The 71,412-nt window shown below is 44.9% G+C and overlaps 1 protein-coding gene across 1 annotated transcript; it reads left to right on the top strand.

The window, feature by feature from the left end:
* Window positions 1-22,839: 22,839 nt before the first annotated feature.
* GARS1 (glycyl-tRNA synthetase 1) lies at window positions 22,840-64,022 on the top strand. The gene is made up of 17 exons (XM_084787792.1): window positions 22,840-23,110; window positions 30,816-30,917; window positions 32,418-32,520; window positions 34,342-34,483; window positions 35,983-36,071; window positions 36,565-36,641; window positions 39,177-39,322; window positions 42,600-42,749; window positions 44,956-45,118; window positions 47,638-47,802; window positions 52,440-52,548; window positions 53,732-53,876; window positions 57,575-57,660; window positions 59,462-59,571; window positions 61,649-61,742; window positions 62,329-62,519; window positions 63,750-64,022. The coding sequence occupies exons 1-17, from the start codon at window positions 22,919-22,921 to the stop codon at window positions 63,873-63,875; spliced, it is 2,190 nt and encodes a 729-aa protein (XP_084643918.1). The 5' UTR covers window positions 22,840-22,918; the 3' UTR covers window positions 63,876-64,022.
* The last annotated feature ends 7,390 nt before the right edge of the window (window positions 64,023-71,412 follow it).

The raw sequence follows: 71,412 nt of genomic DNA, 5'->3' as shown, positions 1-71,412 counted from the left end.
CTGTTGCTGTTGTTTGACTCCTGTGGTCTTTGCTTCATCAGTAAATCGGTCCAGACCTTCTCCACGGGAGGGCAGGCCAAGCATGATGTACCTGGTGTTTCTCTCACAAAAACAAAATCAAAGTAAGTGGCAATGCCAAACGTGCTGCAGGCGTCCTGCAGACAAAAGTTCCAGTGCTTGGACAACCTGGACTGAACTGACCCCTTCACTGCTTTGGTGGAAATTTGCTACACAACTTTTGCTTGTGGTTAAAGTTTAATATTTGTATTCCTTGCTATTAAGGGCCCCTCGCTGAAGGCTAGAGCTGGGATAATGTAACATATCTTATGAAGGCTGGTGTTAATAAGAATAAAACTAATGGTAGTTCCCTGAGAGAATCAGCTATGCAAAAACAAACAAAAACAACAACAAAAAAACCAAAAACCAAAAACCAAAATTGAGTCCTCATAGGGGTCTCTCTCTGTAGCCTTGGCCTACCCAGACTCTCTTTCTAGACCAGGCTGGCCTCAAACTCATAGCGATCCACCTGCCTCTGCCTCCCAAGTGCCAGGATTAAAGGCGTGCTCCACCAAGCCTGGCTTAGAAAATATTATTTAAGTGGTAATTAGTAAGCAGGAGACACTGCATCTGAGGGGAAACAGTAAAGAAGAAAATCTTAGGGAAAGTCTAGGAGCTGACAAACTCTGAGTTAAATTTTCACGTTACTCTTCTGTGCATATCCAGCCTCAGACACATGGAACTAGTTTAACAGGAAAAGATTTTGATTGAACAATTAATGACAAACCTTGGTACCTTCCTGAAGGCACAGCAAGCAGTTTTTCTTTTCTTTATAGGACTATAGTAACTAAGAGATCAGACTGAAAGCAGGGCTTATGACAAAGACACAGAAAGAAAGAAACATTTTGTCTCAGTGAACTGCCTGGCTTCCTGAGCAGCCTCATCAGATCAGGACTTTTCTGGTATTGTAGAAAAATAAAGAACTGATGGCCCTTGCTTAAGCCATGCTTGTGTGCTGCTATAAATGCTGCACAGTACTTTAAGAATCAAAGGAAAGCATGGTGGTCTTATGTCAGAGATAAGAGAAAATTAGAGGAGGAAAAGGAAGAATTAAGCAAGGGACTGAGAGATTGGGTTTCTATAGAAAGAGTAGGTATTTATTGTCACAGGTGAGTAAAGTAATACAGGGCACGTTCAATATACCAGGTAGTAGGGAATAACTTCTCATCCACTAAATTTGCCAGACTTAAACAGAGCCAGCCTGTCTAGCATTTCTGTAATCTCAAGGCCTTACGACACCTATTTTAAGAAAAAAGACATTGAGTTAAAAGAAAACTGATTTTATCATAATGTTAATTTTTAGTTCTTATAAAATTTGCTGTTTGCTCACTTTGTTTCTTTTACTTTTATATGCTTATGTAATTAAGGAAGTTTTTTTTAAATGTACCCTTAAAAATTTTATAATCATTGATTAAAGTTTTGGTTTTGGTTTTGGGTTTTTGTTTTTGTTTTTGTTTTTTGTTTTTTGTTTTTTTAAAAGATATGGTTTCTCTGTGTAACGGACCCCTGGCCTTACAATGCAAGAATCCTGGCTCTGGGGGTCCCAATGGACAAGCAGTAGTGGAAGGCCAAGAATGGAGATTTAATGAATGAGGGAACATTGGGGAGAACAGAAAAGGGGGCTCTAGTAAAGGGTGAGTAAGAAAAAGAAGATGCTTGGGCCTTGTCCTGGCTACATTCATGACAAATCGACACAAGCTAGAGTCATCTGAGAGGAGGGAGTCTCCACTGAGAAAATGCCTCCGTAAGATCTAACTGTGGGCAGGCCTCTGGTGCAAATTTCTTAACCAGTGATTTCCTGGGGAGGGCCCAGCCCCTTGTGGATGGTGCTATCCCTCCGCTAGTGGTCTTAGGTTCTATAAGAAAGCAGGTCGAGCAAGCCATGTTGAGCAAGCCAGTAAACAGCACCCCTCCATGGCCTCTCCATCAGCTCCTGCTTCCAGGCCCTGAGGTCCTGCCCTGACTTCCCTGGATGACTGTGATATGGAATTGTAAACAAACTAAACCCTCCCCTCCATAAATGCTTTTGCCCATGGTATTTTATCACAGCAATAGAAACCCTAGCTGAGGCAGGCATGTGTGGCTGATATCTTTACCAGGCCAGGGGTCTGGCTGATAGATCCCAGTTCTGTTCTGCAAAGGTTTCTGGGAAGTCCCTATCCTGTTATCACTTGAGGGAAGTGATCTGGGCACCATGAGATGGTACCCTTGTTCCACATGCATCATCCTCACCATCATGGGCAAGCGTCTTCATTTATAGGTGTGCTAACCTGTCCTTTGTGACTCACTGGTACTTGGGGGCACTTCAGTCCCTTTGTCATAAAGATGTTTGTCATTCGAGCCTGGAATCCAGGGAAGAAAAACATTAGAAACAGAAGTAGAGCCGGAGAGGGACAAAATGGAGTAGTGAAGCCAGTGGCATGGCCACCTTCGTCGTGGCATCATCAGGTGCTTGTTTGTGGATGGCGTTGATGCCACTGTCGTGGGCTTGGCCTAGTTACTTTAGGGGTGGATTCCCTAAAGGAGGGAACTGTCTCACACACTTGCACACTTCTTCCCACGTGATGTCATGAGGAGTAATGGAGTCAGAAGCCTCTCTCCCAATGCTGGCCCTCACCCTCAGGCATTGCAGAGTCCAGAACAGCAGGAAATGTCTCTGTTCCTTATCAGTTTCCCCATCTCAGGATTGTTATAGCAACAAACCAATGGCTAAGCCACCCAGTATCTATGAGGTGCTAGCTGTGCATAGAGTGCTTCAGCTAAGGAGCTGAGGCTGGCCAGACTCACACCTAAGCCCTGTGCATGCTTGGCTCACGCAGTGTGTGCCTGGGTTGTAAATGCTGTCGGAATCAAAGTGAGCAGATTTGGGCCCAGTGTCTACTAGTCAGATGAATCAGAGCATCCCCCTGAGGCCAGGCAATCTACCTCTGGCCTCTAGTCCTGGATGCAGGGGATGACAATACTGCAAGCCTTCCCTCCCCCTCCCCCCCCCAACTGCTCCTTGCCTGGAGCATTTCTCAGGTTGTGCTTACAAGTAAACAGCTTTAATGACCCCATCTCCCCCACCCCAGATAACAGCACAAGCTCCTCTCATTGCTAATTACTAAATGGTACATTTTCCAAATGGGAGGGGGCACATTCGTATCACCTCAGCACTCAGGAGACAGAGGCTAAATGTCAGCCTAGCTTATGGGACGAATTCAAGGCTAACCTAGTGACATCATCTGTGGATCGTGACCAGGTTTGTTTCCTCTGTCACTAAAGGATGAAAGGGCAGGGGATTCTCACCTTGACAGGCAGCACCCTGAGAATCTTGAACACAGTGGCCAGGAGCAAGCAGAGAAGAAAGGCTTTGAATAGCGGGTAGGAAACACACACAGTTGGGCTCACGGAGAGAAAGGCCCTTCACAGAGTAGAAGCCAGGTCTCTACTTGAGGGCTGAGATTTTTTTTTTAATGGTCTGGCTTAGGGTTGGTCAGTTTAAACAAGGACAGTGAGGTGGTTAGGTCCACTACTTGGGGTCAACAGGTCCTCATGTAGTGTAGAACTTGTTGAACTGGTCAGGCAGCATTTAGGTCTTTGTCTCTGGTCAGGAGTATGGAAAAGACATCAGAAACTTGGCATTTTTATTGTCTATTGTGGTTCCTCCCCTTCTGTCTGGCTATAAGGGATCCTCTAAGTCCTGCCCCCCCCCTTACTGGGATATAGACTGAAACATTATCTAAAACAAACAAACAAACAAAAAAACCAACTAGACCCTTCCAAGGAAGCTAAGGCCAGTTGGGGTGAGGGCAGCATTTGACCCAGCAAATAGTGCAGCATCTCCATCTACTCCAGATTCATCTGCATCTACTCCACCCTCATCTGCATCTGCTCCATCTTCATCTGCATCTACCCTACCCTCATCTGCATCTGCTCCACCTTCTTCTGCATCTGCTCCACCCTCATCTGCATCTGCTCCACCTTCTTCTGCATCTGCTCCACCTTCATCTGCATCTGCTCCACCTTCTTCTGCATCTGCTCCACCTTCATCTGCATCTACCCCACCCTCATCTGCATCTGCTCCACCCTCATCTGCATCTGCTCCACCCTCATCTGCATCTGCTCCACCCTCATCTGCATCTGCTCCACCTTCAACTGCATCTGCTCCACCTTCATCTGCATCTACCCCATCCTCATCTGCATCTGCTCCACCTTCATCTGCATCTGCTCCACCTTCATCTGCATCTACCCCACCCTCATCTGCATCTGCTCCACCCTCATCTGCATCTGCTCCACCTTCATCTGCATCTGCTCCACCCTCATCTGCATCTACCCCACCCTCATCTGCATCTGCTCCACCTTCATCTGCATCTGCTCCACCTTCTTCTGCATCTGCTCCACCTTCTTCTGCATCTGCTCCACCCTCATCTGCATCTGCTCCACCCTCATCTGCATCTGCTCCACCTTCATCTGCATCTGCTCCACCCTCATCTGCATCTGCTCCACCCTCATCTGCATCTACCCCACCCTCATCCTGCCTGACTACAATGATGACAATAACAACAAGATAAGTTCAGTGACCTCCTTAAAGCAGCTGGTGTCAGTGTTGAACCATTCTGGTCTGGCTTGTTCGGACGAGCTGGAGCAGAAACCTCTAGAATGTAGGTATCACAGCCTCTAAACATCATTACAGAAATCGCAAAATAATTGAGTCGTTCTCCTGAGGCACAAGGCAAGACTTATATGCGTCATTTTGAAATCGTGTTGGACACGATGTTACTTTCTTCTTGGCAAACAATTAGAAGAATGGGTCCCCTATTTTACACTTTCAATATGTTATCACCCTAAGGACACAAGGCAAAAAGCATAAAAGGGTGACCAGACACTAATCCAGAGCCTCCATCTCTCCACCCAGAACAGCCAGGGATGGCACGTTTTCACAGGACAATGGACACAAGTGACCAGTGTCCCTGGATGCTGGGGCCTTGTCCCTTCAAAGCAGTGATGGAAGGACCAGCTATTCCTTACAGGGCAGTGGGGCCAGGCAGGAGCTGTGCTGCCACAAGGTGCTGGTTGTGTAAAATAAAACTGTGGGAGGCCTACTGTATTCATCACCTTTCTGCTTGCTGTGTCCAACTGCTCGGCAAGAAGTAACTCCAGGAGGAAGGGTTTATTTCGGTTCACAGTTTGGGGAGACAAGTCCACAGTGATGGGGAAGCCAAGGCAGAGGGTGGCTCGGTGCGCTAGTGTATTTGAGATCAGAAGGCAGATGGTTAAGGAACATTAGTAGTCAAGAAGGAGAGCAGGACGGGGGATAAGGATGGGCATGGGGAGGAGAGGAGAGGGGCTGGGAGAAAGGGCGGACCCCAAGGTCTGCCTCCCAATGAGCAACTTCTTCTAGTAATCCCCTACCTCCTCAAAGTCCTGCCCCTCTCCAAACAGCAGCTCCGCCAGCTGAGGACCATGTGTTCTAACATTTCACAGCCAACCGTAGCACCAGCCAAACGGCCCTTACCCCTGCCCTACATGCCTAACACTGTGCACAGCCAAATCATTTACCCATGTTTTTTCAGAGTTTCTCAATGAAACAGGATTAATAGGATGTGTGAGTAAGTGTGTGTGTGTGTGTGTGTGTGTGTGTGTGTGTGTGTGTGTGTGTGTACACATATGGGTATGTGTCTGTGTGTACATGATCATGGAGACTTGAGAGTCCAGCATCTGTACAGAGGGCTGGCATAACGGAATCCCACTATATTTCCTGTTGTTCTTCTCTCTCTGCTCCATAGCTGCAAGAGCTAAGCAGCTGCCCAACAGGCCCAGACACAGCACAGCCAGCCTCTGCCACTAAATCTAAGCAAACCCTTCCTTCCTTATTTCTTTCAGGTATTTCGTTACAGCAATAAAAACTGACTAGCATAGTGGCCCAGTCAAACTGACTAAGAGTAATTGTCAACACAATATGGCCCAGCCTGGTGGGGAGAAAAATGGGTAGTAGTCTTTGAGGGGAGCTCCTGAGGAGAAGGGCCCAATGTGGTACGTCCTGCTGTCTGGCCTTCATCTCCTGACCCAAAAGCTGAACATGGAGACTGAGACTTGTTAACTCAGATGGAAAACCTAGAGAAGCTCAAAGAACTGCCTTAGCTCCTGCACCCAGCCGACTTTCACATCACCCTCCTCCTCTTTAAATGAAACAGCACTGTGCATCTGCCTCTGTTGCTCACATCTCTGACTCGTGAGCACGGTTCCTAGGTAGTACCTGAATGAAATGAGAACACAACTAACCCAAGGCGTGGTCAAGGAGAAGGGTTTATTGTAGATATAAGGGGAGGACAGCCAGAGCCATCTGGAAGGGTACAGATTGCACCGGGCCATGAGAGGAGAGAGGGGATGAGGGAGAACTAGAGAGGGAGAGAGAGGCAGGTGGGAGGAGACCAAGAGGACCAAGAAAGAGCCTGGGAACCAAGAGACCAAGAGAGGGCAAGGCCAGAATGGCTGGGTTATATAGGAGAAAAGAGAAGCTGGGGAAGGGAAGGGAAGAAAGGGGAGGGGAGGGGGTACTTGAGAGGTTTAGGGGAGGGGGTGGGACGTGACAGCCAGGAGGACTCTGTAACAGGAAATTGTGAGTAAGGACTGGGGGAGCCTTTGTCTCAATGCCAAACTGGGAAAAGGAATTCCTTGAGACCTAACAGTCCACTGTTTCTGTTTTGGTCTAAGTTTTTCTAGAGCCCATCTGTCAGAATTCTACCAACTCCCAGCCCTCAAGTTACCTCCATCCCACACTCTGCCTTCTGAGCTGCCCCAATGTCATTTGTTTCCCTCAGAAGCCTTACCAGCGTGAGATGCAGGCCAGGTGTAATGTGGCTGCGGCTGCATCACTGAGCGTGAGGGGACCCCGGCTAGACGTGAGGATGACAATAGGCCCCTGGAAGATGGACTTCGTGTTGGAGATGGGAAGTCATGGGTGGCCTTTGTGGCTGTGGGGATACAACATGATCAACTTTAAACATGGAATATTCTAGGTGGAGACTACTGTTTTCCCAAGCTGGCCACTTACCATCACTGCCTATAGCCCCTGTATCTGTCTGTGTTGATGGTGGCTAAATAATCCACCACCTTGTCCCTCTCCTGCACTGTCCTCTCAGGACGTTTCTTACTGAGGTAACCTCTTCCTGAGGCAGTGAGGTACCTTATGATGTCTGTGAGCTCAGTCTGAGAGCTCCATCAGGGAGCCATGCCTCTGTCTTCCTATCTCATCCATCGGGTGTCTCATCCCCAGTTCTGGTCCACAACAGTGACCTACAGCTTGTTCGTGTGGGGTGACCCTCAGGCAAACATACCATGACCTTCTTTTTTTTTTTTTTTTTTTTAATGTTTTTTCGAGACAGAGTCCTAGCTGTCCTGGACTCGCTTTTTAGACCAGGCTGGTCTTGAACTCACAGCGACCCACCTGCCTCTGCCTCCCGAGGGATTAAAGATGTGTGCCACCACCTCCCGGCATACCATGGAGGACCTTCTAAAGGAGCCGAGATTAGACAGTTTAAAAAGAACAGATGTCAGCAGGGATGGGGAAGGGGGGGGGGAGGGGTTGGAAATAAACCAGTCGCCTGTGTGCTCATCTCACCTGGCTAGGCTTTTTATTTACCTGCTTGTTTTTTCCTATTCTGACTTAAGTAAGTTACCTCTTCTCCACAGAACTGACAAGGGCATCATGACTCTCTCTCTCTCTCTCTCTCTCTCTCTCTCTCTCTCTCTCTCTCTCTCTCTCTGTGTGTGTGTGTGTGTGTGTGTGTGTGTGTGTGTGTCTGTCTGTCTGTCTGTCTGTCTCTGTCTCTCTCTATCTCTCTCGTGACTGGCTCGGCATTGTTCTGCAGAAGAGGAGCGGCGTGTTTAGGTTGCCCTAAGAGTGGAGAAGAGGCCTGGCAGACTTCCGGCCTCCTCTCTGCAGACAGCTTTTCTGCAAGTGTTCTGCTCTAGAGCCTCTGCCAAGCCTGTGTCCAAGCTTTCCTAGCCAAGGCACAGCCTAGGTGCGGGAACACAGAGAACTGCTCCCTCTACTGGACAAAGTGAAATCTGCTTTCCACAAGCTAACAAGTGTAAGAGTCCAGATGGCAGGGAGGTTCTGTCCCCGCATTGTTCACACCGAGACTGAGGCTAGAGACGATAAGGACATTATTTAAGGTTTCAGAAGTTGGAGGAGAGTCTGTGGCTAGGAAAGGAACACCAGCCCTTGCACACCGGGGTCCTGGTAGCGTCCCTTAGGATTCCTCTAGTGTAAGAGGCTGAGAAGGCCAGGCCTGGGTGCCTGAGAAGGTAGCACACACCCTAGCCTGCAGGACAGAGTGGAGAAGGAGGGGACACAGAGATTCTGGCCACCTAATTCCTGTGGCGATAGAAGGAAAAAAACGGATTTTTTTCTAACCCAGATAAGTGTGTGAACCAGGACCAGCACTCAGTCCACCCTCAGAAGACAACTGTCCCCAAGACTGTGTGAGGGATCCCTTCCTGTCTACTCCAAACTCCCAGACAGCCATGTGGAGATAGGTGTTTCGTAGGTCCAGTTGTCTCCATGCCTCCTTCCTTCTCCGTGCAGTTTTCGTGGCCACGCATGGCTGCAGTGTAGGGGAACCAGCTTTGCTCCACATGGTGGCGCAGGAACCCAGGCTCTGCCTTCTGTAACACCTGGTGTCTATGGGTGTCTTGTGGATGGGAATGGAGAAAGCAGTGCAGGAAGACACACGGACGGTGGCACATGGCAGTTGTTGTGGTCCAGGCTGGGAAGTGGGAGGTCAAACCAAGACATGCTCATTGTCCAGAACTCAGTGGTCAAGAAGGCCCCACCTAGGCTAAGTGTTGATGTGACGGAAGATGGAACACTGCAATATACATCTCACAGATCTCCTATTTCAGGGAGTTCAGCTCAATGAGGTCCAAGATCAAGATGGAACTTTGCCCTGAATGTGCCAACTTCAGTTCCCTGCTGGTGTCTGAACACAAGAGACACCAGAAGCCAGAAGATCATTGGTTTTTACCGACTTAGGTAAAAGAATGCCTGCTAACCAGGCATGGTGGTGCACACCTTTAATCCCAGTACTCAGGAGGCACAGGCAGGTGGATCCTTGTGAGTTTGAGGGCCAACCTGGTCTACAAAAGGGAGTCCAGGACAGCCAGGGCTACACAGAAAAGCAAAGCAAAGCAAAGCAAAAAAAAAAAAAAAAAGACAGAAAAAGAAAAACCCTGTTCTCACAGTTTTGCCAAACCTTCCTTAGACTATGTGGTGGGCCCGACCCCACCATCTCTCTCTCTCTCTCTCTCTCTCTCTCTGGCCCAGGTTGCGCTGTGATCTGGTGGCTCTCTTGTCCGTTCTGTTCTCTCCCTGTTTCCTTTCATATAGAAGCCTCCAGAAACAAACCTCTGCTCTATCACCTGCACCTGGAGCAGCCAGTCTCACACAGGAGACAGAACCTGGCATTTTGGATCCTATGACTCTGCCCTGGGGTCATCTAGGTCAGTGGTAAAGTTGCACACAAAATATATTTAGCCAAGCTGCTCTGGGAAAACACAGAAATCCCTAATTTCCCACTTTCCACCCATTGGAAACTCCAAAAGACACATTAGAGGGTGGTATAAGAAAGATTAGTGTTCACACAGAAAGAACAAGGAAATACAACATGAAAGGGGGCAACTCAGAGTCAGCCCCTATGGGCTGGAGCGGGAAAAACCGTCAAGTTGAGCAATGGTTGAACTAATTTTGATTCCTAGAAAGGAAAAAGTAGAGAGCAGAGGGAGCAGTCACCCTCAGCTAAAGGAAGAAAAGGAGAGAGAAAAGCCTGCCCAAGGCTTCCAGCAACCACAGGGCTGAGAAAAGACAGCCCCTCAAGCAGCAAGGGGATGGGTAGGAATAACACCCATCAGCCCGTCAGCCCCCAGTGATGCTTCAGCAAGGAGAGAAAGTCTTTAGTTCCAGGGTCGCTGAGGGCTTCTCTGCTTGCAACAAGGGTGTCCCTGAAGGAGAAGTCTTCCTTAAGAGACTGTATAGGCTAGAGATTTTTTAAATTATTCATTCAATTCTATTTGAGACACAGTCTCACGCAGGCCATGCTGGCCTTCTGATGAGCCTTTTTCAGTCTCCTGAGTGCTAGTGTTAGAGGGGTACGGTACGCCACTGTGCTGGGAGCAGATGCCAGGGTTTTGTGGCTGCTAAGTGTCCTAGTTAGGCATCTGTTGCTGTTATATAAACACAGACAGACAAACAACTTGAGACGAGGAGGAGAGGGTCTGTTTGGCTTACAGGTTCCTGTCCATCAGGAAGAGAAGCCAAAGCAGGAAGCTAAAAGGCAGGAACAGAAGCAGAGAGCCTGGAGGAAGTCTGACTTCCGCCTTGCTCCCCATAGCTGGATCAGTCTGTCTATCAGGGGTGGCAGCACACCCAATGGGGGGGGGGCTGGGCCCTCTGATATTAATCATTAATCAGAAAAACGCCCTCCAGACATACTCTAGTGCTTTGAATGAGAAAGACCTCCAGAGGCTCACACATTTGAATAAGGGATCCCCAGTTGGTGGAACTGTTTGGGAAGGATTAGGAGGTTTGTCCTTGTTGTAGAAGATGTGTCACTGGGGCAGGCTTTGAAGTTTTGAAAGACTCCTGTCATTCCCAGTGCCCCCCCTTCCCCCCTCCCCCCACGGCCCCCATCTCATGTTTGCGGATGAAGGTGTAAACTCCCAACTGTTCCTGCCACCCTACCTGTGCTCCACCATCATGCACTCTAACTGTTAGCATACTGCCTCAGTTATGCTATGACATCATTACCTCCTTGCCACTAGTCATGCCCCTGCCCAGGAGTATATAAAAGGACAAACCACTCTCTCTCTTTTATTTCTCTCTTCCTGTCTCTGTTGCTCTCCTCTTCTTCTCTGTCTCTCTTTCTCTCTGGGGCACCCTCCCACTTCCCTGCTCTCCTTCTCATATAAAAAACTTCTGCATATCATATGTGCTGTGTGGTGCATATTTCATATTTAAAACTAACCCTATGAAATTATATACCCATATTTAACGCTTTATTTCATAAGTTGCCTTGGTAATGGTGTCTTATCACATCATAGAAAAGTAATGAAGATATATGCCCAGGCCCAATAGGAAAAAAAGCAATTCTTCAATAGACGTGCCTTCTAGGTGTCTAGAGTTTCTCTCAAATTGACAAAAACTAACCAGTCTACTGGGCAAGCACTCCACCAACTGAGCTATGTCTCCAGCCCCCCTTCCTTGCTTCCTTCTTTTCCTCCCCACTCCCTCCCTTCCTCTGTCCCTCTGTCCCTCCCTCCTCCCCTTCCTTCCCTCCTTTCTCTTATTATCACATGGCCTTAGTACTGTGTCACTGGTTGGCCTTGAACTTGTTATCCTCCCGTCTCAGACTCACAAGTGTTGGATTACAGGTGTGTGCCATGCGAGAGGTAGGGCACCTGATAGAGGTCTGTGGAGGGACTGGAAAGGACTTCCTGTCAGACAGAGTTCATTCTCAGGGCAGTACCAGGATTCCAGAAACTAGGGCCCAAAGTGGAAATCCCAACAGAGAAAGGGCAGGACACCCTGTGCTTTGGACATGAAATGTACCCTGCAAAAGGTCCATGTATTGAAGGCCCAGTCTCTGATAGAAACAGTGTTGAGGGACGTGTTTGTTACTGGGTTAGGAGGGTTCTGACTTCAGCAATGAGTTCATCCATTGACAGATTGTACGTTTGATGACATCGTTGGGTAGACACTGGCGGGAGGAAGTAGCTACCCAGGGCATGCCTTTGAAGGATGCATCTTTCCCCTTCTCTTCTTCTCCCCTTCTTGGAGTCATTCTCTTTGCTTCCTGGCTGCCATGTGGGGGAACAGCCTTGTATTCCACACTCTCCTGACACCAGGATGCTCAACCTTACCTCAGACCCTGGTGACTTGATGCCTCAGAAACAGTGGGACAAAACCAATATTCCTTCCTTTAAACCATTTCTCTTGGATGTTTGCCACAGTGACAGACATTCAAATGAACATATACAAATGAGACATGAATGGTGAGACCAAGAATTCTGGGGGCACTGCTTGACAAAGTTCCAGTGCCCCAACAACCAGGTGTCCTTAAGGCCTGCCTGACAAAGTTCCAGTGCCTGGATGCCTGACCCTTTACTGCAGAAATTCCTGTTAGAGGCTTCTCACCAAAGGCTAGAATTGAAAATTAGTAAAAGCTGATACTAATAAAAACTAATAAAGTCATTGGTGATTCCCTGGGAAAATACAGCTATGCAGAAAATTGAGTTGTTTATAAAACTTATTCAGATTCATTGTTAGATTATTAATAAACGAGTTTGGTAAATGATTTAATGGATTTTAGAAGAATTAATAAAAAAGAAAATTTTAGGGAAACTTTGAAAGCTGACAAGTATAATTAAAACCACGAGGTCTTCATGCGCACCTTTGGAAACAAAGGACTAGTTTAGAAAGAAAAGAGATCCTGAGCATGCCATTATCAACAGACCTTGGTGCCTACCTAGAAGCAAAAGAAAATCGTTTTAAAATTCTAATGTTCCTTCACAGGATTATAGTAAAGATAGGAATTTTATTGAAGTAAAAGTTCATGATGAGGTTAAAGGAAGACATTGGAAACAGTCCTAAAGTCCTAATAGTTTTCTATTCTTTACAAAATTACAGTAAAGATAGAAATTGTATTGCTATAGGAGTTCAAGACAAAGTCACAGAAATAGGCATATTGTCTCAGTGAACTGCCTGCCCTTCTGAGTAAACTTGGCAGGTCAGGACTTTCCTGATGTTATGGAAAGACAAAGGGACCAGCTGCTTCTAAGTAAAAAGGCTACATAATGTTTTTAAATGATAGCTTTATTTTAAATATAAAATAGGAAAAGAAAGGATTAATTAAGGGTCAGGAGGACAAGTTTAGGGTACCAGGTGGAGGGATTGATCTTTGATCTATTAACTATATGCCAGTTTAAAAACAAAATCAAATAGAGTCGCTTTGTTTAATACCTTTTGTAACCTCAAGGCTTTAAGATACCAATCATAAGGAAGAAAGTTTTAAATTAAAATAAACTGGGTTTTATCCTAAAAGTTAACTTCTAGTTCTCAGGAAACTTGCTTTTTGCTTGCTTTGTTTCCCTTGTTCCTAAATACTTATGTAACCAAAAAGATTTCAAGCTGTGTAATCAATGATTGAAGGTTTTAAGGAAATGATTTTGTGTATAAATAAAGCTTACATGAGACACAAGTTGTCAGAGCAGGTAAAGCCACTAAGGCTTTCTCTTCATCCCATCTCTCATCAAAAGATCAAATGGCGGCTCACTTCTGATTCTTTCTTCCCTCGTTGCTCTTTTTTTTTTTCCTAATTGCTTCATGCACTTGTACCAGCTAGTCTTTTGTCAACTTGACACACAAGCTAGAGCTATCAGAAAGGCGGGAACTTTTTAAAAAAAATATTTATTTCTTTATTATGTATACAAAGCTCTGCCTGCATGTACCCCTGCACACCAGAAGAGGGAACCAGATCTTATTATAGATGGTTGTGAGCCACCATGTGGTTTCTGGGAACTGAACTCAGGACCTTTGGAAGAGCAGCCAGTGCTCTTAATCTCTGAGCCATCTCTCCAGCCCCCTTCATTGCTCTTATATAGACCCTTCTTCAGGGCCTGACCCTCCTCTGGAGCTGGACTCAGGCACTGGAACACCGGGACTTCTCCCACTGCTATGGTGTGACATAGGCTGAGTAGTCAGCAAGACAGGAGATGATCACCATTCACTGCTGCCATTGACTTGCCAGTCACCATTTGAGACAATCAATATGCCGGCTGTCTTGGAGGTGTATAGGATGGCTGATGGTCAGTGGTCCCTCTTACAAGTGACTTGGGCAATGGCTGTCAATCCTTTCTTGATGAAAACAAAGGATGCCTCCCAGGCCCAGGGAATGCTGGAGACCTTCTGCCACAGGAGGAAATCTTGTTTTACAACCAGGCCGCCAAGCCAGGGCTGGAAAGAAACTCGCCGTACCTGAAGACATGACCAGAAAATGGGAGGAACAGCCACCCCCACAACTAGGTTCCACAGAAATCCTCAGATCTTCACTGCTAAGCCTGCTGCTTTCTGAATTAGAATGCAGAGCTTTCTTCTTACCATTGTCCTTGTCTGAGCACCAACCCAAATCTTCATCCCGTTTGTCCTCACACTCTGGGCATTCCTTCCTTATGAAGACACAGCCTCTTCGCCTGCTCATGCAGCTGCTAGAAGGCTTCCATTGCTGAGTTGCCGCCTGCTTTTGACTTCTACCTCTGAAAGCAGAACTTCCTTTTTCTTCTCATCTGTTTCCTTTTGGCAGCTGACTGTGCTGTTGTTTTTCTCTTAACACTCCAATAAAATTTCCCTTGAGTTTCTTTCTGGGTCCTTTCTTAAATCCTCTTATTTGCAAGACTGAGAACCTGTTAGAGGGACTGTGTTTCATCGAGTGACAAAGGCAGTTTTAAGTGCAATTCTTTGATTAAAAAAAAAAAGTTGGGTGCATGCATGGGTGTATGCATTCCTGAGTGTGTGTGCATGAGTGTGTGTGTGTGTGTGTGTGTGTGTGTGTGTGTGTGTGTGTGTGTGTGTTTACAATGGCACCTCTGGAGGGAAATAGAGTGCACCCAAGTTAACCTCAGGGTGGAAGTTGCCTATGAAAGACCTGAGCCGAGGGACTGGAGGGATGGCTCAGTGGTTAAGAGCATTGCCTGCTATTCCAAAGGACCCTGGTTCAATTCCCAGCAACCACATGGCAGCTCACAACTGTCTCTAACTCCAAGATCTGACACCCCTACACCAACACATGCACATAAATTAAAATTAAATAAAATATTAAAACAACAACAACAACAACAACAAAGACCTGAGCTGAGAGGCATCTTGGGAGGCTGGAAAGTGACCTCCAGTGGCTTTACTGTGACAACCTCACTGACAGTTTTAAGTTAATTTTTAGTTTGGGATATAGAGTAATGTGTTTCTTCATGGCATCTTCATGTATATGTGACATTGCAGTTTGCTTTTATTTTATTCCTTTCTCTGATGTCTTCCCATGTCCCATCCTCGCCTTTAGTTTATTTCCTGTCTTTCCTTACTAGAGCCCTTCCTGCTTTCCAATTAATTGTATTCTAAGACCTTCTTTATTTCCTACCTGTAGGAAACAGGTGGTGTCCTGAGGGAATGTGTATTGTTTGACTTGAGCTGCCATGTCAAGGACCTCAACCCATGGGAAATTAGCCAAGCTCTTCCATTGGGGTCAGGACCAGAAGATGGCAAAGCCTTGTGGTAGAAGTGTGAATGTGGGCAGTGCAGACCAGCACTTGAGTGTTTATGAATGAGTGGCCAGTGTGTGTAGAAAGCTAACAACTGCAGCTTCCTCCTCCCAGCTATTTACAGCCTGAGACCGCTCACCTACAGAGAGCTCCTCCCAACACTAGCTAACTCTGTGCTGTGCTGTGTTGGTGTTCCTGGTTGCTGATAGTTGGTGCGGCTCTATCAGAGTGTGCAGGGCCCACCTGATCTAAGGTTTTCTGTTTGTGAGCCTGTCCTTTCTTCCTTCCATCACTACCCTACTAAGTTTCTGGGACCAAGCCACGCAGGTTGAGGAAATCCATTTCCCTTGAGATCTCTTCCTCTGCTCTCAAGAACCTCTTCTTAGTTTCATGACCTACAAACAGTCCTATATAAAGGCATACGCAACCATATAAATTTAAATTAAGCTTCCACACATCAAAGAAAAGATGAGGCACTCGTCTTCCTGAGTCTGGCTCACTTCACTTAACAGAACAATTTCCAATAGTATCCATGAGAATTCCCAAGGGCACTTGCATCACAGGAACTGTCAGACAGCTGAGCACCGACTTGCTTCTGAATTTGGTGGGTATGGAGGCCGTGTTGTGATCACTATTAGTGCCATGAGCTCCAGACTCTTTAAACTGCAGGCAAAGGAGTGTGGAGTTCAGCCTCTCAGCCTTGAGGCTGTTGCACCTGCCCAGCAGAGGCAGCTCAAGCAAGCTCAAGCTAGCCTGAATGCTGACATTCTCTGGTCCAGAACATGAAGTAAAGGGCACAGCATGTAGCATTTATTATTTTAACTGCTCCAGCTTCGACCAAAGGCTGCCTCTGCCCAAGCAGCCCATTGCTATTCGGTCCCCTCCCCTCTGGCTGGGCATTGTTGTGCACATCTTTAATTACAGTGCCTGGGAACAAGAGGCAGCCGGATCTCTGTGAGTTTGAGGCCAGCCTGGTCTACAAAGAGTCCAGGACAGCCAAGGTTATACAGAGAAACCCTGACTCAAAAAAACAAAACCAAAAAACAAAACCAAAACAAAACAAAAGTCAATCCCCTCCCTCAGGAGCTGCTCATCCCTGGTCCTCTGGGTTCTCTTCCATCCTAGGAATGCTCCAGAAATCTACTCTTCTGTCCTGGATAAACCCAACTTCATCGCACTCTTGGTTCTTCTACTCTATACCAGCTCCCACTCTCTGGCCACTTTCTCTTGCTCATTGAAATTAAATGGTCTGCTCAGTGCTCAAGGACACTGAGTAATATTCGGGAGTTGGCAGGGGAGAATCTGGTTCATGCAAGGGTGATGTAAGACCCCCAGCATGGTGGTCTTAACGTGGAGACCCCCACCAAGAACCAGCGAGACCAAGGTTTCGGTTGCAACACGCAAGAGGCTTTATTGCAGGGGGTCGGGTACCCGGGCGTCTCAGTCTCTGGAGAGGCTGGCGCGCTGAGCGAGTCTTTCGGGGGCCTTTTATAGGGATTTTAGCGGGAAGCGCGGGTACAGAAGCGAGAAGCATAGTTACAGGGCTCTGATTGGTAAATTTAAATGAGGCGAGGTTATGGCCCAGTCATCAGATGGGCTCTAGGAACCGGGGAGTTTACCCGTTCTCTGGGCCAGGTGGCCGACCATAAATATCTTGTTTGACAAGGACAAACTGTTTCTGTTATCTTAGCATGCTTTTATCTTTCTCCTCTGGGCCCCAGGCCTTATCTTATCCCGGGAACCTATTATTTTAGTCTTGCCTTGCAAGATAGCGTTACTGCTGCTATGCTTGCTATGGCGGGTGCACAGGGGAGGGGGTCTTACAGTGAGAGATCTTAAGACCATGGAGGTGAAACCAATGACTGGGTTAAAGCGTTCCTTAATCACTGAAGCTAGTGAATGGGTTAAGATGTTCCTCGCCCTAGCAAGTCTCTGTCACTGTCTCTGTTTTGGCTCATTTTTCCTATACCTTTCTCCTCAAATAATTAACCAATCATCAGCTTTAAAAGAATGAGAGGCCTAGAAGATATTAAAAATTGGCTAGACCCTGATATAAGAGACAGGTAGTTAGCCAGTCCCAGGAAGTAACCAGGGAGTGCATGAGCTAACAAGATACTCTTCCCTAAGAGGCTACCACAAATGGCCTACCACGTTTCTAAGGGTAACTAAGTTCTTTGAAGGAACAGACTTAAAAGGTTAAAAAAAAAAAAAGATTCAAACTCATAGCTGTAACCAGAGATAACGTTATATGATAGCAATTGACCTGTCCCCTGATACGGGATAACTAAGAAACAGATTTCCTTGAACAAATGGCAAAAAAAGAGAACAAAGGAAGTTAAACTGTTTGGAAGTTAGACCCCCTTATGTTAACTAGGATCCCCCCATGCTTGGGAGGCACCAGGAGGGAAGAACATATAAAAATCCCGCCAGGTCAACACCGGGGTGGCTTCCCGAGACCTTTGATTTGGGATCGTGTGTAATCCAGCCCAGGCTGAATTAAAGATTCTTCTTGTGTTTACAGCAGTTTCGAGTCTTCTGGTTCTTTTTTGGGGATCAAATTGGGCACAGCGTTTAGGGGCTCGTCCGGGATCCCCAAAAGGGTCCCAGAAACTCCACAGACTGGAGGATCTAACCCTCAGTACGTGCAGCTGTCTTGGCCAAGCGTCCTGTCCTTGTTCTGTGTCCTCTGGTGAGTGCTGGAAGCAGTGAGAGCCCGAAGCTGATGCGGAGTAATGTGGCTGTGTGTGGTCACTAATAGACGCTGGAAGACAATCCAGGATACCGCTGCCACAAGGGGTCTAGGAGACGCCCTAAATCCTGGGGGGAAGAGGGGGTGGAAAGCCCCAAGAGTGGGACCCTGGGTCCCAATAAGGGATGATAGTATGCCCCAAGAGTATAAGGCTGGGCCCCCAAGACAGTCTAGTTGACTAGGGGAAAGGAGCAAGTCGCTCGCACACTTGCCTGGCAGAATTTGTTGTCTAGCTTTGTGTCTGTCTGGTTATCTGTGGTAATTGTTCTTATTCATTTGGACAAGACTTTGGACAACTAAGACATATGCTATGAGACAGAACCCCATCTATATATCCATAGACTCAATTCTGGCTCATTTCAAGGAGAGCCTGCTTACTGTATAGGCTGCTTCTGGTTAGGTTTCTGGAGGAATGTAACAAAGCCCACTGGCTTGCGGGATCTAAAGTTCTGAATTTTTATTCTTTTATGTGCTGTAGCAGTACATTCCTGTTTGTATGGTCTTTTTGAGTTTCTGTTTTCTTGTACCCATCTCGGTTCTGGAAATGGGCCAGGTCTCAGGCACAGGGGCTTGAGCCTGGTACCTCCCACTTCCTACTTGAACACTCAGTTGATGCTAACTCCTGGGTGGAGAGGCCTCCCACACATGAAGGGCCCTGCCACAAACATGGGGGCTCCTGGATCCATGCTGAGTGGCTGCTGTTCTGGCCTTGGTGAAAGCTTTTTTCAGCTTGCAGGCTGGTCACAAGACCGCTGCCCAAATGTGGTACATTGATCATCAGATCAGGGACACCGCAGAAAAGCCCCAGCTCCTGCCTGCGTCAACTGAGTTCAACAGGTGACAAGGTACTTTTCCCTTGAAATTACAGCTAGAAAAAGTAAAAAAAAAATGCTTTGTTTTTCTACCTTAATGTATTAATATATATAGCCACTATATGTTTGTTATTAAATGTATAAATATATTGTGTTCTGTATACCTTGGTTATAAATCACTGGTTATTAAGATAGTTAAAAATCCTTAAAACCTGTAACAAAAAGGTTAACTTAAACTTGTAATTTAAAGTTAGAGCTGTTCTAAACAACAAGTGACATAAGCCAAGAGGTTTCCAAAGGTACTTTTAAATTAAGGTCTTATGTAATTCTTGTCCCGTATTTAAAACTAGACTTATAAAAGATAAGATCCAAAAACAATATTTCTTTAGTAAGGTATTAAAGCTGTACCTCTAGCCTATACAACTTAAGGTTATACCATGAACTCATGTCTAAAGGTTTATAATGTGCTTATTGGGTGCGATGTTTAAAATCTAAGTTCAAACTCTTGTCTAGAATATATATGTGTGCATATATGTTTGTAACACAGATGTGTTAAAATAACAGCCATGTGTGCATATGTGTCTGCAGCCTGCCATGTGACTCCACTGTCTTCAGATAGCCACATGGTATAAGACAACAATTTTAGAGCTTCTTGGTTCTAATGAGCTCTCTAGTTGTTATAAAGGTTAGTTCAGATTAACAGACTGCTGCTATATTGTAGACTTTAAAAATGAGTGATTCTAAAGTTGAGATATCTTAAGTTGAAATATATTAATGTTACAGATATCCAATTGTTTACACTGTTAAAAATCTGGTTTTGGGGGCTGGAAAGATGGCTCAGCAGTTAAGAGCACTGCCTGCTCTTCCAGAGGTCTTGAGTTCAATTCCTGGCAACCACATGGTGGCTCAGAACCATCTATAATGTGATCTAATGCCTTCTTCTGGCCTTCAGGCCTACATGTAGGCATAGCACTGTATAAATAAATAAATAAATAAATAAATAAATAAATAAATAAGTACTTTTTTAAAATCTAGTTTTGACTTCTAAAAATTATGGTTATACTCTATGACTCCACTCTCAAACAAACACAGAAGACCCATTTATATTACTTATGTTACAGTTGATACAGAGTATTAGTGACTTAAAGAAATTATAAATTAAATATATAGTAACACTGATAAATTATTTTGTGACTGACTGGAACAGGAGCAGCCCTACAGGGGGTTAAAGGGGTTGTCTTCCTGAGGCTAAACAGAGAGGGTATGAGGAGGAAACTACAGCTTCCTGACTGTGTCACCAAATGCTGTCACGGTTCCCTGAGTGAGAACAAACCTCCACTATTGCAGTGAGAGCACAGAATCCCTGCCATAGTCTCCAGGGAGCTGTGGTAGCTGCAGCAACAAGAGAAAGGTGTAGCAATTTGAAAAAATATTTTGTTATTTTTATCAACAAGTGCACAAGCCAGAACATCCAGAATATCAATCTACCAACTTATAAAAATCCAGATGACTCTAAATTATTTTGTAACCGAACAGAACAGGTTAAAGTCACCCATTCACATGACTAACCTTTCTGTTTTCAAATGTATGCAGGTTGTGGACTAAATTTTCAGATGAAGCAAGTTGCTATATCAGGTTGGTGTATAAAAGCCCTGTTTACTGTTCACATGTTTTTTTCTCAGCCTCTGGTGAGTTTAGGTGTTAATCTCAGATGTTTATGTTTTAGCTAGAACTGGCCAAACAAACAAACTTTCAACCAACAGTACTGGGAACCAAGATCCTTGGAAGTGGAGGCCAAACCAATACTGAGTATCTGGAATTAAGACCCTCACAACAAACCAGAGAGAAGAAGAAATGGGGAATCTGGGTATTTACACAAAATTTACTCACTGAATTAAAATGTCTTCCAAGCCCAGAAAGCATTCTCAATTGCTAAGTGAAATCTGCAGGTCAGCAGCAATGGGCCAAGCCCCTGGGACAAGTGGTCTAGTCAGTGCTTGGACTAGTTCATGCGGTCTCCACACTGAAGGTGGTGAGCCAGGGGTAAAGGTCTGTCTGGACTTGCTCCTGCTTGCTCAAAGCAGGCCCATATCACGTCAGCCACTGAAAGCACCATTTTTGCAAAAGAAAAAAAAAGTATGCATGAGGCTGCCAAGTGTGTGGAGATGAGACTGAATTTTGGACATGTTATGATTAATAATTAAAGCAGTAAGCTATAAGGTAAGATAAGGTATAAGGTACAAAATGCCAGATATGTTGTAGAGGAATTTATTAAATGAGATGGGGGGAGAAGGAAAAGTGGGGAGGGGTACCCCAGAGAGACAGAGACAGAGGCAGAGATAGTAAGAAGATGAAAGAGGAGGAGGAGAAGAAAGAGGAGGAAGGAGAGAGAGAGAGAGAGAGAGAGAGAGAGAGAGAGAGAGAGAGAGAAAGTAAGAGGGTAGAGCAGGTAGATGGGGAGAGAGAGACACTGAGGAGGAAGGGCTATCCTTTTACAGGGCCCTGGACAGGGTCACGCCCCCATGGCAGGTAAGCAATGACATCACAAGTAGGCAGACTGAAGCAGAATGCTAACAGGACCTGATTCTTGGGGACAAGGCTTTGGGGCTATTTATCAGATAAAGAAATAGGGTGGTCTGAGGTGTAGGAAAGGAAGCAATCAGTGATCTTTGTCATAGCTACCTCACATGTTATATGTTGGGTTTTTTTTTTTTAATTGATGGCATTAGCATGTTCTGAGGGTGAAATTTTAAGCCCTCAGACCTCAAAAAGTCACTCTTGAACACCTGTGCTGGCTCCAGGGAAGGACCAGTGATTCAAACTGGTTTAAACCTTTAACTTCCTGAAAAACACCAGAATTGCTATGGTGCCCCAGGCGTTACCTATAGCTAAGCTAATAAAAATATACACGATCCCTAAAATTGGTGGTAAAAGCAACTTGACAGCAAGTGAAGAGCTTCCCTGACTCTCATTAAACCTCCTCCTCCTGCTCAGCAAACTAGTAACTATTTTGTGCCTGGTTCCTTGTCCTAAAAAAACAACATCAAACATTTTTTGGGAAGTTGAGAACTTGTGGTCTCTCATTGCACGGAGTTTAGCTATCCTGAAAGAGGCCTTGGACCCACTTCACTACCCTCTCGACTGTCCAGGGTATGAAACATAACTAACCAATGACAAGAACAGCTGCACTACAAAGATAGTTTTTCTTGGTATCTCCTGATTGGGCCATAGGGAGAAGACGTCATTGGCTTGGTGGCTGTGAGTCGCACACACGTTTGGCAGCATCCGTCATCTACCTGTATAATACCCTCCCAAGTCAGCTTCTCCGCAAGAACTTTGAGGCGAGAGTTTCCCTGCCTTCTCCATGAGTCGGTTTCCCAAGTAAAGTTACCTTTCCTTATCTCCATATCTTGGATTTCAAGTTAATTGACACGCCTTGAGAAGAAGGACAGCGATCCAATTTCTATTAATGGTCAGAGGAAAATAGGAGCTTGGGCAATATATTTTTTCTTTCTTAAAGATGGAGGCTTACACTGTATCTTAGGCTGGTCTTGAACTCACGATCCTCCTGCCTCGGCTTCCTAAGTGTTGGCATTACAGATGTGCATCAGCGTGCCCTGCTACTAACTCTAGAATCCCTATTTAATGTGACTTTATATACTCTTCTAAGCAGTGAGCTGAGGAAGAAACAGAAGTATGAGTGTTCCAGTGAAGCGATTCGATTGGGACGTGGAGAAGGCCATGATTCGAAGGTGCTCTCAGAAACTGCACTCTCAGAAGCCATATCCTTCTGTGCATTCGGGCTGGTGTGTCCTCCTCCCAAGTTTCTGAGCAAGTTAGTGCCCTTCCGGGTTCTGTGCCGAATCTGCGGTTGCAGACGCGGCTGCTGCGCGCGCCTGCGGGGAAGTGCGGCTGCGCGCGCCTGCGGCCTGACTGCGCTATTTCATCATGCACCGGGCGGGCCGCGCGCCGCTTCCGTAGCCGCCCTGCGCATCGCCTAGGCGGCGTGCTCATGCCCTGTCCGCTCCCCACGCTGCTCAGAGCCACCCGCGCCGCGCTGCTGCTACTGTCGCCGCCCCGAGTCGTCGCAGCGCCCGCGACTCAGCGGCTCCTAAGCGTTCCCGCGCAGCCCGCCGCCTCCCGGAGCAGCATGGACAGCACCGAGGAGCTGCTGGCCCCGCTGCGGCTAGCCGTGCGCCAGCAGGTACCGACCCTCGAGCGCGGCATCCCCTCCGGTCCGGTCCTTTCCCTGTCCACGCGCGGCGTCTGCACCCCTGATCCTTGGGCCTCGTACCCTCACTGCATACCCCGAACCCAGCCGCAGCCTCCGCCACCCTCTTTGAGCACCCCGGTGGCCTGGCTCTTGACTGGTTCCCGGTTTACCGGCGAGCCGACGCTGCGCTTCTTTTCTCTGGTCTTGGGGATGGATGCTTTGGGAAGCGTGCCTTCCTTTTCACCTTCCTTCGGTGCTTAGTCTCAGGACCCGCTCAGAAGATACGGCCGAAACGTGACTGAGGGGAGATATCGAACCTCCCCAGTACCGATGCGAATTCCTGATCCCTGTGTTGTCATCTCTTCTGCCTTCTGAAGAGGGTTTCAGGGGCCAGCGAGCTTTCGGATCAAGCTGGAAATTGTAGATGGACTGACTGAGCCGCTCGGTGAAGTCATCCATTCTTAGGGTGGGACACCTGGAAATGTGATTTTGCGGAAGGGAAGAGAGGTTTCTTAGCTGGAGCGTCTGGGATTTAATCCAGACCTCCCTTTTTTTGTAGTATTGAGTGGAGATCAGACTTGAGAGAGGGAAAGGAGAAAAGCATTTCAAGTGAGAGCCAGAGCTTTCGGGAGGGCCCCAGCATCCGTGACCTACTACCCGTAAACACCAGTCCGGTTGCTCCTGCTCTGGCGCCTGATGCAATCGTTCCTCTCTAGCTTAGATCGGTGGAACCTTGTTTTCGGAAACAATTCATTGGAGCAGAGCTGCTACTGCTTCAGGAAGTTCTGCCACTTTTGCTCTTGTTTGAGCTCGACTCTTTCATTTCGAATTTCACTATACTTCATTTTTAAAAAATTATATTTCTGTACATTCCATTCAGTCTCTTTCCATCCGCCCTCCACTCTCCACAAGATTAGGTGGGGTTCCTTTGTTTTCGTTGTAACTTAAAATCTCCTCCTTATGGAAGAACACATCTAATTTTGGGGGAAAAAAAGCACACACCCCAAACCCCTCCCTCTGCCACGTTAGCCTGGAACGGCAGTACATAGTATCCATCTGCAGTGAGACTGAGTCTAGTTAGCTTCAGGACGCTTTGATCAGGGAGAGCTTTCCCAAACTACTTGTGTGACATTTGTGTCCTTTGTTGTTTTTGTTTGTTAGCTTTATTTTTTTGTGAGTTTGTTTGATTGTTTTTTTTTTAAACTTTAGGATATTTTCTGAATAGTTGAATAGTGTGTGTGTGTGTGTGTGTGTGTGTGTGTGTGTGTGGTGTGTTGGATTCCTTTTCTAATTTTCCAAAAGTATATATGTATTGACTAATTGCCTGGAAATTTGAGTCATTGAGTCCAGTGTTACTGGAAAGAGTTTTAAAATCATCCAGTTAAACTTTCTTCTTTTGGACGTGAATGGAAATGTGGAATAAAGACTGTCCTTTTCACAAGTTTCCATTGTGAAGCTTGTGGGATGGATGATTTACTACCAAACTGGCCTTTAGAGGGTAGTAAAGGATTGCTCTCGACAGTGGTGTGTATTTTGGAGGGTGTTACCAGTAGTAGTTGTGCCCCCAAATCAAATTCAAAACTAAAATTTTGGAAAACGGGTTTCTGTTAAGTCTGAGCTTGACAGCTTCACAATATTTATTTTATTTTATTTTATTTTTTGGACGGGATAAGTAGTGTTAGAGTTTTTCACATTATGTGATAAATGATGCTCCATATGACCAGGACATGGTGTGATCAAAACAGGCATTGGTAAAGATTTCTTCAGAGCCCTAAAATACACCCTGGGTTTATGTAACAGTATGAGAAATTGAGTTCAGTGGTTTCTGAGTTAGAAATAACTTTGTTTCCTTTTGAGATAAGGACCTATATTTTGTGGCCTCAGGCTTGAGGTCCTTTTCTCCGAGATACTATGTATCCCAGGCCTCAAACTCAGCCTGGCCCGAGGGTGACCTTGTACTTCCAGCTTCCACCCCCTTTAGTGATGGGATTGCCCTTCTGTGCTGCCACCCAAGGTGCTGGGATGGAACACTGAGGTTTCTTAGTGCTAGGTAAGCCTACACCAACCGGGCTGTCTCTGGTTCTTTGAAATCACTTGAAAAATATTTTCATACATTTTTTATTGATTTTCTGTGTGTGTGTGTGTGTGCACATACATGCCCCATGCTCATTTGGAGATCAGGGCAGTGCGCAGGATATCATTTTTTAAAAAATGTTTATTATTATTTGTGGAAGTACTGCAGGAATAAGTTCTTTCCTCCCACCATGTGGCTCCAGGGGTCAAGCTTGGGCTGAACCATCTCTGGGATTTCTGAAATGCCTTGTAAGAAACTGCTTGTCAGAGCTTTGATCAAAGAAGAATTTCCACAGTTATCTGAAATTACTTTTAGAATTCCGACGCCTTTTAATTCGAAGTTAAGAAATTAGCAAAATCATCACAAAACTTTTTACTTTTGAAAGTAGCTATTTTCAGAATGATGTTCATGTTTTATTGAGTTTTTCATTTTAAATCATTTTTATATCTTTAATTAATTTTCTAAATTTTTATTTTGTAATACAAGTATTCTTCTACCCACAATGGGGTTGTGTCCTGGTAAACTCTTTGTATATTGAGACTAGTGTAAGTTGAAACTGCCTGGTAACACTTCGCTTACCTAAGAACATCTAGCTTAGCAAGCAGGCCATTGTGCACTGTCTTGTTTACCCCATGATCGTTTGGCTGACTAGGAGTGATGGCTTGCCGCTGCCTCCCGTCATCACAAGAGAATCATATATGTATCTAGCCTGGGAAACAGTAGACACTCAAAAGTCAAAGCACAGTTTCTACCAAGTTTAGGATTTGTAAGTTAAGTCACCTTAGGGCAGCAACTGGCTGTTCAGAAACAGCTCACAGCAGAGCGCTTATTCTTGGTGATTTCTCGTGGTTAGAGAGGAGTAACGTGCTCGCCATGCAGTCCTGAGCATCTGAGTGTGATCTTCAGCATCCGTGAAGAAAGCTAGGTGTGGTGGCCAGTGCTAGAAAGATGGGAACAGGCGGTGCGAGGAGCCGCACTCCTGAGGGGACCCAAGCGGGTTCCCCGAATCTACAAGCTTTTGGAGGTTCCAACAGTCCTGGAAAAGCTCTAGCCACTAGGCTTGCTGTCTTCACATCCTCCTTTCTCGTTCTCTCTGTCTCCCGTACTCTGCCTTGACCTTCACCACTACCTTTGCTTAGTAACCCAAAGGTTCAGCTTTGCACACCACAGTTTACCTGAACAAACAACAAACAAACAAAAACCCAGCTATGCTGAGCTACACCTTTAACCTCAGCACTGACAGCGGCAGGTGGGTCTCTGAGTTCAAGGACAGCCTGGTCTACAGAACAAGTTCCAGGACAGTCAGAGGTACACAGAGAAACCATGTCTTAGGGGGAAACACCTTCCAACCCCCAAACAAACAAACAAAAAAGTAAGGAAGGATTGCTTTTCTCCCATTTTGGCTCTGTCTAAACAGTGACTCAGGTTTATGTAGTTACAGATCTTCATATTTGTTGGTGCAAGCAGGAGCTTTGGAGGTGACTGGCCTGTTCTAGAATTCATAGGTACTGGTGGAGCAATTAAACGAAATTCCTGGTGTCAGTGTCAGGACTTGAGGATTTCGGTTTACCTTGCAGCTCCAATAGAGTTAACTATAGTGGGGTTTGTGTGTGTGTGTGTGTGTGTGTGTGTGTGTGTGTGTGTAAGTCTGAAGTGGAATTTAGTAGTTGTCAGTATAGGAAAAGCGTTGAAGAGTTGCTAGGTCGGCTTTTTAAAAAAATATCCCTGCCTCTGTGTGTGTGTGTGTGTGTGTGTGTGTGTGTGTGTGTGTGTTAAGGATTGAACGCTGGGGGTAATATATATATAACCTTGTCACTCAGGATGCACTCTTTGAAGCTACATTTTCAAGTTGAAATTGTGGCTTTGCTCTCATAGCTGGTGACTTTAGGCAAGTGATTTAACCTTCAAAAGCCAAACATTTTCATTTAGTGTACAGAACAGATTTAACCTTGACAGAGAAGTCATGTAGAGTTGAACACCTGCTGCCTCTAGGATGTAGGATGCTCTTAGCGAGTGCATCCTTCAGGTCTGCTCACCATTAGAAGGCTGCTTCTCATGCCACTGTTGGTCCTGAGCTTACTTGTTTTCTTAGATTGTTAGTCTGCTTAGCATTGTGAATCTGTATGAAACTTGCTGTCTTCTAATCTTGAGAACGTAACAGAAAAACCTTCCAGAATTCCTTCTTGGGTCTGCCACTCTAATAGGGGAGCTTTAGCACAAGGAGCCTTGAGTCTTTCTTGGCTTTAATTTTTCTGAGCCTAGAGTTAAATGATTTAAACATTTACAAAGGCAAATGAAAAGTTTATGACGTTTTTTCAGTAGTGATAAAACATTTGGAATTCTAAGGTGGACTCATTGACCCTAGCAAGAACCTACTAGGCACATGTGTGAAGCCAAGCATTTTCTAATGTGAGGAAATGGTTCTGTGTTCTTCTTGGGCAGCTGAGTATGACTTGGGCCCATCCTAGAAGGGTCACTGAGGATTTCTCCCTTAGGATCATGTTTTCTGTTAACCATTCTTCTTGTGTCACACTGAACAATCATGTATTTATTGTATGCTTCTACCGGGAACAGGGCCTCTGGCTTAGCCCTTGATGTATTGCAGGCCATTGTCATTCACTGTGCATACAGAAGCCCTCAGATGTTGGGTGCAGAAGAAAAATAATTAGCAAATAGGAATCCTTGGGGCTGAGGCATCTCTGCAATTCTCTCAGTTTAGAACCTGATCTCTATAAATTGAGATTTTAATTATTCTGTTACTCAGAACAAGTGGAACTTTCCCTTCTTTGCTGGCCTGAAAAGACGGTGAACTCAACGGTGGCAAGTCTCACCTTTACAGAACTGTCACGTGAGGCCTGGCCACTGACTACCTGTACCTTAAAAGACCAAAAGGGAGTTGGGGTGATGCATTTTTAACCTTTCGTACCCATTTACCTATTGCTTGCCAGTGCCTAATGAAAACTTTCAGGAGAAAACAGATGATGTGGAGGAGCCTATACTTGTCACTGGGGAGATTTTTAAAGAGGACTTACCTTATCGCTTCCAACATGGAAAAGGATCGCTTGCCAGCCTCTTCAGAACAAAAGTTCATGCAGGCTTCTTTTTCTCATCAGAAAGCACAGGAGACGGGTACTGTAACTGGAGGGACAGAGTCACCAGACGAGTGGAGAGTGGGCCAGTAGGTAGTACTGACTGCTGAGTGCTTGGCACGCTAGGCTAATGGGATCAGTCAACAGATGCCTGGGTGTCATAGTGGACATGTCTAAATGCCTTTCTGGAACTGCAAATGAGTATGTTAAATGAGCCTGTGCAGTGTGTTTAGATCGCAGGTACTGTGAGGAAGGTGAGATGAATTAGAAGATGACTGGAGGGTCGATTTAGCTAGAGATAGATTAGGAACTGCTGGGGTTAGAGTTCAGCCTCCTTGAGTGTGACAGAGAGGGGCAGAGACTGGCAGCATGGCTCTCGACCACGTTAGAGGCAGAGACTGGCAGCATGGCTCTCCACCATGTCAAACGCTGTCTTCCTTTTTACCTCAAATATGTTAGAATTCCTTATTGTTCTAGTGAAACTCACACAGGTAGCGTCTCTGTGTAGATCATAGAACTTGAAGTGCTGGTGCGCACTGCCTTGCCCAGCTCAACTACATGAAAAAAATATGTGTACAAATAGTACTATATGAAGAAATAGAAAGTGAATTTAATACATTAACAGTTAAGTAATGTGTATTTCAGTGTGTTAAATTCTGGGTCTGTCTTCTGGGAGCTGTAATGGAGTAAGCAGATACTTAAGCCACCGCTTAGATTTACCATGCTGCAGTCGCTGTATGCGTGTACTGGTAAAGGCACAGTGTTTTGGTTGCTAAGATACTAGCACCGTTGCTGTTGTTAATGCTTTGTTTTTTCAAATATTGAACAACTTTTTAATCAGCCAATGAATACCTTTTTATAAAAGTTATTCACAAAATAAGGTGTAGTCTTAGCTGGGCGCAGCGGCACATGCTTCTAATCCCAGCGCTCAAGAAGCAGGCAGATCTCTGTGTGTTCAAGGCTAGCCTGGTCTACAAAGCAAGACCAGGACAGCCAAAGATATACAGAGAAGCCTTGTCTTGAAAATGAAACAAACAAAAAAGGTATAGTCTTTTGCTGTGCTTGCTCCTGGAATATGCTTCTGAAGGGACAGAAGCAGCAGTGTTGTTGGTTTCTGGTTTGTTCTCACTTTCTGACTGGGGTGCTGTAGAGAACATTGGCTGTGGAAGAGACTGTCCAGAATGAAGAGAAGAGTGGAGATTTGGAAAGGGATAGTAGCCAGAGGAGAACGTGCTCAGGAGCCCTCCAGGGCCTAGGATCTCAGGAGGGAAGAAAGTAAGGAAAACTTGGCTGCCGTCTCAGCCGCTGTGGATTTGGGAGAAGCAGCAGCTTCTACCGGGGACAGCTCTGGGTGCAGCCAGGCTGGAGAATGTGGAAATGTGGTAGGCTGCTGTTAAGCTGCGGGAAGCACAGTGGGCGGGAAGATGGGCACTGTGAGTACAAGGTGGAGACGTTACCCAGTTAAGGGTGGGTTGTGTTTATAAAGATTGAAGACGAGGCTAGCACGAGTTCGGGTTATTTGGGACCAGTTTCATGTTAGTAGTGTTTGATGATTTGGGGTGGGACGAGCTGGCAGTCAGGTCTGACAGGGGAGGGGAGGGAGACTTGAAGTGAAGTCAGCCATGCGTCAGAGCTAAAGAAGCACAGCTTGATGTTTTCTAAGAGATTGCAGATAGAGAGAACAATTTAGTGAACAGATTTGGCTTGAGGCGTCTGTGGCCTCTGTCACGTTGAGGCACCTGACTGCAGAACAATGGCTGTCAGTCACTTTGCACGGACTCTTGGGGCTGTTGAAACAGTTGATGCTCTGTGACAGCCCAGGAGGCGAGGGTAAGTAGGCAGTGAACTTATTATACTCAGGAGCCAGAGAGATCTTCTCTTCGCTCCGGGGGCCACAGTTAGCTGATGAAAGCTGAGTTGCTGAGTCTGTACACCGCAGCCTGTGTGTTATACTGTGGCTTGCCTGGGTGTGGAGTTTTATGTGTACATGTTTGGATTTTTGTGTGTGTGTGTGTGTGTGTGTGTGTGTGTGTGTGTGTGTGTATGTATGTGTGTTTGTGCTTCCTGATCTGATCATTAGTGTCTTTGAGCAGTTAAAGACATTTCGTAGTTACTGTCTTCCCCTTTCTTATGTATTCTAGCTGAATCTGTTAGACTGTATCTCTCTTTACCAGCCTGGGAGGTTAAACTGTGCTTTTCTGAACTATTTCAGTTTCTTCAGTCTGTCTTTTAGGTCATTAGGTTGTTAATTGTCTCTCTAGCTGTGTCTGATCTGCTGGTAACCTGTCTGTTCATTTCCATCTGAGCTCTGCTCTTCTCTCCCCACAATCTCACCATGTGGGCGCAGTTATTTATATTCTTCTGGTTTGTGCATGCTGAGAACACAGGCCATCAGTTGCTCAAATGGACCTCTTATAAATGTGTGAAATTGCTATTTGTGGACAAATATTTTCTAAATGAATGTTTGAAAATAGGTTACTAGTGTTTCCTGATGACTGAAATCAGTCCTGAATGTAGCTTGTTTGTTGGCTAGGGAGACATCGTGAGGAAGTTGAAAGAAGATAAAGCCCCACAAGTGGATGTGGACAGAGCGGTAGCTGAGCTCAAGGCCCGGAAGAGAGTTCTGGAAGCAAAGGTAAGTCTTAGGATGCTAAGATAGAAATGTCAGTAGATATAGGTTTATTCCGCTTTGTTTAATTTCTTCGGGTAGGAAAGATCTCAAAAGCTTTCTGAACAAGTGCCATTGGCCATCCGTTGTTTTATTCAGCACGCCTTTTCTTCCTTCTCTATCTAACAAACTTCTTCTCCTTTCAGAAACTCAAGGCCATGTAGCTCAGGGCTGGAGCGGGGTTCGATCTCGAATACTTTAAGAACAAAGTGCAGCTTACAATGTCACTTTTTCTCCAAAGCTTCCTTAATGCATGAACCCACACTCTCACTGTCCCCCAAATCCTACCTAAATTTCCCAGAAGACATTATGTCCCTCTTTAAGAATTTTAGGCTTATATTTAATGGCTTTATTATAATCCATCTTATATCTATCTCCATACCTTATCAAATTGTAAACTTCATATCATTAAACTTACATAGTCCAGGAGGTTGTTTTGTTTTGGAGTAGGGGAGGGTTGTGTGTCCGTTTCATTGTCTGTCTGTGTCCGTGCATGTAGAGGCCACAGGGCTATGCCAGGTATCTTCCTGTATAGTAAGTTCCTTTTATTTTTTGAGACAAGCATCTCTCACTGAACCTGGAGTTCATCAGTTTGGCAAGACCAGGTAGCCAGCGAGCTCCTGGGACCCTCCATCTCCATCTCCCCAACATTGGGGTTATATGGGTACTGAGGTCTGAATTCAGACCCCTGTGTTAGTCAGCAAGCACCAGCTGGGCCATCTCCTGAGCCTTGAGTCTGAGGGTTCAAGGTGATATCTTACCAGTAATACATTAAAAACTGAGATATTCCTTAAATTGGTTCTCAGCATCTGCATATGAGGAAGCGTAGTAGGCCTGTCTGCTTTTTTTCTTGAGACCAATTTTTACTGTAGCCAAGGTGGCCTTAAACTCCTCCTTCTTCTGCCTTGATACTCAATACCAGGGTTATAGGAATGGGCCACCATGCCTGTCTCTCTAATCTTTAAAGTAATCATATTTGTTACAGCAGTGGAAGTGTGTGCATTATTCAGCTCCCCAGTGCTGTGAGTGACACACCTGGGAAGAAGCAAAGGCAGAAAGGCTGTCTGGCTCATGGGGTGAGGGATTGCAGTCTGTGTTCAGCCTGTTTGCTTTGGTCTGTGGTGCAAACGGCATGAGGAGGAACATGATAAAGAGAGAGACGTCTCCTCGAAGGCCTCGCTTGCCTCCATCACCTAACTCCTGACGTTCCCGTCACTTCCAGCCATACTGTCAGCTGGAGAGCAAGCCTTCAACAAGCTGCCGGGGATGTTAAGATCCAAACTGAAATGGCTTCTTTTCTGTTGCTCAAAGTGTTTGTGGAGACTGAGGGCTCCACTTCAACTTCTCGAAATCTTATCTCTCTGGCACTTTATGTTGGATTCTGCTAAGGAATAAACTAAATTCAGATGTAGAAGTTCAGGTTTCCACTTACCTGTCTGCTCACCCGCTTCTTGCTTACTCTTACAGGAGCTGGCATTGCAGCCCAAAGATGACATCGTGGATAGAGCAAAAATGGAGGATACTTTGAAGAGGAGGTTTTTCTACGATCAAGCTTTTGCTATTTATGGAGGTAGGTGGTGAATGAAAGCACAGTGATGTTGTTGGTGGCTTTCCTACGTTAGTCAGGAGCTTGGCCTACTACTTGTGTCTAATTGTATCAAACCACATAAAGAAGGGAGGACAAGGTGATTTGCTTTTTTTGTTGTTCAGGAGTTGATATTTGGTATAAGACCCATTCTTAGTAGTCCCACACCCTGTCAATCCTTTATTTCATTTATTTATTTACTTACTTATTGGGTTTTTTTAAAATAGGGTACCTCTGTGTAGTCCTGGCTGTTCTGTCCTGCAACTCTGTAGACCAGGCTGGCCCAAACTCAGAGGTCTACCTGCCTCTGCTTCCTCAGTGCTGCTATCAAAGACGTGTGCCACTACTGTCCAGCCTTTTAACATTTTTTTAAATAGATTTTTTTTCATGCAACATATTCTGATTACAATTTTCCCCTTCCTCCACTCCTCCTAGTTCTTCTCTAGTTTCCTCCCATCCAGATCCACCCTCTTTCTGTCTTTCCTTGGAAAACAAATGGGCCTTTAAAGATTAATAATAAAATGTAACAATATAAAAGACAAATAAATTGGAATAGAATGAAATCAACAGAAGAGCCCAAGAAAAGCCAGGAAACAGATATAGTTGCAGAGACCCAATCATTCACACACTCAGGAATCCCATAAAACACAAACCTGGAAGGCACAATATATGCCCAGAGGACCTGTAGGGTAAAAAAAATAAGTGAAACCTCCAAAGACACCTTAGAGTTCCTTTTCTGTTGGCCATCTGCTGCTGGGTATGCAACCTGACCTTAACAGTAGTTTGTTTTCCCAGTGAGACTCCCTTGGAGAAAGCTAAATTTTCATTTAGCTACCAAATGGAGGTAGCTTCTGAGCTAGGGATTGGGGACGTGCGTCCCCCTCTCCTTTCCCCTCACCTGGTGAAGGCCCTGTGCATGCTGCTTCAGTCTCTGAGTTCATGTGTGTGTCAGTGTGTGCCTAGGTCTTGTTTCCTTGGTGTCCTCCACTGCCTCTGGCTCTTAAACTCTTTCTGCTTCCTCTTCTCCGGCGTTCTCTGAGCCCTGAGGGGAGGGATTTGATGGAGACATTCTGAAAGACTGAGTGTCCCAAGATCTCTCGGGCCATCCTGTGAATTCTTGAAGCCTTTTTTCCGTTAGCGTGTAGAGGTTACTGGGGGCCGACATTAGGCATTTGCTGTGGCTGTGTGTTTCTACGTTGGTGCATTCTTCCTAGTGTCTCAGGTGTGTAGAGCACTGTTGTAGCTCTGATGACCTGGCTACCCCTCTTCACAGGACCTCAGTTATCCTGGTCCATGGCTCACTCTTTGTGGCCATCAATCAGGGAAAATGCTCTTCAGGCAGGAAGACGATACACATTTTTCTGGGTGCTATGAGAGTGCTGACTGGTTAAACAGTGATCCTTGCACTAACTGGCCTGTAGTACTTGTTACTGAAACTTAACCTAGGTTTGACTAAACAGGTCTTTGATGGTTTTACCTTTTGAGGTTTAAATAACAGCCCAAGTACCCAAAATAAGACAGTGTAGTGCTGGCCCTTAGATCATTGCTCTCTGCTAGTGTGGCTGGCTTTCCTCATGCGCTTCTGTCTGCCTTTTCTTCCTGTCCCTGTATCTGTGGCTTTAGTTTAACTTGGGGCTAATCCTCTGTCAGTTACAATGGTGAGGCAGTGAGTAGAGGAAGACATTAAGTTTCCCTTGGCCAGCCAGCTATAACTAGTACTCCTTGGCACAGAGGGACTTGCGTTGTGTGCAGCATATGGGTGTCAGAGTAACAGGAGAAGCCCACGCTCGCGTCTCTCCCTCACAGGTGTCAGTGGTCTGTACGACTTTGGGCCGGTAGGATGTGCTTTGAAGAACAATATCATCCAGACCTGGAGGCAGCACTTCATCCAAGAGGAGCAGATCCTGGAAATTGACTGCACCATGCTCACCCCTGAACCAGTTTTAAAGTGAGGCTCTGCTTTGATGGGAGAAGTCCTTTAAAAGTTAATATTTAACTTCTTGATTACAAAAACTATCCATGCTCATTTAGAAAATTAGCAAAAAACACACAAAAGAAATATACCTGCTGCTCACAGATAGCCAGGTTAAAATTGCTGTTTGTCCTCTCTTTCTTCTGTATGTTTCTGTTTATTTGAACATGGCCAGCACATTGCATTTCTTCATGGAATGTAGGTGAAAACTCATGGAGTTAAATCTGCCATATGCATTTGAGCTTGTTGGGATGGTTTACCGGGTAAAAGTGCTGCCAAAGCTGAGCACCTTAGCTGAATTCCTTAGCACCACATGGTATAGAGGGTGACCGACTCCTACAACTTGCCCTCTGGCTTTTCCTTTACACCCACATACATAGACACACCTGGATGTAACGTGAATAATTTTAATTCTAAAAGGTGTTTTTTTGATAATTGCATATAGTGTTGTTTTATGAATGTCATATAATTTAGTTAGTGCCGTATCATAGGCATTTACATTGAAGTGTTTCTGAATTTGTGTTCAGGTAGCTACATTTTGGATATACTCTTTTTTTTTTTTTTTTTAGATTTATCTATTTATTTGTATACAGTGCTCTCCCTGCATGTACACCTGCAGGCTAGAAGAGGGCATCAGATCACATTATAGATGGTTGTGAGTCACCATGTGGTTGCTGGAAATTGAACTCTGGACCTCTTGAAGAGCAGCCAGTGCTCTTAACTGCTGAGCCATCTCTCCAGCCCTTGGATATACTCTTGATTATTTCCATGGCGTAAGTTGTTAGTATAATAGGCATTCTCACACATGCTTTATGTATTAAAGTTTCGATTCAAAGGCAGATGCTCAAGATTATTGAAAGTAGGGCAGTTTCTATTACTAAGCAAGAGGAATCCTTACCACTTCGAGTCTCATCCTTATTATCATTTAATGTTGTCTGGTAATGTGGCCATTTTATGGTTAGCCTGTTTGAGATGCTCTTAATAGTCACAGCCAACCAAGAAGAGAGGCATCCGTGTTGATGAGTCAGTAAGATCTGGATAAATGCATTGTGCGTGCTATTTTTCCCACTGATAGTTACTGTAGAGAGAATATCAATGTCAGTATAGGTCAGGATCTCTACTGAGCTGTGATGCAATCTTGGCTCATCAAGTTCCCGATGACTTTGGCCTTTGCTTAGATCACTGATAATAATGGAGTAAGTGAATTCTCCTGAAATGCCATACAGCCTGAAGACAGTTTGTAAATGTGTATCATCTAGCTGATCTCTTCTTCCATGGGAGAGAGCTACTGCAGAGGGGATACGAGAGGAGTTTTCTCAGGCGCCTGTTTCTGTCTGCCATGGATAAATTGCTACTCTGCATCTTGAGTTTCCATCTTTGACACATGTGGATCTAAACTTGGGGGATTCTTCTAAGGCAGTGTCCTGTATTCATTTGAATGAGGGTGACAGATTAGCATTCACATGTTCACCTAGGACCTCTGGCCACGTAGACAAGTTTGCTGACTTCATGGTGAAGGACGTGAAGAATGGAGAATGCTTCCGCGCCGACCACCTGTTGAAAGGTATGGGTCTCATCTTTCCTGTGGTTGCTCAAAACAAAGGTTGAACTTTTTTTCTCAAAAATTTCTACTGTTTTTTTAAAAATTTGGTTGTATTTATAATATTTAGATTAAACATACAGATTAAGTCCCATATGTTATAGAGTCACCTATAGATTGGTCATATTCAGATAGTAATTTTTTTTTTAAGACAGGGATTCTCTGTGTAGCCCTGGCTGTTCTGGACTCAGTTTGTAGACCAGAATGACCTCGAACTCACATAGATATGCCTGCCTCTGACTTCTAGAGTGCTGGGATTACAGGCCTAGCTCAGATAATGATTTTTTTTTTTTAATCAGTGAGTTATGAGGACATAATTGTGGGCTGGGACGGGTATTAGTGTTGAAGGCCTTGGGTTCTCCTTCAGGTTTGTTTTCAGCGGCTCAGCATTGGCGCTCAGGAGTTGTGTTCTCCTTTTGTTGCTGGAAACTGACACTCACCAGCACTGTTCTTGTAGCTCACTTACAGAAGCTGATGTCTGATAAGAAGTGCTCTGCTGACAAGAAGGCAGAGATGGAGAGCGTCGTGGCCCAGGTAAGGAGTTTGGAGATCAGTCAATAACCCCTGTGTGTCTTCTGGCAGCTCTGCCTAAGCCAAGTGCATTGAAAGCTTTTCTATAGGTGTTCAGTCATGAAGTCCCATGGAGCACACCTTAAATTTTCTTCTGTGGCTAAAGACACATTACTGTGTTTTTAAAACTCTTCTTACTTTGTTTTCTTCAATCTCAGTCTACCCCAGAGTAGTCTAGACCTCACTGTGTAGCTGGAGCTGGCCTCCAGCTCAGCCCCTCACTTGCTGGGAGTCCAAGCATTGAGCCATCACACCCAGCTCCAAAACCCATTTCTTTCCACTGATCTCTCTGAAACTCAGTAGAGAACTTTGTTACATTTATTTATTCATCTTTGAGGGAAGGGCTGGCTGGTGCCACGGTGCAAGTGTGGAGGTCAAAGGACAGCTTTAGGGAGTCTTTCCGCTTCATAGATCCAGGCGTTTAAACTCAGGCCTTCAGGCTTGGAGGCAAGTTCCCTCACCACTGACCCGTCCCACCCACACACTTTTGGGTACTTTGTTTTGTTTTTCGTTTTTGTCTTTTGAATTTGTGCTTCCTCGGCTCCTTCCAAATGCTGGAATCATGGGTGCAAGCCACTGTGCCCAGTTTAACATTCTGCTTTTCTTTCATGGAAGTTACTAGATTCTTTGATGCCTTACCCCATTTTTCTTTTAAGTATGCAGATTCTCCTCTCTGATAATTAGCTTTGCCTTCCAATATCACATGTGAAATTTTCTTCTTCATTTAAATTTAAAACTTTGTTAATCTGCCAGTTTATTTCAGTGCCTGTAATGTATAATTTGTCCTTTGCCTGAAACTTGTTGGCTAATATTGTTGTTTAGAATGTCATTTCTTCCTTTCTTTTCTTTCTTTCTTTCTTTCTTTCTTTCTTTCTTTCTTTCTTTCTTTCCATTACACTGCTACTGCAATTGCATGTTCTAGTGGTGGGGACTGAACTAGGGTCTGTGTTCTTACTCCCCATATGTTCATTTTATTTCCTTCCTTTTCCAAAGGATTAACATTTTTTTAAAGGAAATGTTAAAAGGCCTCTAATTGCCCCTGGTTTCCTGCCCCCCTCTTTTGAAACAAGGTTTCACTATGTTGCTCTGGCTATCCTGGACTCACTATGTAGATCTGCCTGCCTCTGTCTCTGTAGTGCTGGGATTAAACCCACACCCCACCATGCCTGCCAGCCCCTGAAACCCCTATTGTTGTCCATTCAGAATTAGTAGGGATATTGCCCTGTGTAAGCCTTGGAGTGTGTCTTTGATCTAACCTGCTGCTTTCATTTCCAAGTAAACTGAGAACTGAGAGTGGTTGATCTTGTGGCTGGGAATGCAGTTTGAGCATAGCCTTTTCGTATTCGAGGACAATGATTTGTTGTTGTTGTTATATATAAAGTCCTGAGTGAAGATGAGGGAGCTAATGTAGTTCTCCGAAACTGCCTATGCAGTCTCACTGGCTCCCAGCCCACCTGGTGTGGAGCTGCATCATGGTGATGTCGTCCCCAGTTTGCTTCAGTGTCACGTTGGGAACCATGAGAGTCTGAAATGCATAGATTCACCCTTCAGTAGGAATTGCTCTTTCCTTTTCTGTGGACTCAATAGTTGAAACTTGCTTTCCCTAACCCTAGTCTTTGTTGATTTATCTCTGCATATAGCAGGTTATAAAAATCAGTTTTAAAATGTTTTGTTGCAAAAAATATAAAATTATAAAATATGTTTGAAAGGTGAAGAATTCTTTAAAGTTCCTTGAAATTAATTTTTGTACTTTGTGAAGTATGACTAAATGTAATACAAAAAAATCTAGTCACTATTCTGACTGTTCACTTCTATCTGTGATATTAGCATTGGCACATTTAATAAGTCTTTTCTGAAGCTCTGGTCATCTCCATGCAACAGTCACTGGTGACTATGGCCAAGGCCCATTGGACACTGAGGGTTTCAAAATGACTTTGTCCTCTGCCCTCTGCTGTTGCTTTTGACTAAAGAAAACAGGGAAATACATGTCTGATCCATGCCTCTATCCTGCTGTAACCCATTTGTTGGATCCTTACCACCCAAGCGGAAGGACGCAAACCATCATTTCCGTAAGGCCCAGATGGACACAGTGAGCTCCCATCTGTTTCATTGGTTCTGTGCCTTTCTTTGTTCTGATTTAGAAGTTAAACGCTGATACTTTTCAGTTAGTGGCAGCCATTACGCTGACTGATGGTTGGGTTGTCTAGCTTTTGCTGTCAGGATGTCTGCTGAGTCAGTACACCTGAGCGCTCTTTGATAACTTCCTTGCATTTGGTGTGACAGGATAATTGCTGCCTCATTTTGTTCACGTCGTGTCTCAGGCCTGGAATCAGCTGTTTCCCCCACGCCGACCTTGTCCCTATTCGAGGAGGTTTTTGCTGGCCATGTGTTTGGGCTGATGACCTGCACTTCGTGTGGCTAGAGCACTGACGGATGCAGCCCTGTATAGTACTTTGGTCTTGCATCTTGCACTAATCATTTTCTTTACATGACCTTTAGCTTGACAACTACGGGCAACAAGAACTTGGGGATCTTTTTGTGAACTATAACGTCAAGTCTCCCACTACTGGCAATGACCTGTCCCCTCCGGTACCTTTTAACCTAATGTTCCAGACCTTCATTGGGCCTGGAGGAAATATGCCTGGGTATGTATTGCTTTTCATTTGTCTGTTTTCATAACACACTCATTAAAATTGCCTATGACAAAAGGTAAAACTCAGTGCTAAGGAGAAAAAGTTTCATAACCTTAAGCATAGCGGGCTACTTGTGTTTGCTGTTAAATCAGTGTAGACATCCATGGTCATCACACTTTTCAGTGAGCTGCATAGGATGGGAGGGGCAGGGACGGATGATTTTGTTTTTTTGTTTTTTTACATCATTGTACATAAATGTATACTTTAGAATGACTGAGTCCACCTAGTGCACGCTGCGTCCTGTGCTGTGCTGTCCCTTATAGCTACTAGCCATGTGTGGCTTTTTAGCATGTAAAATGAAGCCAGTGTGCCTCATTGGTTGAATCTCAACATTGACTTCCCTTTCACGAAACTTAAGTCGATGTGCCTAGTGGCCCTCCATGCTGGCGAGTGTGGTCTAGCCTACACCCTTGAAAGACAGCTTCTATGCGTAAAGCAAAGCTGAGCATTTCATGGGGCTCTCCGTAGCTAAGGCTATTCCCACTTCTCTTGACACTTCACTGCATAACGTCCATTTTTTTTTCTCTTTTTAATGTAATATGGGTCTCTATAGATGGCATGTAGTTGGGTCTTTACTCCCACCCTCCTTTTTATTCTTGTTTTCTGAAAAATATTTCAAGCTCACTACAAAGTAATGAGTATTGTGATGGAATTTTCAGTGACAGATTTTTTTATTTTTATTTTTATTTTTTAAGGTTAATTCTCTACTGTGTGGGTTCCAATGGCTGAACTTGGGTTCATAGTTGTGGCAGCAAGCATACTTCCCCAGCGAGTCACCTTCAGGCTGTGCTGGCTAGTTTTATGTCAACATGACACAGCTGGAGTTATCTGAAAAGAAAGTGAGAAAGTGCCTCAAAGAGATCTGGCTGTAAGGCATTTTTTAAATTAGTGATTGATGGGGAGGGCCAAGCCCATGTGGATAGTGAGTCTCTGGACTGGTGGTCCTGGGATCTACAGAGAGGGAGAGGAGCCAGCCAGCGAGCAGCAGTCCTCCATCAGCTCCTGCCTCCAGTCAAGTTCCTGTCCCGACTGTGCTATAGAAGAGCAGGCCTAATAAACCCTTTCCTCCCCACGTTGCTTTAGTTATCGTGTTTCACCATAGCAATAGAAACTCTAACTAGAATGCAGGCCATTTAAGGAGATAATTTAAAGGAAAAGGAAACATAACCTATTTGTCCACTGACATGAGAGAGGTTAAACTAACAGTAGCGAAGTAGATCATTTCAGTGTGGCATTCTGTCACAGTTAACCTGAGAACATTTAGTTATTTAGAAATGGAAAGGTATAAAATCATGCAGGAAGTGGCATGCTTTTATATACTTCTTAGAAATATAACCTGTAGCTGTACTTGCATTTTAATGAAATCTGGAAATGGACATAAAAATGAATAGTTGGTTTGTTAGAATGAAAGACAGTAAAGTTTGGGGTTTCTTTTTCTTGGTTTTAAATTTGCTTTAATTTTTTTTTCTTTGAGACAGGGTTTCTCTGTGTAGCCTTGGCTATACTGGACTCGCTTTTATAGACCAGGCTGGCCTCAAACTCGCAGAGATCTGTCTGTCTCTGCCTTCTTGAGTGCTGGAATTACAGGCGTGTGCCACTACACTCAGCTTTGCATTAGTATTTTGAAGTAGGCCTCTTGGAACGCTTTCTAAGTGAATATTTTACATTGAATCTTCTCTGTGAAATTAGAGAGAAGGCACTGGCTATAATGCTGTTGGGGTTTAAATGCGAATGCTCCCTTAGACTTACATATTTGCATACTTAGTCCCAGCTGTTTTAAAGGATCTTTGTTGGTGTAGGTGTCTTTGTTGGAGGAGGCATATTACTCAGGTGGGATTTGAGCTTTCAGAAGTCCATGCCAGATACACACACCAGCAACCCACCACCTTACCACCCCACCACTCCACTACCCCCGAGACCACCACCCCACAACCCCACCAACTCACCGTCACCACCACCATGCTGTCTGTGGTTCCGGATGTAGAGCTCTTAGCTAGTGCTCCAGTGTTATGCCTGCCTGCCACTACACTACTTACCATGATGGCCAGGGCCTTAACCTCTGGAACTGAAAGCAAGTCCCCCAGTTAAATGCTTTTCTCTTACAAATTGTCTTGGTCATAGTGTCTCCTCACAGCAGTAGAACAGTAGCTAGAACAACTGTATTTGGTTGACTTTATTTTTAGGATAGAGAAATACAAAAATATAATGCAAAAATAGACCAAAGAATGAGAAATTGACATGACTTGGTTAATGACTGAGTGCTGGCTGCTCTTTCAGAGGACTTGGGCTTGGGTTTCCAGCACTCACATGGCAGCTCATAGCTGTAATTCCAGTTCCAGGGACCGCGATGCCCTCTTCTGTATCTGAAGGCACTGGGTATACCTGATAATATACATGTAGGCAAAGCATTCAAACACATAAAATGCAAACAAATAAATCTTAATTTTAAAAAATGTAGAGGGGAATACCTAACCATGAGGGGAGGAAAATATCTTAAGGAAACAGACAGGGAAAATTAAAAAAAGAAGAGCAATGGCATACGTGTGATGTAAAAAAGCAGAGGCGGGACTGAGTGGGTCTGAGGAGGGGACCATCAAGAATGAGATAAGAAAGGGTGATAAGGAAGACCAATGGGGGTAAGTAGGGAGAGAATAACGTGTGGAGATGCCGTAATGAAACCTATTGTTTTGTAACAAAAAGCGCCAACACACACACACCACACCATACCCACACATACACATCACACACACACACACACACACATACCACATACACTGCACACACACACGCACACTCACCCCACACCACACACACATACACATAATAAAAGAAGTGCTGGAAGTTCTTGAAATCATCATATATTTCATGTTGTATTACAGAGCCATACTAACAAAACCAGTATCATGTTTGCATTAAAATAGATACATTGAGCAACGGAATCCATTTGAAGCCACGGGCACAGGTCCACACACCTGTGGACACTTAGAGAAGTTCACACTGGAGTAAAGAAATAAGGACAGTGCTGATGGCACCATGACCCGTCTCAAGATCTCAGTCCACCCTATGGTTCTGTGGAAGTGTTTGCTGCTTAGGACAGGCTCTTTCCTTTGAAAACTTCTGTTTTAGGCCTTAAGCATAGTTTTGCTGTGAAAAAGATATATGTGATACTTTGTTGTATTGGAAGACACAATTTCTTATTTGTAACAGACTGATTTATTTAATTTTATAGGTATCTAAGGCCAGAAACTGCTCAGGGAATTTTCCTGAATTTCAAACGACTTTTAGAATTCAACCAAGGGAAGTTGCCTTTTGCTGCTGCCCAGATTGGGAACTCCTTTAGAAATGAGATCTCGCCTCGGTCTGGACTGATCAGAGTCAGGTATGACTGTTGGAGTTGGGCTGGAGATGTAAACTGACATACTTGCATATCAGTCTTGATCACAGTTTATTTCTTTATTTCTGTTTTTTCCAAATGTACTGTCCGGGAAGGTGGCAGTTTTGATGGAGGAGTGAGTTATAAAGTAGAGGAGAGAGCATGGATGGTGGCTTTTGGCTCCTGCTTATTCTGAAGTTATCCTTTCCTTTGTTCACTGCTTGTTTTTAGGATGTAGAAATATTGATGTTAAAACCAATACATTTCTGTCAATGGTGTGTAGTTAGAGGGTTGGTGTGTGTGTGTGTGTCTGTGTGTGTGTATCTGTGTGTGTGTGTGTGTGTGTGTGTATCTGTGTGTGTGTGTGTGTGTCTTTGTGAGATACACAGGATGGGAAGTGTCCCAGGCAGGTGACATTGCTGCAGGGCATGTCCTGGGTGCAGCCTGTGTATCCTGAGGAGCTTCTGACATAAGGCAGTTGGCAAACCAACACTGCTGAGTTCAGACACCGACCTGTCTAACATTCTGCTCTGCCTATGGTGTCCAGGCATGTGTGAGAGGCATCCTGGCACTAGCTAGTCCCTTTTTCTCTAGAAGCTTACTGTGATGTAAGTTTGTGATTTCCACATTTATTTTTGATATCATCTTTCTAAGTAATATATTCCACACAAAAATTGCCTATGTAGCCCCACTTAGCTTTCTTAGGCTCCAAAACAGCCTTCTGGCCCAGATCCCACCATTTCCTCTCTTCTTGTTTACTATAGCTAGTGACTGTGGTTGTCAAGGTGTATTGACACACACACACACACAAACACACACACACACACACACACACACACACACACACACACACACACACGCGGGCTGATTACCACTGGCAAGCTTGTAACCAATCTGCCTTTTACATCGTTGCCTCTCACTTGTTACTCTAGTGTCCAGCCGTAGCCCTTTCAGCAGGTACTGAGATGGTAACACTGTTACTGCATTATTAACTCCAGTTGACACACAGCTTCCTACAGAACACATGGGAAGACCTTGGCAGCAGCACCGGGGGATTTAGGTAGGACCCTTAGTCCAGCTGCCCTGCCCTGCTAGACCTCTGTAAGCTATGTGAGGACTCAGCCCCACCTCATCTCACATTCCCATGTGCACAGACACATTTCACAGTTGTTGAAAGGTAATTAAGACTTAGTGCTGTGGGACCGAAAAAAAATATGCCATTAATGAGTAAAATTAAAAGCCCGGAGCTCTTGGCAGTACATTTCCTACGGTATGGCCAATCTATGCCATTTTGTGTTGCTTCTAAAACATCTGAGATAATCGTGAGAGTACACCAGTGAGATTGTGTCCATTTTTTAAAAAGATTTTTGACTCATAAAATTAACTTAAAACACTCTCCCTTCCCCTGTAATAGCCACTAAATTGCAATTCAGAGAAATCTCTTTGGAAAAACCATTGCTCTGTGCATATTTATTTCGTCATTATGTGCTGAGCTTGACAGTGGCTTGTTCAGCTTATGCCCAGTGTCCTTTGCCTGGAATAGCGCTTTATTTAGAAGCTCTTACTCTAACGAGACCATCTGTTTGGTGCCATTATCAGTCATTTACTTGTTTGGAGCTATAAAACACAGCCAATCAAACTGCTTTAAAGCCTGGAGAACCATTTCAGTTGACTTCTAATTTCCCATTCTTTGAAAAATGTAAATGTCTGTGGCTTCCTTAGTATATATTTATGCAAAGACCCAATGCTTAAGCTGAATCATTTTATGTGGATGTCACTGTTCAGCATCTCGTTTCTTTTGTACGTGGCCTTTGCTTGTTTCCTATTTTAAAGGCTGTATTAATCTGGCTTGAAAAAATTATTTTTATTTGTAACTGATACTCATGGGTATAGCTATACAGAAGGAATTCATATTTGCGAGGAGGTTGTTGTTGAAGCTATTGATTTTAGTGTTGTTATTTTGGTACTAGGGACTGGACCCGAGGCTTTGAGCATACTAAGCTTGCTCTCTACACGGAGTTATAGCCCAGGCCAATTATTGATGCCTTTTAAAAAGCAGCCACCCCCACAAACCTAATCCACAAATGTGTGGGCAATTTCCTTAGGAAGCCAGTGTTCTCTCTATCTTGAGGAGTGAGTATCTGGACAGAGGAGCATGCTGACTGAGGTTGATAGTTAGGCATGAAAGTTTTTATTCTGTTCTTTCTTCCAGGGAATTCACGATGGCAGAGATCGAGCATTTTGTAGATCCCACTGAGAAAGACCATCCCAAGTTCCAGAGCGTGGCTGACCTCTGCCTTTATTTGTACTCAGCAAAAGCCCAGGTCAGCGGACAGTCTGCTCAGAAGATGCGCCTGGGTGATGCTGTTGAGCAGGTAAGGATCTGGAGGGAGCTGGTTTAGGTTATGCCCAGTCAGGGGTGGCAGGACTTAGCAACTAGGCTGTGCACTGAGTGAAAAAGTATTTGGTACCAACAGTATTTTGTTTATTTTGCAGCATTGCAGGTCAAGCCCCAAGGCTTGGCAAGTGCATGATTGCATCCTCAGCACTGACAAGTTTTGTCTTTTGTGCACTGGTGAGCAAACCTAGGTCCTTGTGTGCTGAACAAGTGACCTGGCTCTATGCTAAAGCGCCAGTCCCCCGTGTAGTAGTTGCTTTGTATAACATTTATTTTATGGTAGTAGTATCAAGAGAGAAAACTATCAGAACCACCAATTCTGGACCAGGAGGCTAACATTGAGAAAATGTTTAGCAGAAGGGCCTGGTAGGTAGCTCAGCAAGTAAAGGCATCTGCTGCTAAATCTGATGACCTGAGTTTGATTCCTGGGACCAACATGGTGGAAGGAGAGAACCAGGTCCTGCAAGTCGTCCTCTGCACATACACATAAATTTAAAGTAAAAATCCTTGTCTAGCAGAGGACTTGGAAAATAGGTCTTGGCTTGAACTGTACTGTCTCTAACTGATCCTATTATAACAGTTTGCACAGCCTTGGAAGAGACAGAATTTTACTCAGGAAAAGCAAACACCAAGCCCCTTTGTGCTACCCCTAACATTGGCTGGCTTATAGGCCTTGATTATTGCTGGGGTTTTTGCTTGCTTGTTTGTTTTTTATCTGCCTGGAGAAATAAGTGAGTGAAAACCTGCCCTCATTAGCTGTTTTCCCAGTAGTGAGTGACTTGCCTGGAGAAGCATTTAGCCTTCTGGCCCAGGAAGTATACAGGAAGAGGTCTCACCCACTTGTGGAAATAATCTGCTATGCTAAATATTATAACCAACTTGGTAGGAAAGGGTTTATTTTAGATTGCATGCTGTGGGGCTGGAGAGATGGCTCAGAAGTTAAGAGCACTGACTCTTCTTCCAAAGGTCCTGAGTTTGATTCCCAATAGCCACATGGTGGCTCATAAGTCTTTCACCTTAGATTACATGCTGTAGCCCATCACTGAGGGAAGCCAAGGTAGGCGCTTGAAGCAGAAGCCAGTGGGGAAAGGCTATTTACTGCTTTCCCTCTCTTGTTACATAGCTCAGGCCTATCTCCCCAGGGATGGCATCACCCGTAGTGCACTGGGCCCTCCTATATCAATTAGCAGTCTGCAGGGCTCTCTGTGTCCACCATGGCCAGCAGAGTAACTGTCCTCAGGAGGTAAGAAGGTAGTTTGGTTCAATAGGACTCAGTAGCCGGTGTTGGTTCAAATTGGCAGAGTCTGACCCCGAGTGGTTTATTTTAGGCATATCTGAACACAGCACAGTTTGGAAGACAGTTTCCTGGTGATAGTTAACTCAATCCCATGTGCACAGCAAAGCTTAAGACATGACTACACAGAACTCTTTGTAAAGTACAAGTGATATCTTCCATAAAGACTGACTGAAAAGACAGGCTCAAGATAAGTTAGGATCTGGGACAGGATTGTGCTAGACTGAGACAGACACGCTCAAAGTAAGGGTCTGGGGGAGGACCAGGTGTGTCCTGGCCACACAGATAGCTCAGAAGTCACCAGCTGTTTACCGAGTCTATTCCCACCTTTCTCCCTGTTCCCAGCCTTTTGGGAGGAAAACAGGGTATACACCTGTCCCTTTGAAGAGACAACCCTACGTGTGTAATGTTCCTTTGAGCATTATCTGTGAGCACAAGGACTTACAGACCTACAGCCATCAAAAAAATGTCCACTGGCCTATTGGTGGAAACAGTTCCTCAGCTGAGATTTCTTTATAGCCATGTCTAGGTTGGTGTCTGGTTGATAAAACTAACCAGTAGACATCCTGGCAGTGATGAGGGATGGATGATGTCTAAGGTCCAGTACTGAAGTTAGAAAATAATACGTACTGTTTGGAACAGATGAATTTCAGTGGTTAAGAATACATTAAAGGAAAAACAAACAAAACCTCTCCATATACATACCTCTTTAGTTTGATAATTTAAATTAGGGTCACTTATGACTAGACTAAGGAAGTATATGGTATAGGGTTGACATGCTGGGGCAGCTGAGTCCCTTGGGCAGACTTTTTTTTTCCCCTCTGTTTCAAGGCCGAGTCTCACTGTTTAGCTCTGGCTGTCCTGGAACTCACTGTGTGACCAGTCTAGCCTGGAACACACAGATCTGCCTGCCTCTGTCTCCCAAGTGTTGGGTGTTGGGACTAAAGGTGTGTGCCACTGTGCACAATGAATTAGACATGTTTTGAACAACTTGTTTACTTGTAAACTTTAAAATAACCAAGGTCACACTGTGGGTATTTTAAATTGTTCTGAAAGCAGGAAGAACATTTACTCTGTGTGTCCTTTGTTTAGTAGACTCTGAAATAGGTAGGTAGGTAGGTAGACAGGCAGGCAGTTAGCACATTGGCCTTCAAAAGTATTAATGTGTACTTTTTCCCTTACCACATTCTCTGTTTGTTTAGGGTGTGATTAACAACTCAGTATTAGGCTATTTTATTGGTCGCATCTACCTCTACCTGACGAAGGTTGGGATATCTCCTGATAAACTCCGCTTCCGGCAGCACATGGAGAATGAGATGGCCCATTATGCCTGTGACTGCTGGGATGCTGAGTCCAAAACGTCCTATGTAAGTACACTGCAGTGAGGTCTGTACTGTTGCTTGCTGTTCCTTGTGCCGGAGTGGACCAAAGGAACTAACCAGACACAGTTGGCTTGTGCCTCCTTATAAAGAGGAGCTGCCCTGTGTGTTTGAAAACCCGTAGGAGATAGAGATAGCTGCTTTAGGTATGGAGGGAAGGGTGCCGGTAGGGTGGCACAGGTGTGCCTGTTCCTGTGTGGATGGTGCTGTAGCATCCCTCAGTGGACCTGAGGTGGGCTGGCCTCCTGACAAGCATCCAGGAAACGCTGGCATGGTGGTAGGGTTAAAAACGTTACAGTACTCTTAGCTTAGAGAACTATTTGGTAGGTTTAGGAGATAGACTATGAGATTCTGTTCTCCTTTTCTCTGTATTTAATAACCCCCCCCCAGCTTAGCCCCCATCATGGCCCCCCCTTCCTCTACATGAGCTTGAGACCTAACGTTTAGGAAAGAAAAGCTGCAGGATGTAGCTGACTCTGTAGCGGGGGCAGGGTCCCGGAAACAGCTGAGCAAGGGGCCTGAGCGCTTCTGCCTCTTCCTGTTTGCCTGCTGGAGAGAGAGAGGCTGCTGGAGCTCAGCGTCTATGAGTTACACAGTTCATTGGCTTTGTGTCTTACTTTTATAAAATGGCTTTGGCTGTGTTAGCGCAGGCTGGCATAAGCCATGAACCTCTTGCCTCAGCCTCAAAGTACACGATTCCAGGCATGAGTCACTGTATCTGGCTTAGTGTTACGTTCTTTTTAATAATACTAAAAAGGCAAAAAAAAATTTTTTTTTTGAGACAGAGTTTCTCTTTGTAGGCCTGGCTGTCCTAGAACTTGCTGTAGACCAGGCTGACATCGAACCCAGAGATCATCTGCCTCTGCCTCCCAAGTACTGAGAGGAAAGGTGTGCACCACCACTGCCTAGCTGAAAGTAGGATTTCTAATTACATGCCTCTCCTCAGAGTTTCTGCTGTCATTTGACGTTTGAGGTCAGCCTGGTCTACAAAAGAAGTTCAGGACAGCCAAAGCTACACAGAGAAATCCTGTCTCAGAAAAGAAAAGAAAGAGAGAGAGAGCGAGACAGAGAGACAGGGGTCGGTGGTTAGTGTCCATTTGGCAGCTGTGTAGCTGTTTCCTCCAGGTCACGCACTCCCTTCTAGAGGGAGCAAGCAGATTCCGAGGCTCATGAACCGCACCAGAACTTAGAGAACCAGGGAGCTCAAACATCTCTAAGACTCAAGAGTGCCCTGCCCCAGGTCAGCTAAGCCATAAACCATAATTAAGGAACAGGAGCCTGCAAGGTGCACAGGGACGCCAATGACTCAGCTGTTACTCTGTCAGGGTGGGGTTTTTGCTGTAAAGCTGTTGAAGGTCACCCATGTTCTCGTGGGTAACCCTAACAAACTTAGTGGCTCAACAAGCTGACTTGAAAGGGACTGTGATTTGGTTTGTCTCTGTCCTCTACGATAAGCAAGCATTTCTGTATGACTTCCCAGGAAGAGCAATACAGCAAACAAACCTGCAAAGAACAGACTTTAGTAATCCTTGTCTAATTCCACAAAGGCAAAAAGAGAACATTCCAAGCAGCATTGGCAACAGCTGCCCCAAGCCTGTAAGCCCAGCAACTGACAGGTGGAGACGGGACAAGGCCAGCTTTAGCTACAGAGGACAGCCTGGGCTACACAAGATCCTGCTTCAAACAAACAAATCCCGACACTAGAGAAATGTGCATTGTCACACACTTGCATATACATGTTATACAAGGAAAAAATATCTAGAAACCAGGGATGTTGGGACCCGTCTATATCCTAGCACTTGAGAGGCTGAGGAAAGAGGGTCACTGTGGAGTTCTTGGCCAACCAGAGCTAGAGAGTGAGGGACCCTGCCTCAAAACATAGACACAAAACAAAAATGATCTAGAAAGGTTCAAGGCTACATAGAGCTATTTTGGTCAAAAAAACCAAACATAAAAATAATCTACACTTTGGATTAATAGAGCAATGATGCTCACTGTTTAAAGGCTATAAAAAGGGAAAGTACAAATGGAGACTCACAAACCAAAACATTTGTACTGGTTGGCCCTCTTCTGTTGTTGCTAAGGTATACTTTATTTTTATTTATGTGCACATAGGTATGTCTGTAAGTATCTATCACGTGTGCTGGGGTGACCAAGGAGGCAAGAAGAGGGCAGCAGATACCCTGGGGGCAGTTATGAGCAGCCAACGTGAGTGGTGGGAACTAAACTGGGATGTTTTGCAAGACTTAGCACACATTCTCTGCTGCTAGGCCTTCTCTCCAGCGCCACTGCGTGTCCATACACGCACGCACGCACGCACGCACGCATGCACGCACCAGGCGCCTCAGATGACAGCAGAAACTGCTCTGTCTTCCACATGCTGGGATTAAAGGCGTGCACCACCATGCCTGTCTGGATAGTAACTATTTTAAGAGTTCAGGTGTCACTAAATTTCTTTCTATTTTTCCTGATTTTTTTCTTATTTTCATATTAAATTAATAAAATCTTTCTTGCTTATGGGTGATTAATATTTAAGTTTTTCTCTTTTTCACCCACTTCTCTTGGTTTAATTTGAAAGTAGCATTAGAACACAACAAATGTCAGCTGAGACCCGGCTCTGGCTCACCCTGCCTTTCATTAGCTTTATTTGCTTGTGCAGTCACATGTGTCCCTGTTCCAAGCCTTGTGCCCCTCTAAGTGCCACATGTATCTCATGTAATCCTCTATAATCTCTCCTCTTCATGAGGATGTGCAAGTGCTGAGACGTCAGGGTTCTCCCAGGTCTTAAGCTTAGGAAGTAGTGGAGCTGTGTTAGAGTCCAAACTGACTGCAAGCCTGTGTCATGCTATGTTGCTTTATAACCCGCCTCTGGCTGCTGATCTGAGAATGCCTATGGGGAGGGGATTCTAAACATGTGGTCCTAGAATAGAGCCTGGCTTCTGTATGGCTAGTAGAAGTCAGAGCTATATAAAAGCAAACACTTCAAGGATAGCGGAGATAAAGCAGCTCTCTTCAAAGACATCCTGTGCCATAGACTCACTGGTGTGGACCCTAGGCTAGCCTGGAACTTGACTATGTAGTTCAGCCTTGCCTGGGACTTGGATCTTCCTGTCCTGGCCTCCTGAGTGTTGCGTGGCCCTCCTCTTTACAAACTTCTGTGCTTTCTTTTCATGAGCTTCCCTCATAGGCAGACTTAAAATAAAAAAGTAAGAATAGTCAGTTACATACACCCTTTCCTTTTTTTCTGGAGAGGGTAGCCTGTTTCTCAGAGCTGCATTCCCAGGTGTGTTCTTGTCATTCTACCCTTTAGTTTATAAGTACGGTAATATCACTAGCCACCAAGTTGTATGTTTAAAAATGCAAGTAACACTTATGAACATGTTAAATAGTGAATGTTAGATTACCAAATTACACATGCTCAGTGCTTTTTTTGTTTTGTTTTAAAATTTCTCTGCTTATTTGAGCTTTGTCTTCTTTTGTTTTGTTTTTCTTTTTCCAGACAGGATTTCTCTATGTAGCCTTGGCTGTCCTGAATTCCCTTTGTAGACCAGGCTGGCCTTGAACTCATAGGGATCCACCTGCCTCTGCCTCCCATGTGCTAGGATTAAAGGTGTGCGCTACCATGCCTAGGTGCCATTGTCTTCTTCACTCTAAGCATCCACTAATGTCTAAAATTTCCAGTATTTTCCAGATAAAGGCAAATATATATATGGACTACCCTCACCAGTAGCTGAAGTTAGACTTTATACAGTTTCTTGTTATTACTTATATAGTACACCTGTAATGGTTGTCTTAGTTTCTGGAGGGTGGAAGTTCAAAACAGGGTACCAGCATGGTCTAGCTTGGTAAGAGCTCTTTAGGAGAGTGCTAATTGCCATCTTCCTTTTTGCTCACCTGATGGAAAGAGGGTAGGAGCACTCTCTGTTGAGTCCTCTAGTGAAGGGTACTTAGCCCATTCATTAAAACTGTACCCTCAAGACCTAGTAATTTCTAAAGGCACTTCCTCCTTATGCTATCACACTGATGTCAGTGTAAGAGTTTGGGGTGACACAGGCAGTCAGTCCAGTGATGTTACTTGGAAATTAAGTGTCTTGGGTATTAAAAAGAAATGGACTCTGACACCCTGATTCCTCTGTGACTGAACCTTTACCACTTTTGACAAGTTTCCTTTTTTTTTTTCATTTAAGTGAATTGAGCACTAATGCTTACATGCATGGGCAGCCATGTTTAATTAGCAATTTAACGGCATGTTATCAGAGGAAGAGTAATTTCTGCCACATTTGAGTCCTGGCTACAAATTTGAGCCAAATCTATAGGTTTTGGTTAGATTCCTATTTAATTTCTATGATAACTTGTAGATTATTTATTTACTGTATAGTCATAAGACATTGTAAGTCAGCCTGAGAAATACGGCCACTTTGTGTACAATGTGAATTCCTCTATGTAATTTATAGATCTGTTAACTGCCCCATGTAGGAGAAACTGTTCTCTTTACAAAATCCAGTTATAGAATCTCTAACTGAATTGTCCCTGAACACTTACAAGAGTCAGTGTTACTGTCTGCATGCTTTGACAAACAAAGCCAGTGTGAGCAGTACATGAATTTGTTAGGTCTGTTGTTCTAGGGCTGGATTGAGATTGTTGGATGTGCTGATCGTTCCTGCTACGACCTTTCCTGTCATGCTCGAGCCACCAAAGTGCCACTGGTAGCTGAGAAACCTCTGAAAGAACCCATATCCTTTCTGGCCACTGCAAACATAAGGCGACAGGCGTGTGAGCCCCAGTTTGTCCCTCGCTCTTTGCATGAATGGAGGGCTTTCCAGTTGCCTAAGCTTGTAGGCTGGCGTCCCGCATCACTCCTAGTCTCTGTAGGACCTAACGAGTACCACACCCTTACAGACGTGTTTAGAAGTATGACCAGCACGCCTTATAGGGTGCTACTTTTCTCAGATGTTTCCAACATGCTTCCACATCTGCACCTGTGTGCCTCTAGATACAGGATGTCTGGTGAATGTGTTCTGCTAAAAGCTGAGTGCCATTTTACGATAACTTAGCTCACTGGCTCTGTAAAGCAGAATAGGAATTTGCTTTTCTATCTGGCACTGAGATTGTGAGCTGGTTCTTAGGTTTGACTAGTGATAAAATTTTTAAAATTACCTTTATTTATGTGTTTATGCTTTTGGTGCCGCACATGTGTGGAGACAGGAGGACAACTTTCAGGATTCCTTTTCCTCCTTTCATCATGTGGGTCCCAGGGTCTTAATTCAATATATCATCTAGGAAGCAAGCATCTTTCCCACTGAACCACCTCATGGCCAAAGACATTACCAGAAGCTTTTATGCTATGTATTGTGGATTAGATAATATCTCTTTTATTTCACTGTAACCTTAAAAGTATTTGTTAATGGTATTCTTTTATTCTTTGTTCGTGTGTGGTGTGTGTACATATTCATGGGTGTGGGTGCATGCAGAAATACATGTGGGAACCAGAAGTCCACATGGACTTTCTTCCTTCACTGAAAATTGAGTTCACTGACTTCAGCAAGACTTAGCTGAGCCACACCCTCAAGGAGCGCTCCTGTCTGCCTCCCTGATGCTGGAATTGTAGGCATGTATGTACGCACTTGGTTTCTGTGTGGGTGCTCGGCATCTAAGCTCAGACTCTTCTAAGCTCAGACTCTCAGGCTTGTGTGGAAATCAGTACCAACTGAACTGTCCCCCAGCCCTACTTTCTTCAGTAAGGCTGGGCACAGTGCCTTTGTGTGTCTATACAAAGTCACCTTGTCCTTGGCCAGAGTCTGCGGAGCTGATGCTCATAGGACTGGATGGTGGCTTTAGCTTGGTTGTTGAATGTTTTAAGGTATTTTCCAAAATCCTAAATCTGTGCTGTGTTGTGATTCCTTGACTGTTTCATACAAAACAGTCAGCATTGTACAGTTTGAGCCCAATAAGGGAGCAGTGGGCAAGGCGTACAAGAAGGAGGCAAAGCTGGTGATGGAGTACCTCAGCGCCTGTGATGAGTGCTACATTACAGAGATGGAGCAGCTGCTGAACGAGAAAGGGTAAGGTGCTGGGCCGCTTCTTCCTGGCTCCAGTGCAGGCTGAGAGCCATGCAGACGAGCGGTCTCAGAAGAACAGCAGGAACAGGTTTTTTCCTAGAGTTCCTGGAGAAGAAATCACTCTGACAGGTGTCAGAGTTAGATTAGAAGCTAATTAACCTCACTTAGAGGCATGGAGTACTCTGGAATCATAAACATAAATATAGAAGCAACAGAGAGGAGTCCTTAAAGGAATACAACAAAATCCAGCACCAACAGTATAGAAGCTATAATAATAGAAAATTACTGTACATCTGTAAAAGCAGTGTTGTGTGACTCCTGATGAGGGAAGTTAATTAAAAGAAAGACAGAAAATAAACATAACTAGTAAATGCATTAATATAGTAAGACTTGTGAATCTGTTTAACATTATCACGAATATATGAGAAGGGTCGGAGTGATGGCTCAGCAGTGAGGAGCCGGCTGCGGTCCCTCTCTGCCCTCCGTTGGCACCAGCCCACATGTGGCGTATATTCACACACGTAAGTCTGTAATAAAGAATATAAGGGAGACTGTGAACTGTCGCAAGAAACAGAAGTACAAACACGAACACCAACCAGAAGGAACCTCCGGTTGCTGCCTCAGTATATGAAGTAGCAGTGGATTAAACAATGCAGAGGGATTATTAAACCTAGGGACACAACCTCAGAAGCTCTCCGTGGAGCATCGAAAGCAAGGGGGGGGGGTGTGCCACGGAACAGTGCCACACAGGTGACATGTGTGATAGTCACAGTGTGTGGCGCAAACATCTGATGATGTGGTAGCAAGAAACAGTTTCAGACTTAAGGGCTTGACCCAGGCAGGCTGAAGACTCAAACTGCTAAAAACCTGGAATAAAGAGAAGAATCTTTAAAGCAGCCAGTGGGGGAGGAAAAGAGTTATTATGTGACAGCCAAGAAAGAAAAGAGTGGTGCAGAGGTCTTGTCAATGATAGAAGCCATGGCACTGGGTGAGGTGTCTAGAGCCAGTACAAACATGCTAGACTCATAATGCTGTCACACAAAGCAAAAGCATCATGATACACGGGGTGCAGATCTCCAAACTGTAAGAGCTTTACCAACAGAAATGTATGGTGAGTGTAAGTCGTGCTGTAAGGTCTTAGGAAGACACTGAGCGCTGGAGAGATGCTCAGTGGATAAAGTGCTTACTGTGCAAGCATGAGGGTGCAAGTTCCATCCCGACCCCCACATAAAAGCAAGGCTTGGTGCAGTGCATCTGTAACCTCAGGCCTGCGGGGCAGATTTCAGGGCCTCAGAGAAGACAGTCCACTGAACCACTGACCTTAATGTATGCCCACATGGACAGCCCCATAATATGTTATGGAATTTGTGTATGGAAATAAAATGCATGCCAAAGAAAGAGTAAATGTATGGGAACCCTCTGCTATAAAATAGACAGAGTGGTAGAGTCCAGTGAAGCGCGGGCAGTAAATGGCAGGACTGTTGCCTATGAGGAAAGCTCACAGATAAAAACTTAGACATAAAATACAGTTTCCAAAACAAAACCTCTAGAAGACTGAAAAAGAGGAAAGTGAGAAAACAATTGAAACACAGAAAATAAGATGAGATGACAGATATGTACTAAATGGCATTGGTTAGCATGAAATAAAGTGATCTAAACTGGGTGGTGGTGGCGCACACCTTTAATCCCAGCACTTGGGAGGCAAAGACAGATGGATCTCTGTGAGGCCAGCCTGGTCAACAGAGCGAGTTCCAGGGTAGCTGGGGCTATCCTGTATCGAAAAACCAACCAACCAACCAACAAAACAAACAAATAAATAAATTGTCTAAGCACTAGAATAAAAGCCACTGATTGTTAGTCTGCTTCAGAAGTTCCAGCCTGGTATACAGAGCGAGTTCCAGGACATCTAGAGCTATGACATGGAGAAACCCTATATCAAAAAACCAAATAAATAAATTTAATTTTCTAAGCACTAGAATAAAAGCCACTGATTGTCAGTCTGCTTCAGAAGTTCCAGGCTTGATTAAATGTGATTTGCACTAAACTTATTTTATTGACAATACAAAAATAGGCTTAAAAGTAAAATATATATATATATATATATATATATATATATATATATATATATATATATATATGCCAAATGTTGGAGCAAGTGACTATTTTACTATCAAAGTAAACTCCAAAACAGTGGAAATTAGGTCAAAGAATGGCATTTCATTATAAGAACATGTTACCCAAGAGGTGATGTCATTCTTAAATAGTACACAACTGAAGCTAGAACTTACACCACAAAGCCGAAGAGAAACTAGGTGACTCCCAGTTAGTGTAGATTTCTACTGTTGCTAGGTTGGTAGACTGGGCGGCAGCAAACAGTAGGAATTACAGACACATCCTATTAGTAACTGAGTCTTGCTATGTGTAGTGCAGTCTTTAAAATGCACTGGAACGCATGCCGCTCCTCCTGCCCCTCTCCAGCAAACGATGTTGGTTTGTGTTTTCAGGGAAGTACGTTTAAACACAATAAAAATACTCAAATGAAACAAATGCAAAAACCACATACAAGAGACCACATTGGGCCAGCAAACGCTGAAATATTTTGTGGCTGCTCTTTTGCTAAAAGGTTGCCTCCCAATCCTGTCATAGCCCAGTTACACATAAGCCTAGGAAACACACTTTATTGTAATGGAAAGCAGATTAATTGTCGAGAGTGAGGGCACAGAGGAAAGCGACTTGGAAACTTTGACGTTGTCATAATGGTTGTGTGTGTACCATTTGCCAACAAATGTCAGCATGATTGCCAGACCCACTGTTGCGCCTAATCTCGAGCGGTGGTTATCTTCTTGCTAATTCTAACTGTTCTCTGGGTGTTTGCTACTCTGCCTTTAGACTACTCACAGAGCACATGACACTGTATGTATACACACAAACTTCAAAGCAGTAGTTATAGGAGATCAGTGGAAACATCCAGATGAGGCAGAAGAGTGTGACTGCAAGAAACCTCAAAGGGAAATGGTGACAGGTGCCCCCTATACAGCTTTAACAGCCACATGAGGACTCTCTTTCCTACTCCTGGCTGCCATCAGGGCACAGAAATGCAAACTGGCCTTTATAACGGGAGAAAATGTAGAGCCCTATGGAGTGCCCTTGGTAACCTGTACCTGATCTCAGGACATATGGCAATCATGGGGGGAATGTTTTGTACTCAGAGCAAACGTCAGAAAACTTGCTTATTGATATTCAGTTACTGTATTTTGGGGGTTATATTTGCTGGGATAGTGTGTAAAACAGTGGTCATTTTACCTGCAGAGCTATTTCGGACAGATCTGATTACTCTAAAACAATCGTCTTTGCTTTGCTTTGTTTTTTATTTTTTTACTTCTTATTTTTTATTATTTTTTAATTATTTTTTTAAGTTGTTATATTTAATCTTGACTTCAAGATCAGAGGAATTTGCCATTAAGTCATGTGTAAAATTGTATAAAATAAGCCCCACTTTAGAGATCTTCTCCAGGGTAGTTTGGTGTTGTCGTTTGGGTGATACTTAATGTGGTGGTTCTTAGGAAATGACTGACTTGACATGAGCTGTAGAGAAGACCAGATTGGAGTAGCATTTAAAATGAGGAGTGGGTCAGCGTCCTGGAGAAGGGTATGTGTTTTAACTACAATATAATGAATTTTGTCTTTTTGTCTGTTTGTAGGGAATTCACTGTTGAAACTGAAGGAAAAACATTTCAATTAACAAAAGACATGGTCAGCGTAAAGAGATTCCAGAAAACACTACACGGTAATTTTGAGAGCAATAACAAAACAAGCTGAAAACAGCTATTACTCCCGAACTTTAAGAAGTAACATAAGAGTTTTGTGACACAATCTTTACATCAATTTTGAGGAGAGAAGCAGCTTGGTAGATAGGGTAAAGTGTCCACGTGGGCATTTTTCTCTCTAAGGATGCTTGTGCTCACACTGAACAGTGACGGTGCCTTTGTATTTCCAGCAGCCTGAGGTGCATAGGGTGAAGTCTCTGAAAACATTACTACTTTTAGGAAAAAGTCTTTTTGTTAAGTAGAAGGTACTTTCTTTCCTCTGCCCTACATTGTTGGTTTTGCTTGTTTTGGTAAAACAATTTAAAGAGAGTTCTTTTCCTTTTAATACTTTTTTTTTTTTTAAATAAAGCTAAGGATAGTGGGGTTTTTGTTTTGTGTTGGTTTTGGTCAGGCAGATTCTAGAGTAGGCCGTGTACCTTTTGGAGCACACATGAAGGTTACTTGGATCAGAAGTAGGGCTCCTAGAGACTGTTGTAGATGTTTGAAATGCTCTAGGCAATGGACAGGTCAGACCTGGCCTTCGGGTAGAACAGGACAGCCCTTGGGTCCCAGCAGCTGCTTCCAAGCCTTTGCTGTTTCTCAGATGCCACAAAGGTTGGGCAGAAAGAGAGCCTTCCTTATCTTTCTAAAACGCTCTATTTCCCCCTGTGGTACTAAGTATTGAACCCTGCAGTGTTGTACATAGCACACTTTCCTCCTCTTCCTCGTCCTCTTTTCCTTTATAATGGTGTGTGAATCTGTTCTCACAATTTATTATGCTGGTGATGCTGATGATGTCTGGCAAGATGATCATCATGCACTCAGCCAGCGTGATGTAGCTTATGATGAGTGAAGGAGAAACTAATGACTGCAAGTGTGTCATAACAGTGATTCCAGCACTCAGGAGGGAGGCAGAGGCCAGCCTGGTCTACAGAGCTAGTTCCAGGACAGCCTAGGCTACACACAGAAACCCTCTACCAACCAAACCAAACCAAACAAGGCAGCAGCCTCTTTCTAGCACAGTTTGTTGTTGGTCCTGGTTTTCTCATTATGCACAAACCAGGCGTTCGCCAAGGCCTAGAATAGTGCTTCTCCATGCAATAAGTCACTAAGGCCAAAAAAAAAAAAGTCACTGAGGCAGTTCCTGAGTGTAGCCTGTAGGAAGAGCTGTCGGGCCCTGTAGAATGTGTTTGATGAGATGCTGTCCCTGAGGGACATCTACTTCCAATGTCACCTGACCTAAGAGTTGAATACAGTAGTACCAACTAGGTCCTACCTAGTTGTCCAGGGCTGGCTTTAAAGTTGCTCTAGCCCAGGCAATTCTTAAACTAGTAATCCTCCTGCCCCAGCCTTCTGATTATAAGTTTGTATCAGCAGGACTACCTTAAGGTTTTTGATTTTGTTTATATGTTTGCTTGTTTTATTTCTTATTTATGTGGGTGTTTTGCCTGCATGTATGTCTAGGTGCCACCTGTGTGCCTGGAGACCAGAAGAGGACTTCAGATTTCTTGGAACTGGAATTAGAGGGGCCCGTCTAGAACACCAGCTCCGTTTTTATCATATGTGCATAGAATCTTAGGTTGGATTAAAACTTCGAATCTTAACTTCCCCCTCAGAGGAATCCTGTTTCCTACCAGCACATGGTTCTTATGAGTGTATTCGCCCTGCTGTACAGGGATCACAGCCCTTCTAGGATAGTTTTAGTGCAGAGGATTATTTCAAGGCTGATTTGCATAATAGGTTCTTGAGAGACTATTGCTAAATTGTCGCCTCTTTTTGCAGTGGAGGAAGTTGTTCCGAGTGTCATCGAGCCCTCCTTCGGCCTGGGCAGGATCATGTATACCATATTAGAACATACATTCCATATCCGAGAGGGAGATGAGCAGAGAACGGTGAGCTGCCCCTGGACTGAGCTCCTTGCTGTTATTTACTGGTGACGTGCGCACTCAAGCAGAGCACTCTTGCAGTCTTGCCTGAGCTTCAGCATGTGCAGGTTACTCTGGAAGCCTTTGTCACAGCTGCTTAGTGATGTCTGCACCAAGATAGTATCTCTGGGGAACTGTTGTGTTGGTGACTGACATGGTTTGGCCTTTTGCTTTTAGAAAATTGAGGAGATCATTTGGCTAGACTACCAAATTGTTTAGTGGACAGCACCTGGGGCAGAGCTTTCTGGCGTTCAAGCACTGAGGAAGTAGAATTTTATAAAAAGCCTCTCAAGTTTTCTCTTCATGTGATGAGCCTGCGTCTTGGCTCCATGCCTTCCATTCCGTCTCCTCCACCTTGTGAGCCTTTGGCTTTGTCATCTCACTCTGTCTATGGAACGTGTGTTCCTGAAGCCTCTAGCAGATTTCCAGGAAAATAATCAAAAGGCTAGCTAGAAAAAAGAGAGGTTCTGTCTGTATATTACTGAATAAAGAAACAGTCTCATTTACACACAGTCCAAAGCCGAGCATTTGTGTGGGATATCAACCTGCAGTTCTTTGCAAAGCAGTGAGGCTTGAAGAATGAACTGGTGAATGCTTGGTTCCAGTGTTCTAGAAGGTCTGACACACAATTGTATTATGTACGTAGCTAATAAAATTGTCCTTCTAATCTCTGCACTGAAGTTGCATATTGATTCTCAGCATGAGCTGTTCTTCATGTGGCAAATAATAAGCCCCTGGCCCAGGTAGCAGGACACCCGTGTAGCCAGAGTCCATTGCAAGGAGTGATGGTGTGCCTAACTGACGGTGTTCTTTAGATGTCAGCTTTGCTTCATGTTTTTCCTGCTTATTTTTCTAATAGAAAGGTTTTTAGATTTTAAGAAAAAAATCTTTGGCTGTTTCTTTGAATTGAACAATATTGACATAACTAGAGCTTTAATAGACATTTCATAAAGGCTAATAAATAAGAATAAATTAGTCATACTGTTATGAATTTCATACAGTCCCTTCATGAAGAGAAATTTGATTAGGCTGTGGGAAGCCAGAAATGTTTCTGGATTATTAGCACCTACTTACTTAGTCCATTTGCCTACAAAATTGGTATGAAAACATTTCTAGTGAAATAAAAAAAAAAAAAGAAAAAGAAAATCTGTAAAGGCAAGTTCCTGCTTCTCATGGTGAAATAGGATTATAACAAGTTAAAGGAGGGAGTTGGGGTCTGCACACCCTGTGACGTAGAGTTTTGTGTTGCTGGGTACAGGATCTTTTATAGCAGGATATTTGTCATTGCCTGCCACCAAGGGGTAATTAAGCTTTGTGCTGGAGCTGGCCTCAACTCTGTCACTCAGTGGTTTAGTGGGACAGATCCACTCCGAAGTTGCATGTTCTTGCCTTCAAATGCACAAACACTATTTCAGAAGTGCCTTCAGCTCTCCTTTCCAACCCCAGATGGCCAGCTGGCTTGCCTGCTGCAGAGCATCTGTCCTGCTCAGGAGGTTTGGACCGTTCACTCCCTATAGTGAGGGAAAACGTTTTGTACAATGTCCTCTTTCTGGGTTAATTAACATTTGTCGTTGTACTTGGCCACTAGGGCCCATGGATTCTTCTTTAAAGAACTGGTGGGTTGGGTTTTGGCCCTGCCACGTGTTATTTAATTCTCTGGGAGGTGCATCAGGTGGTCCTCAGAAAGAAGTAAGGCTTTCCTTTACGTAGGTCACCGAAATAACCACCATGCATACACAGTGGCATTCAGGATGCTTTCACATCATTCAAGTTTAGTATCTGTGAGCTCAGCAGAGTGGGGAGTAGAACCCCCTCTTAGAAGCAGAAACAGTTCAGAGAACTCGTCATCAGGCTGGGCCACACTCAGTCTGATGCTCTGGTCCCGGGTCCCCTGGCTCCCCTCCTGTCATGCTGATGGTCATACCCACTGCTCCGATGTTCTTACAGTGAAGTGGTCTAAGGTACCTACTGAATATAATGCTTTGGGATATTAACAGCTACTTATAAGCTAACATTTGAATTTTTTTCATTTTAAACCATCTAGTTCTTCAGTTTCCCTGCCGTGGTTGCTCCATTCAAATGTTCTGTCCTTCCACTGAGCCAAAACCAAGAATTCATGCCATTTGTCAAGGAATTATGTAAGCAAATCCAATTGGGTAATCTCCATGGGGATACTGTCACAGACTCAGTTTTACAGAATGTATCATTTGTTCCAGTAAAAGCATAGATTGAATATGAATAAATGGGATCCCGCCTCTGCTTGTGTTTCTAACAGAGTATACTTGCTCAGATGTTTTAGCATTGGGTGACTCAGGAGCAGATTTAGGATTTCCTGCTGCTCTTACAGACTTTGGTACTCTCTCCCCAAGACCCTGGTGGAATGTAGCGCCCTGCCGGATCTACAGCACAGGAAGGGAACCCAGGAGTGCTAGCCCCTAAGTTTCAAAAAGGGGGGTGCTGTGGGAGCAGCTCAGGACCATGCAGACTGAGGTGGCTGCTCCCACCTTAGCACCATCCAGCCTCCTTCCTGTGCAGCCGCGTCAGGCGTAGGTAGCAGTGATTGTCTGGGCTCCCGCAGGGGACTTAGTAAACATCTGTGCACCTGGGTCTTGCTGCTCTCTAGTCTCATGGTCCTTTGTATTTCCTGAGTCCTGTCTGAGTGCATTCTGATGCCACTGAGCGCTTCTGCAGTATTTCACTCTTCTCTCACTTTGTTCTCAATAGCGGAGGCTCTGACCAGGAATGGCGTGTCTCATAAAGTAGATGATTCCTCTGGGTCCATTGGAAGGCGCTATGCAAGGACTGATGAGATCGGTGTGGCTTTTGGCATCACCATTGACTTTGATACAGTGAACAAGACCCCACACACTGCAACGCTGAGGGACCGAGACTCCATGCGACAGATAAGGGCAGAGGTGACTGGCCTTCTCTTTGTCACATTTAGTCTTGGACATGTTCACAGCTTCCTCCAGGCTTGCATTGGGCTTTGATGCATTTATATTCTTGGTCTTTTTCTCTTTGTAATATTAATGATGGGTTCGTATCAGACAAAGCCCAGATTCCCAGAACTGTTTGGTTTAATTATGAAACTACCCATTAGCAGTTCTCTAATATTGTATAGACATCTGGATTGCTCTGTGCTCCTTTTCCAGCAGTTTGTTTTTATGGTTGGTTGTTTATTGGGCAAGAGAAATGTCATCCCATGAGGCTGTTGCCATAGTTTTATTGGCAAGCTATGGGGACTTAGATGTCTTACCATTATATTTCTGTAAAAACGTAAAAATGTGTGAATAAACTTGTGTTATTCCATTGGAGATGGACTATTTCTGTAATTATTTGTAAAGAGAAGGGAATAGTGGGATAGGACAAGCTCAGGAAGGTGGTTGAGTGGTACAGGAAAGGGCTAGGGGGCTGGAGCACTGTCACTGACAATTGCCTGGCTAATTTACTAACTTATTCAGAGTACTACTAGTATTCAGCTTTATATAATAAGGAAAATAGAAATAAAAACTGCTTTTATCCGAAAGGGTTCACAGTCCACTTCATAAGTCATGACTTGTCGTTATACACCAGCCCTGGCTACTCTGGACTGGCATTCCCAGTGGCTGCGGTTCTCAGAGTGAGTCCCAGATCAGCCTCAGCACAAGCATTTCCTGGGAACCTGTTAGAGCCGCAAAATCCCCACCCCTAACCTGCTGACCCACTAGCCAGTGGTAGGAGAGGGAAGGGCAGCCAAAGGGTTGAGCAGGCTCTCCAGATGTTGCTTGTCCATGCCCAGCCTTGTAAACCACTGCTGTGGCCACCGACACTTGCACATGGCTGGGCAGCAGCTGGCCCTGTGCTGCACTTCATAGACTTGATGAAATACAGGAGTTAATGGGAATGAAATAACTCTAGACGCAGAGTGGGAGGGAAGATGAGTGCTGAGCTGTTTAGGGAGCTTAGTGGACGGACTAGAGAGCAGAGGCCCAAGCCTGGGACGGGATGAGCACAGTTAAGAAACAAACACAGCTTGTAAAGGGACGTCATCATTATGCCCATGGTGCTTTGCTCTGTCCTGTGTAGAAGGGCTCCTGAATTCAGGCCAAGTGCTCTCTTCACAGATGTAAAGTTGGCTAATGCTTGGACTTCTTTTCTCTTCCCAGGTCTCTGTACTGCCCAGTATGGTACGTGATCTGGCCAATGGCAACATCACCTGGGCTGATGTGGAGGCCAGGTACCCTCTCTTTGAAGGGCAAGAGACTGGCAAGAAGGAGACAGTAGAGGAATGAGCACAGCTGGCAACATGTGACCACCTGTGTAATAAATATGTCATCATGTCCACCACACACAATTGTGATGCTTCCACAGACGGTGGTTTTCCTCAGTGGCTGCTTGATTTTACCCCCACAATTAAAGTTGAAGGAATTCTGAACCCATTTATAATCTGTTGTGCTTCCATTTTCTTAGCAAAGACATTTCTCTCAGACATTTGGTTAGTTGTACTTGTGTGTAATGCGGTACATCTTTAAAAACTAAGTTTTACTGGGGTGTGATTTATATACTACAAATTGTTTTAAGTGTACAAGTTAGTGTGCTTACAGAGTTATAGCCACAGTACGACTTTAGAACATTTATAGCCAAAAGACTTCTTACACCCATTTGTCATAAGCCGCCTGCCACCTCAGCTCCCAGCAGGCACCAGTGTACTATCTATAGATGAGCAAGCCATGCTCTGTGCCAAAGAGGCCTCTGTCTTCAGGCAGGTGAGTGGCTCCTGGGAAGGGAGTGGATGGAGTGGATGGAGAAGGCGGTGCTAGGGTAGGGTTTCTGTCTACTCCGTGGCCTCAAGTCCTGGCTTCCTTGGGAGTTCTTGAAGTCGCTGGGCTCTTGAGGCCAGAGGCAACCCACCTTGCTTGTCTGGCTCAGCAGTTCCCATTGCCTTGATAGTGGGCTTTGTAGTTTGAGCTTTGTTTTTTATAAGGTGCTTTGCCGCTAATATATTTTTTGTGAAGAACACAGACACCTAAGGAACAAATAAATTCAAGGAAGTGGGAATTTGTAGAATTAAGGCCTTGTCTGGCTCGCCAGCTGTTGCCTATTCAGGTCTGGGACTGTTGGCCTCTAAGGGCCCCCCGGGTTCACTTACTACCCTTGATACGACACTGGCCACAGTGCTTCGGGCGGGCAGTAGGGACTCGGCACAGATCCTGGATTAGGGGGATTAGGGCTTGTTTTCCGGATTGAGACTGGAGCTTGGGGTGCTTGTGCGTGTTAGGGAAGCACTGAGCTGTACAGCCCAGCCCCTGCCCTCAGCCTTGAGCTTATGAACAGATCCAGTTGGGAAGAAATCCTTCTGCCAAGGCTGATGTGTGTTCTGTCTGGGGCTTCTCTGAGCACTTGTTATTAAGTTAGAATGAACTATACTTTAAGTGAACTGCTCGTTGCCCAGGGAGCCCTGTCACCCCGCATCCTTTGTATATCTCTAGCCTTCTCCTTTTCTTCTTCCCGTGAGCTTCACTTTACAGCAGGTTTCACCGTGGCAAAAACAGTACAGACTGATGAGCTGATTAGTGTGGGAAGATTTATTAAACGTAGAGTGGGATTTGCCTACCGTGTACCATAAAGGGATTCCAGCCAAAGCTAAAGCTCTCGTCTCTGTTGGGCTTGTTCTTCCTGAGCTGCAGTCTGCATGAGATCTGCAAGCCTGCCGGTCCTCTCTGCTCTGCCTCTAGGTGTGTGGTCCTCCGCAGAGAACACATGCCTTCTCCAACGTGGGTTTCCCCACTGAGGAAACAGGCCACATCTCTGACCATTGATTCCTTTTGCACCTTACTTGACTGGACTTAAGCACAGGTGTGCAAAGAGCTTATGTTCTAAACGAACAGGCCTTTTGCACACACATTGCTGCTCGTGCCCAGTGGTGGTTTAAAACCCACATATTTCTGGCTTGATGGTCTGTAAGGCTAAAATTTAAGGAAAAACGTTTTTGTCTCAAGGCTGCGTATCAAATGGCAAACTGAACATAGCTAGATTAGCCTGGCTCAGATGTCATCCCTCCCTCCCAAGCAGTGATGAGGTGGCTCAGACTAACTGGTCCCATGAAACGTAACTCACTAGTTGAGTTCTTTACAGCTTAGGTTGGACTTCAGGATACATGGCCAAGTGTAACATGGAGTGGTGTTTAGAGAATGTGCCCGCCTTCTGCAGGAGTTTGAACACCTTAGTGTTACCTAAAAGCTGGAGTAGCAAAGCCCTGAGTATAGGCGGGCATTCCAGAAAGGGAAGCAGACGAATCTTACTAATGTAATGAGATGGTGTTCCCAGTTCTTGGTGATGAGAGCAAGGTCACTCAAGCATCCATTCTTGACCTTTATTTACAGTTGCGTTGGCCTGTGTAATCTCAGTGAGTGAGGCTTTGTAGAGTGTATGCCTGAGTATCAGAGGCACTGGAGGGAAAATTCCAGTTACTTTTGGCCCTATTAGCTGCCCCAGAATAAACCCATAAACTCAGTGTGACAAGGCTTCCCTGGTCATGGGTGTAATGGGTGGGGCTGAGGTGGAGAGGTTTTAAGAAGATTACCACACGGCTCGCACCCTTGTTGAAAATCTATGTTTCAAGCAGGTGTTTGGGACATTTGGCCAACATGGGCATGAAATTGAATTGAAGATTCAGTAGCTAAATGGATGAATAATCATGCTCTGCCTCAAAATTCACCTCCTGTTGCCCATCCAATAAGTCTTGGTTATTGGGCTGCCTCTGAGCAGTAATCATGTTAAGACCATGTGGATGGAACTAACGTCTTCTCCGGAAATTAGGATGCTGATCTCAGAGCTGTAGCAGGGTTTGCCTGAGAGGAGCACCCTGCGGCCCCACTGTCCTGCCTACGAACCCCTCCCCAGGTGGACGTGTTGATGAACGCATATTTTCAACTCCATTGCCTCAGGTTGTGGTTCTCAACCTTAAACTTAAAAAATACTCCCTTCTGGGCCCCTCTTCTCATCGGGAAGTTTGCTATGGTGGGGTTTGAGCATCAGTGTTTGGGAAGGTCCTTAGGAGAACTGCTACTTACTGCGGTTGCCCTAGGGAAGTTTCTGGATTTGGGAAGGCAGGACTCCTGACCAGGGTGTCTGAGATCAAACTTCATAAGGACCTTGCATCTAGTGATGCAGGAGTGTGGGAGTGGGGCGATAAACAGTGGGATTTAGGTTCCCTGACAGCCTTTCAGAGCTTCATCCTTGCTGGGTTGGAATGGTGGAGTCAGAGAGCAGAGAGATGGAGGGACATGTGTGCCAAAGCAGCTGCACCCCAGTTCTATCCCAGCATCCAGCGTGGCTGCCCCCCTTTAACTCTCAGGCCCCCATTTCAGGCCAGGAAGAGGAGCCCAGCTCTTTACACCAGACTCGGCACATGGGAGCCAGTCTAGACCTTCCTCGGCATTTGTTAGCTCCTACAACTAATCACCAACACTTAGCTGTAAAGCAGTTATGCTAACTAAGACAATTTAGGCTAATTAAAAGCATTCTTGGCTCATCAAACCCCACTGCTTGGCAACCAAGCGCATTAATTGACAGCGAGATTAAGTAGAATAAAATTGCCGATGGGAGGTACTTGACTGGCAAACACTTTAAAAAAATTCACCCTAAACTTAACATTTTGGGGGGCTGCCATTCTGAAGCCATCTTGCAAATTCACGTGTTCCATTGACCCATCATCCATCTTCAGTAGTGACTCTCATGCCTCAAGAAGACCATTAACCCACCTATACCCCAGATAGAGAACTGGGCCTCTTCTCCCCACCTTCTTAGCCACCACTCTGTCTTGCCCCCATCAGCACCATCTACCTTATTGGAAAGAGTTGTCTAAATTCCTTGTCACAGTCTGTATCACACAGTGGCTAACGTCCCATTCTGCCTATAAGCTCAAGGCTTTTCATGTCCCTCTGAGAGGGACACTGTATTTTACCCATCTCTAACTCACTACCACCCTCCCATTTGTCCTTTCATGCCACCAAGCACCGTGTGTCCTTTTTTTGTCATCACCACTGCTGGGATTTTACACTTGAACTTACCCAAAGGGCCAAAGCATTCAAAAGGAGAAGCAATGCCTAATAAGTCTGACGTTGAATTTGGTTTACTTTGAAATGACTACGCCTTGCATATCGTACACCTCAACCTTAGCTAGAACTCAATTCTCCACCTAGCAGAAAGCCAGAAGCTCCTAGACAGATGATCAAATTTAGTGAAGACTGCTTTTTAGGGAGTTGAAATTTCATTCCCTCAGAAATCCCTAGCTGAAGAAATTTCATTTCGTTGTGAACTACAGACCATCTTTGAGTGGACATCAGGTAAGCAATGTAACTAGTGGGCTATTTTTGTTTTTTTAATTATCATAAAATTAAGGCAGTAAATGTAAGAACCTCTGAAATGTGTGCCCTGAGAAGAGAGGTTCTGTGTAGACAGTGGAAGACTGAGGTCTGGGGACCCCAGAAGCAGCAGATTATCTGTTAACAGGACTGGCTGCTTGAGGTTGGACGAGATGTGGCCTTGCCTGCAAGCCCTTGCCAGGTTGGGCACATGGGTACAGCACACTGAGTGTGGTCCCTGAGGAATCTCTCTCCCTGACCTGGAAAAGTAGGGCCACCTGGTGCAGTAGATGCCAGCTGATACTGTGGTTTTGTGGGGCCTTCCAGAGATGCTCAGGTTCTTGTGGCCAGGAACAAGAACTTGGACAGTTGATTTGAACTCCCTCCCCCGTGCCACCTATCCCCCCATCCAATGTCAAAATGCCACACCTATGTTAGAGTCCATTGGCCTGGTTGGTGCATCAAAGCCTCAGTGATTGTGGAGAGCTGAAACCAAATTGCCATGACCTGTCTTTAGCTTCCTACATGACCATTTATTGCCCACCTCTGGGTTTGACCTAGCATCCTTCCTTGTGACTTGGGTAAAAACCTTTTTTGGAATGTACAAATCCCTAGCTTCCACCAAAGTCTAAGAGTGTTGTCAGACAGCATCTGTGGCCTATAGCAGACTTTCCTGACTTGCTGTAATCTGCCTACCAGGGTATTTCCACCTATTATTTTTTAAATTTAATTTTATTAATTTATTCATATTACATCTCAATGGTTATCCCATCCCTTGTATTCTCCCATTGTGTCTACTATTTTTAAAGTGCCTTGGTTCATGAATTCCCTTTGCTCTGTCACCATGTTGGAACATGTTTTGCTGTTACTTTGTTTGGTTGGTTGTTTTTGTTTGGTTGTTTGTTGAGGTATCAGGAATCTATGTCCCCGCACCATGGCCACTCATATTTGACTCCAGAATAAACTGTAACATTTGTGTTGAGGTGAGAGCTGTGTCTGTGTTAAAAACAGACAGGTGGTAAGCAGCTGCTATGCAGAGATTGAAAAAGATCCATCTCTAAAGAGGAAGGTCAGAGAAAGTTGAGAAGCTTAACTGGCCAGGCTGAATGGAACTGGGGCTTTGCCATCCAACACCAGAGGCACCGGGGGCTTTGGGGTGCTCTATGCATCCTTACAGTGCTTTGTTATATGTTTCTGAGTTACAGGTCACCTTCAGACATATCCCTGTGCCCGCATCAATGGTTCCAGCAAGTTCTAGTTGGACTCTGTGAATGTATGTTTTCTCTATGGTAATTTTGCAGCCTTTGTGTGAGCCCTTTGGACCTCAGTCTTCACACCACCCCCTGCCACACAATGGTAGAGTATGGAGAAGGCCTTGAAAAGCATTTCATTGCTTGCCCATTGCTTGCAGTTCACATGTCCTGAGTGGAGTTTAAGTCTGAGTGGGGCTCAGAGCTCCCACTAGCCAATCTGTCACTCAAATTTCCTCATGCTTCTACTAATTAGGTCTGATCATCACGGGCCTGAGTTTTCCTGAGTGTAGGGAGGCGTTGCAATTCTAAACTTGGGTCCCTGGTTTCTTTAAAGATTTCTGTAGAAGTCTGACCTTTTCTGTTGAAAAGAGTGTCACATTTTCATGGTGTTCGCAGCCCAAACAAAGTTCAGCTCTGCCTGGCAGTCCAAGGAGAGGCTCTCCCCAGACTTGGCTTCCTTGTGTGAGAACTCTCTAGTATCTGCACTTTCATGCCTCAGATGTAAAGACCTTGATGTGGAAGTCTAAAGGGAGCTTGAAGGTCACTTAGAGTTTGTTTCAAGTGCAGAGATGAGATAGATTTGGCGATGCCAGGGCTGGGTGGCCGTTTGCTTAGACACACAGCACAGCCTCCGCAAGGCCCATTCCGGAGCGTGTGGGTAGACAAGTGGCCATGTGAATTCTTATAAGTAGAAGATATTTGGGTGGTCAGGATGCATGTGGGAAGGTCGTTGCAGGGATGCTCATGGCTCCCCACTTGGCCTTCGCCAGAGAACTCAGAGGTTGGAACTTGGAGTTACTGAATTGTTCTGCCCTTCTGGGCAAAGGATCCTCTGTAGGGCTCCATGATGCTGAGGTGTGGATGGGAACCTTAATCAGTGTCCAGCAAAGCTAGTCAGAGCACATCTCGCTACTTTGCCACCTTCTGAGCAATGGTGAGGGGCAATTTTAGTCCCAGCTCAAGAATCATTAGCTTGCCCCTGCCTATGCTTATGGATTCAACCAGATACTGAGATGGGGCTCAGGACTCTGCCTGGGAAGGGTCCTGCTCTCCAGTTCTCCTCCCAAGCTGCAGGGGCTAACATTAGGGTTTCTCTGTAGATCTGACCCCCATTGCTCATTTATTCCAGCAGCATTTGTGACCCTCTCCAGTAGAGTGAGACAATTGGGGTTAAGTAGAGTGACCCTGTAGTTTTTTGTCCAAACCAGGCCACATGGGAGAGGAAAGGGCTTTAACTGCACCAGGACCCAGGTGTAAAGCTTGCCTGCTTCCACCCTTAGGATGTGATGAACCGCGGACTACATCCTCTGCCACTGGGAAAGTGGGTTCCCTCCAGGCTGGTGTCCTCAGCTAAGGTGATGATTGTGCTGGAGACAGGATCTTCCTGTGCAACTGTGACTGTGAGTGTGATCTGTAGCTAAGCTGGCCTTGAGCTAGGTATCCACCTGCCTCTTCCTTCAGAGTGCCGACATTACAGTTGTGAGCCACTACATCCTCAGGAGAATGGGGTTACACCATTTACTTAGTGGTGCTGTGGCTCAAGGCCAGTGGGCCTTAGGTATTAGGCAGAGCACTCTTCCAATGAACTACACCCCGAGTCCTCTGCTGAAGATTCTATAGGGTGCGACAGAAACACCCCATTTCTGTCATCGCTGTGAAGTGGGAAAGAGGGGATGCTGGGTTGGGGACTGGCCCTTGGCTCTGATGGGAGATCAGGGTGGGGACGAATGAAAGAATAGATTTTTTTTTCCCTTTGCCAACACTGATGGCTCTCTTTGTGCCCTTGGTCTGTCTTGCCAGCATGGGACTCCTGTGGGTTAACCCAGCCCTGAGTGGACAAACAAGAAGGGACTGAATGCGCAGTGAATGGCTAGAGAGTTTTAGGGGCAGTGGGGGACATAGCAGTCTCTGCTGGGGTGCCGAGCCAGCAGGAGCTTCTGCTGTAGGAACACCTAGAGGCACATGTCTGACTGACGCTGGAAACTGAGGCCATCGGTGGTTCTGTGATGAGCACCATGCTCAAGCCCCGTGGAGAGCTTTACGTTGCCTACGAAATCCACCCCAAAAACCTGGAGGGATCCATCATGAAAAGGTGATGAAATGTGCCCAGCTTCTCTTGCTAATTAGAATATTTAAGTGATGCTGGCCCCCCCACAGGAAAATAAGGGGTGACCTTAAGGGACAGAGCCTAGAAACCGTATTGTCTGTAC

This window comes from Acomys minous, assembly GCF_964271855.1.
Source record: "Acomys minous genome assembly, chromosome: 6".
NCBI lineage: Eukaryota > Metazoa > Chordata > Mammalia > Rodentia > Muridae > Acomys > Acomys minous.
Note: the sequence above shows the minus strand (reverse complement) of the source record. Positions and strands in the feature narration are given on the sequence as shown.

Coding starts and splice junctions, on each gene's coding strand:
- GARS1 (XM_084787792.1), top strand. CDS start 22,919: ATGCCCTGTCCGCTCCCCACGCTGCTCAGAGCCACCCGCGCCGCGCTG. Junction 39,323..42,599: donor CCTGGAGGAAATATGCCTGG/GTATGTATTGCT, acceptor TTAATTTTATAG/GTATCTAAGGCCAGAAACTG. Junction 45,119..47,637: donor TGGGTGATGCTGTTGAGCAG/GTAAGGATCTGG, acceptor CTGTTTGTTTAG/GGTGTGATTAACAACTCAGT.